Here is a 72089-nt window from a genome sequence, read left to right as displayed (position 1 = left end):
CTTTGTGAAGAGAAGGTGTTGTTTGGTAACATGAGGAACCAGCCAGAACAAATAGAGTCAATAGACAGAATTGAATCCAACTCCACCAGTGACTGGCTATGAGGCTGTGGACCAGTCTTTCATTCTTGAAGGCACAGGTTTAGTGTGAAGGTGAATGGGCAAATGGACATAAAGGAGGTTTGAAAACTGACTAACTCAAAGTTAATATTAGCTGAATTAGGATATTTCTGGGAATTTCTCTTTTTTATTCTATTGAATGATTAGAATAGAAAAGTCTCAATATAGAAATAAAAGACAGTGCAATAGGACCGGAGTTGTTTAGAGCGGCCTGGGAATGATATGGTGGACGCAAACCACTGAGGGTTTTTCCAGACTCTTTACTTCCCAGCCCTGTGCTTCTCCTCCCAGAGGGGCTGCATTTGCCAGGGTAGCAGCACCCATCGGCAGCTCAGAAACAAGCCACGGTGACACTCAGGCTGGAAGTGCTAGGATTCCACGGCAGAGCTGCATGGGGGCTGATGTTGAGGGTCTTCCTGGGAAAGAGACAAAGGGGACAGGCTGGGGCTCAGGCAGGAATAACGAGAGGGTTTAAGAAGAGTGAAATGAGACAGAAGGCAGAAGCCAAGTAGCCTATTCTTTGAGTTCCTGTCTCAAATGGACAACTGATTTGAGACCTAAGTGGCTGGGGTGGGACTCTGGGTAAGATTCTCCTGCAGTGACGCTAGAAGTTTTGCAAGTCTGCAGTGACATTTATGATTCTTTTTAATGAAAGTGAACATGTTTGCTTCTTCAGGCTGCAGTGGAAGGAGACAGGTGTGGTTAGAGAGCCTTAGTATCCCTACTACACTGTATCACCGCACCACTGTATTACTGCACTACTTTACTCTGGGAGGACACGATGCCCTACTGCTTGGTAGGAGCTTGGCTGCTTCTGCAATGAAGCCTGGGTTAGACAGATTTTAGTGATGTTGGGAGGAACAGATACTGTCGTATTAATCACAGCCTTTTTTCTTTTCTGCTTTACTTTCTATCCCCTTTTCTTCTTGCTCCTAAAAATTCATATTTTTAGATAAACTATTACCAGGTAAAACCATAACCCCTGTCAATGGCCTACTCATTAAAAAGAAACTCTAAATATGTTTGTATCTTTTAAGAGTTTTTCTTGAGCACTTACCCAATATCAGGCACTACAGTAAGTCCATTATTTACATTAAGTATGTCATTTACTGCATGCAGAACCCTACTGTTAATATGCTATTATCCTGGAGACGTCTATAAATGAGGAAAATGATGGATTAAGTGTGACAGTCCATGAGAGACAGAGCTGGGATGTGAAACTCAGGCTGCCTGTACAGCTCCACATTCAACCTATTTCATTGCACCCAGTGTCTTCCTATGGTCTCCCACATCAGCAAACCAACTGAAGCAAAACCATTTTCAAGCTAATTAGCTAAGACCCCGGCTAGTAGCAGGTAGCAGATTTCAGGAACCACCTTGCTTCCCCATCACTTTTTTTTTTTTTTTTTGAAACATCTTTATTGGAGTATAATTGCTTCACAATGGTGTGTTACTTTCTGCTTTATAACAAAGTGAATCAGTTATACATATACATATATCCCCATATCTCTTCCCTCTTGAGTCTCCCTCCCACCCTCCCTATCCCACCCCTCTAGGTGGTCACAAAGCACCGAGCTGATCTCCCTGTGCTATGCGGCTGCTTCCCACTAGCTATCTATTTTACATTTGGTAGTGTATATATGTCCATGCCACTCTCTCACTTTGTCCCAGCTTACCTTTCCCCCTCCCTGTGCCCTCAAGTCCATTCTCTAGTAGGTCTGCGTCTTTATTCCCCCCCATCACTTTTAATCTCACTCCCTAAATGCATCACGCATCCTTGCCTCTCACCTGTTTGCTGTTCCATTTCTTGCACCTTCAGTGTATAAATTCTGGCAGTGCTCTCTTCCCCATGCAGGCTTTGGGCTCTCTTTTAGGTTCTTTTTCCAGGACTCTGGAAGGAGGCAGAAAAAAATTCTACCAGACAGGGATCCTGTGAAGATAAAATTATGTATATAAGGCACTTAGGTGTTCATATATTATAAGTCATCAACAAACAGTAGCTGCTGTCACCATTAATATTATATTACAGAACTCTGGCTTTACCCAACTTTTTTTATAAGCAGCAACTTCCCAGTCTCAACCACCCCAATCCATTACAATCACATAATAAAGACCCGACTTGCACATGACCCTTTTCAGGAAATGGTGACCGTTAAGCTGAATTTCAATTTTCAGCATAAAATGTACAAGTCATTTGGACCCTAACACTGAGGAAGGTTTAAAAAAAAGTGTGTAAACTTTCCACCTTATGTCAGAATCTTGCCATGGAAGTTATAAAATTTCATTTTCTTCTATTGTGTGGGTTTATATGCGTGGGAGATGAATGTTTTCAAAAGTCTATCACCTCAATCAGTTTATGAAGAATATTTTCAAAAAAATAAATCTTCAAAGATTCTAGGCTAGCATATAGCTTGAGTTAAAATGTTAAGAAAGGGGACAGAAAGACATGGAAAATAGACTGTGCTGATTTTAAGTAACATTTATTCTGCTCTTTCTTTGAATGTTTTTTTGAACAAAGCTTACTTTTTACATGAAAGAAATAAACTCAAGAACACTGAGATGTGATTCTTAGGATAGATACTTTATAAATGGAGATACATAGATAGATAGATAGATACCCTGTAAGACAGAACCCTATAGTAACATCCTGAGTGTATTAGATGCTATTGTATTTGATTTATTATTATTATATTTGACTCTGTGATGCTTATTTAATCATCTTCCTGACTTTGAAGGTTCTTCCTTATCCTTTGTACTGCAGGGAATACATAATGTAATGAAAATAAAAGAGGCTAAAATACTCTATTTTTACTGGTAGCACAACACTAATTTAACGCATACCTGTGTACATGTTATTTAAACTCTGCAGTTTATTTTATTTATTTATTTATTTTTAAAGACTTATTTATTTATTGATTGATTGATTGCTGTGTTGGGTCTTCGTTTCTGTGCGAGGGCTTTCTCTAGTTGCGGCAAGCGGGGACCACTCTTCATCGCGGTGCGCGGGCCTCTCACTATCGCGGCCTCTCTTGTTGCGGAGCACAGGCTCCAGACTCGCAGGCTCAGTAGTTGTGGCTCACGGGCCTAGCCGCTCCGCGACATGTGGGATCTTCCCAGACCAGGGCTCGAACCCGTGTCCCCTGCATTGGCAGGCAGATTCTCAACCACTGCGCCACCAGGGAAGCCCCCAGTTTATTTTTTTGAATGGGAATACTAATGCCTACATATTTCTGCTTTGCAGAGTTAGCTAGTAACTGATCAACTGTGAAAAAACTTGATAAATTGAATCACTGTGGCAACTATATGTCTTACCTTCTGGAATCAGTCTTTTTTATCCTTTCTCTCCTTCGCTATCCCAGCCATGTTACACTTTTCCTGCCCCCATGGCTTCAGTTTTTTCCCTTTTTCTGGAATGCCTTTCAATCTCCTGTGCATTTATCCAAATCTCTTTCTTCTTTCAAGACTCAGTTCAAATCCTGGCTCTACAGTAATGCCATTATCTCCCCAACTCAAAAATCCTATAGCATTTAATACCTGAACCATACAATTCACTTTAATTTTTTTTTCACGAGCCCATGCTCATCATTTGCTCTAAAATTCTTGGTTGATTAACCCTATATTAGGCATTATGCATCCCATTGGTGAGTATATGGTGAACTTGCAATGATTATTTTGCATGTATGAGAACAATGCTTAATCTGTCCAACTAGATTATCATCTACTCAAGAGTAGCAATGCTGTCTTGTATCCTTATAGTAATGCATATTCTGGCTCCTTCAGGTTTACTTTTTTTTTTTCCAGGTTTACTTTTGTTTGGCAGACTGGCAGACTTCAAGACTTTAGGTGGGTTATTTCCCCCGAAGTTAAAAAAGTGTAACAGGGCTTCAACTGACAGTATGTTTGTTGAGTTTCCTTTTGTTATTTATGGTTTACTTGTCTCTGCTGACAATCTAGTCTCCCAGAAACCCTGTTAAAATATCTAGCACGTCTTTGATATAATGGCTACCATACATTACATGGCTTGTGTCCTAACTGGAGTCAGACCGACACAGTATTGATTATCCCTCTATCACTTCCTAGCTCTGTAACCCTGGGTGGATAGTTTAACCTGCCCTAGTCTCACATCTTTATCTATAAAATGGGGAGGATTTTAATTCTATCAGTCTCAGAAGGTTGGTCATGAACATTAAATGAGGGTAACTGTGAAGAATAAATAAGGGAGTGCATGAGACATGCCAACAATAATAAGAGCGTCCTACTGTTCTAGGCATGGCTATAAGGGCTATAAGTGTATGCTGTGCATATATTAGCTCAAGAGAGAGGTTAGCAGAGGTTAACATAATGGAGGTTCATGTAAATGGAGTCACACAGCTAGGAGGTGGTAGAGCAGGGACTTGAATACAGGCATCTGACTCTAGAACCTGGGCTTTGAATCACCGTGCACTCGATATACTTGTGATTCAAACCTTGAGAGTATCAGAAATGTTACTTTCTACCCCTTGATGCAGAAAATATAAATCCCACCCAAACAAAACAAAAATATTTACATCAAAACATTGATATTGAAGGAGGACAGAGGATCTTTCTTTGCCCATTTTATTTTTAAAATATTTTTATTTATTAAATTATTTTTTTAAACATCTTTATTGGAGTATAATTGCTTTACAGTGGAGTGTTACTTTCTGCTTTATAACAAAGTGAATCAGCTATACATATACATACATCCCCAAATCTCTTCCCTCTTGCGCCTCCCTCCAACCCTCCATATCCTACCCCTCTAGGTGGTCACAAAGCACCAAGCTGATCTCCCTGTGCGATGTGGCTGCTTCCCACTAGCTATCTATTTTACATTTGGTAGTGTGTATATGTCCATCCCACTCTCTCACTTCGTCCCAGCTTACCCTTCCCCCTCCCCGTGTCCTCAAGTCCATTCTCTATGTCTACGTCTCTATTCCTGTCCTGCCCCTAGGTTCTTCAGAAACATTTTTTTTTTTTTTAGATTCCATATATATGTGTTAGCATACGATATTTGTTTTTCTCTCTCTGACTTACTTCACTCTGTTTGACAGACTCTAGGCCCATCCACCTCACTACAAATAACTCAATTTCGTTTCTTTTTATGGCTGAGTAATATTCCATTGTATATATGTGCCACATCTTCTTTATCCATTCATCTGTCAATGGACACTTAGGTTGCTTCCATGTCCTGGCTATTGTAAATAGGGCTGCAATGAACACAGTGGTACATGACTCTTTTTGAATTATGGTTTTCTCAGGGTATATGCCCAGTAGTGGGATTGCTGGGTCGTATGGTAGTTCTATTTGTAGTTTTTTAAGGAACCTCCGTACTGTTCTCCATAGTGGCTGTATCAATTTACATTCCCACCAACAGTGCAAGAAGGTTCCATTTTCTCCACACCCTCTCCAGCATTTATTGTTTGTAGATTTTTTGATGATGGCCATTCTGACTGGTGTGAGGTGATACATCATTGTAGTTTTGATTTGCATTTCTCTAATAATTAGTGATGTTGAGCATCCTTTCATGTGTTTGTTGGCAATCTGTATATCTTCTTTGGAGAAATGTCTATTCAGGTCTTCTGCCCATTTTTGGATTCGGCTGTTTGTTTGTTTTTTTGATAATGAGCTGCTTGTAAATTTTGGAGATTAATCCTTTGTCGGTTGCTTTGTTTGCAAATATTTTCTCCCATTCTGAGGGTTGTCTTTCCGTCTTGTTTATGGTTTCCTTTGCTGTGCAAAAGCTTTGAAGTTTCATTAGGTCCCATTTGTTTATTTTTGGTTTTATTTCCATTTCTCTAGGAGGTGGGTCAAAAAGGATCTTGCTGTGATTTATGTCAAAGAGTGTTCTTCCTATGTTTTCCTCTAAGAGTTTTATAGTGTCTGGCCTTACATTTATGTCTTTAATTCATTTTGAGTTTACTTTTGTGTATGGTGTTAGGGAGTGTTCTAATTTCATTCTTTTACATGTAGCTGTCCAATTTTCCCAGCACCATTTATTGAAGAGGCTGTCTTTTCTCCATTATATATTCTTGCCTCCTTTATCAAAAATAAGGTGACCATATGAGAGTGGGTTTATCTCTGGGCTTTCTATCCTGTTCTATTGATCTATATTTCTGTTTTTGTGCCAGTACCATACTGTCTTGATTACTGTACCTTTGTAGTATAGCCTGAAGTCTGGGAGCCTGATTCCTCCAGCTCCGTTTTTCTGTCTCAAGATTGCTTTGGCTATTCAGGGTGTTTTGTGTTTCCATACAAATTGTGAAATTTTTTGTTCTAGTTCTGTGAAAAATTCCATTGGTAGTTTGATAGGGATTACACTGAATCTGTAGATTGCTTTGGGTAATATAGTCTATTTTCACAATGTTGATTCTTCCAATCCAAGAACATGGTATATCTCTGCATCTGTTTGTATCATCTTTAATTTCTTTCATCACTGTGTTATAGTTTTCTGCATACAAGTCTTTTGTCTCCTTAGGTAGGTTTATTCCTAGGTATTTTGTTCTTTTTGTTGCAGTGGTAAATGGGAGTGTTTCCTTAATTTCTCTTTCAGATTTTTTGTCATTGGTGTATAGAAATGCAAAAGATTTCTATGCATTAATTTTGTATCCTGCAACTTTATCAGATTCATTGATTAGCTCTAGTAGTTTTCTGGTAGCATCTTTAGGATTCTCTTTATAGTATCATGTCATCTGCAAACAGTGACAGTTTTACTTCTTCTTTTCCAATTTGGATTCCTTTTATTTCTTTTTCTTCTCTGATTGCTGTAGCTACAACTTCCAAAACTATGTTGAATAATATTGGTGAGTGTGGGCAACCTTGTCTTGCTCCTGATCTTAGAGGAAATGGTTTCAGTTTTTCACCATTGAGAACAATGTTGGCTGTGGGTTTGTTGTATATGGCCTTTATTATGTTGAGGAAAGTTCCCTCTCTGCCTACTTTCTGGAGGGTTTATATCATAAGTGGGTGTTGAATTTTGTTGAAAGCTTTTTTTGCATCTATTGTAATTATCATATGGTTTTTCTCCTTCAATTTGTTAATATGGTGTATCATTTTGATTGATTTGACTATATTGAAGAATCCTTGCGTTCCTGGGATAAACCCCACTTGTCATGGTGTATGATCCTTTTATTGTGCTGTTGGATTCTGTTTGCTAGTACTTTGTTGAGGATTTTTGCATCTAGGTTCATCAGTGATATTGGCCTGTAGTTTTCTTTTTTTGTGACATCTTTGTCTGGTTTTGGTATCAGGGTAATGGTGGCCTCGTAGAATGAATTTTGGAGTGTTCCTCCCACTGCTATATTTTGGAAGAGTTTGAGAAGGATACGTGTTAGATCTTCTCTAAATGTTTGATAGAATTCACCTATGAAGACATCTGGTCCTGGGCCTTTGTTTGTTGGAAGATTTTAATAACAGTTTCAATTTCAGTGCTTGTGATTGGTCTGTTTATATTTTCCAGTTTTTCCTGGTTCAGTCTCGGAAGGTTGTGCTTTTCTAAGAATTTGTCCATCTGTTCTACGTTGTCCATTTTACTGGCATAAAGTTGCTTGCAGTAAGCTCTCATGATGCTTTGTATTTCTGCAGTGTCAGTTGTTACTTCTCCTTTTTCCTCTAATTCTATTGATTTGAGTCTTCTCCCTTTTTTTCTTGATAAGTCTGGTTGATGGTTTATCAATTTTGTTTATCTTCTCAAAGAACCAGCTTTTAGTTTTACTGATCTTTGCTATCGTTTCCTTCATTTCTTTTTCATTTACTTCTGATCTGATCTTTATGATTTCTTTCCTTCTGCTAAGTTTGGGGTTTTTTTGTTCTTCTTTCTCTAATTGCTTTAGGTGTAAGGTTAGGTTGCTTATTTGAGATGTTTCTTTCTTGAGGTAGGATTTTATTGCTATAAACTTCCCTCTTAGAACTGCTTTTGCTGCATCCCATAGGTTTTGCAACATCTTCTTTTAATTGTCATTTGTTTCTAGGTATTTTTTGATTTCCTCTTTGATTTCTTCAGTGATCTCTTGGTTATTTAGTAGTGTATTGTTTAGCCTCCATGTGTTTGTATTTTTTACAGATTTTTTTTCCTGTAATTGATACCTAGTCTTATAGCATTGTGGTCGGAAAAGATACCTTATATGATTTCAATTTTCTTAAATTTACCTAGGCTTGATTTGTGACCCAAGATACGATCTATCCTGGAGAATGTTCCATGAACACTTGAGAAGAAAGTGTATTCTGTTGTTTTTGGATGGAATGTTCTATAAATATCAATTAAGTCCATCCTGTTTAATGTATCATTTAAAGCTTGTGTTTCCTTATTTATTTTCATTTTGAATGATCTGTCCATTGGTGAAAGTGGGGTGTTAAAATCCCCTACTATGACTGTGTTACTGTCGATTTCCCCTTGTATGGCTGTCAGCATTTGCCTTATGTATTGAGGTGCTCCTATGTTGGGTGCATAAATATTCACAATTGTTATCCCTTCTTCTTGGATTGATCCCTTGATCATGATGTAGTGTCCTTCTTTGTCTCTTGTAATAGTCTTTATTTTAAAGTCTATTTTGTCTGATATGAGAGAATTGCTACTCCAGCTTTCTTTTGATTTCCATTTGCATGGAATATCTTTTTCCATCCCCTCACTTTCAGTCTGAATGTGTCCCTAGGTCTGAATGGGTCTCTTGTAGACAGCATATATACAAGTCATGTTTTTGTATCCATTCAGCCAGCCTGTGTCTTTTGGTTGGAGCATTGAATCCATTTACATTTAAGGTAGTTATCGACACGTATGTTCCCACTACCATTTTCTTAATTGTTTTCGGTTTGTTATTGTAGGTCTTTTCTTTCTCTTGTGTTTCCTGCCTAGAGAAGTTCCTTTAGCATTTGTTGTAAAGCTGGTTTGGTGGTGCTGAATTCTCTTAACTTTTGCTTGTCTGTAAAGGTTTTAATTTCTCCATCAAATCTGAATGAGATCCTTGCTGGGTAGAGTAATCTTGGTTGTAGGTTTTTCCCTTTCATCAGTTTAAATATGTCCTGCCACTCCCTTCTGGCTTGCAGAGTTTCTGCTGAAAGATCAGCTGTTAACCTTATGGGGATTCCCTTGTGTGTTATTTGTTGTTTTTCCCTTGCTGCTTTTAATATTTTTTCTTTGTATTTAATTTTTGATAGTTTGATTAATATGTGTCTTGGCATGTTTCTCCTTGGCTTTATCCTGTATGGGACTCTCTGTACTTCCTGGACTTGATTGATTATTTCCTTTCCCATATTAGGGAAGTTTTCAACTATAATCTCCTCAAATATTTTCTCAGTCCCTTTCTTTTTCTCTTCTTCTTCTGGGACCCCTATAATTCGAATGTTGGTGTGTTTAATGTTGTCCCAGAGGTCTCCGAGACTGTCCTCAATTCTTTTCATTCTTTTTTCTTTATTCTGCTCTGTGGTAGTTATTTCCACTATTTTATCTTCCCAGGTCACCTTTCCATTCTTCTGCCTCAGTTATTCTGCAATTGATTCCTTCTAGAGAATCTTTAATTTCATTTATTGTGTTGTTCATCATTGTTTGTTTGCTCTTTAGTTCTTTAGGTCCTTGTTAAACTTCTCTTGTATCTTCTCCATTCTATTTCCAAGATATTGGATCATCTTTACTATCATTACTCTGAATTCTTTTTCAGGCAGATTGCCTATTTCCTCTTCATTTGTTTGGTATGGTGGGTTTTTACTTTATTCCTTCATCTGCTGCGTATTTCTCTGTCTTCTCATTTTGCTTAACTTACTGTGTTTGGGATCTCCTTTTCGCAGGCTGCAGGTCTGTAGTTCCCGTTGTTTTTGGTGTCTGCCAGTGGGTAAGCTTGGTTCAGTGGGTTGTGTAGGCTTCCTGGTGGAGGGGACTGGTGCCTGTGCTCTGGTGGATGAGGCTGGATCTTGTCTTTCTGGTGGGCAGGACTGCATCTGGTGGTGTGTTTTGGGGTGTCTCTGAACTTATTATGATTTTAGGCAGCCTCTCTGCTAATGGGTGGGGTTGTGTTCCTGTCTTGCTAGTTGTTTCGCATAGGGTGTCCAGCAGTATAGCTTGCTGGTCATTGAGTGGAGCTGAGTCTTAGCGCTGAGATGGAGATCTCTGGGAGAGCTTTCACCGCTGGATATTATGTGGAGCCAGGAGGTCTCTGGTGGACCAACTGTCCTGAACTCAGCTCTCCCACCTCAGAGGCTCAGGCCTGACACCAGGCCTTAGCACCAAGACCCTGTCAGCCACACGGCTCAGAAGAAAAGGGAGAAAAAGAAGAAAGAAAGAAAATAAATAAAAATAAAGTTATTAAAATAAAAAATTAAACTGTTAAAAATTTAAAAAATTAAAAAGTAATAAAAAAAGGAAAGAAGAGAGCAACCAAACCAAAACACAAATCTACCAGTGAAAACAAGCACTAAAAATTATACACACACACACACACACACAAAAAGGAAAGACAGAACCACCCTAGGACAAATGGTAAAAGCAAAGCCAGGTACGTGGGGAGTTTTTTGCCTTTTGTTAAGTCTGAGTTCTTATGCCAGCGTTCAATAGGTGTTCTGTAGGAGTTGTTCCACATGTAGATGCATTACTGATATATTTGTGGGGAGGAAGGTGATCTCCACATCTTACTCCTCCGCCATCTTGAAGGTAGGTCCCTTCTCTTTGCTCATTTTAAGTAAGAGTAAAGACAGAAATCTCCTTAAGAAGGGAAGGCCATGAGGGCACCATGGGAGACCCTGCCTTGCTCTTGCCTGGCAGCAACACAGGCCCACTTTGGCTAAAGTGGTTCTATTTACCCCCCCAAGGAATGACAACTTTGCAAGGCACACTTCAGGTTTCACTGTTTGTCGACGCAGGTAAACTTAGCTCCAGTGTTCTTTGAGGACAGGCAAGGGTTGAAAAGCTAATTCTGTTTCTGTCAGTAACAGCCTTGTTCTCATCACTTTAAAAGTGTGATCTCCCCAGGGCTTGATTACAAAGGTTCAAAGTTTTATGCTAGATCTTGAGTCAAGTTTAAAAACCATGTGTCCTCATTTGGTATGTAGCATGTGTGCTCACCAAAGATGCCTTGCTGCTTGGGAGCTGGCCGATGTACAAATGTTGAATCACTATTTTAACTTGTTAATAAGCAAATTTTGCTTTTGCAAATTCCTTAACAATTTTGAAAAAAAAAAAAAGAGTGCTGACAAAATTAAAATGTTACACCTTTTAAGAGATATGTATCCATTGCTTCCTCCATGCCAAATGGTGATCAGGTGCTCTGGGGAAGACAAGGATGAACCCTCGGTAGCACCCACTCAGAGCTCCAGGCAGTGGGGCAGCCCTCACAGAACCTGGAGTTATTTAGACTTTATCATTAAGGGGTTGCTCTCAAACAAACATTTGAAATAAATGCCTTAGGTGTGTCCCTCTATCTCCAGTTAAAGGCTTTTCTTTCCTTTTTATTTATTGCTTTCTCCTTGGCTCACCCAATCTTCTTTCTTATGGCACAAGGTGTGCACCTCATCAGCCGGGCCTCATGCTCCACGCCCTGGTTCGCCTGTCCTGCTCTCTCTTCCCTGGGAACACCACATTCTGCTGGCAAATCTGACAGCTCAATATGGATTGGAGGTTAGTAAGTGACAGCACCTAAGGACTTACTCCTCCCAATGAACATATTTAAGTACTAACCATGGCTTTTATGGTTTTATCTACAAGTGATTAGTACTGGAATTTCTGAAAACTTAACAAGGGACAGGGACGTGATAGGGAAATCTTTGGGGCAGAAAGTATAGATAATGTCTCCCTTTAAAGCAATTTCACAAAGTTCAAAGTTTTAGTAGAGATGACTTTCCTAAGGATTATCTTTAGGGTGAAAACAAAGCCCCAAAGAAGTCCAAATGTATCCCCAGAACTAGTGTTCTTTTATTATAGTTCCTCCTTCCATCACACCTAGCCCCAGGGGTGCACTACCCATTCTAAACCCCTCTCCTGGTTCTATTTTTAACATAGTCCTCATAAGCTAACATTTCCAAAACAGACCTTCAGTAAATGATAAGGGCAAACAAACAAGCAAAAAATTATAGAAAATATAAACAGAATTCAAATAGTCATTTTTTTCAAAATATAGGATTCTTATACTAGGGTCACTATATTTTATTACCAAAGAATTGATGTAACTTGGCAGGCATCTTACTTGGTAGAATAGACATATTAGTCCCTTCCCAGGCAGCCCTTGCTATACCTCAGTAGAGCCCCATGGCCCTTGCTGAAGGGGTGGGCTTAGTTTGCCATGATTGTACCAGGTGATGCTTCTCTCTCCAGGCTTTAGATGGCTGAACCAGGATGAACAATGACCCAAGCATGCCTTTCAGAAGAATCTGAGTAAGAAATGGGAATTAAAGCCAGTTGGTGTTGAACACTGGAATCATGTGCTCATGTAGGGTTTGGGTCAGGGCTGGCATTATGGATAAAGCCATGAACAAGTCTATGTTAGATCAGAGAGAAACAGCTGTAATAAAACAGTGAACATTTATTGAGTAGTTACTATGTGCTTTGTCTTACCCTAAATTCTGAAAGTAACTTATTTTGTCCTTATGACAACTCATTTTATCTTCATAACAACCCTGTAGGACAGGTGTTATTATCTCCATCACACAGATGTAAAAACTGAGACCCAGAAATTTTAAATGCTTTTCTGAAAGTGACACAAAAAAATAAGTGAGGGGAACTGGAGTTTCAAAACCAAGGAATCTGGATTGGAAGAATCAACATTGTGAAAATGACTCTACTACCCAAAGCAATCTACAGATTCAATGCAATCCCTATCAAACTACCACTGGCATTTTTCACAGAACTAGAACAAAAAATTTCACAATTTGTATGGAAACACAAAAGACCCCAAATAGCCAAAGCAATCTTGAGAAAGAAAAATGGAGCTGGAGGAATCAGGCTCCCTGACTTCAGACTATATTACAAAGCTTCAGTAATCAAGACAGTTTGGTACTGGCACAAAAACAGAAATATAGATCAATGGAACAGGATAGAAAGCCCAGAGATAAACCCACACACATATGGTCACCTTATCTTTGATAAAGGAGGCAAGCATATACAGTGGAGAAAAGACAGCCTCTTCAATAAGTGGTGCTGGGAAAATTGGACAGCTACATGTAAAAGTATGAAATTAGAACACTCCCTGACACCATGCACAAAAATAAACTCAAAATGGATTAAAGACCTAAGTGTAAGGGCAGACACTATCAAACTCTTAGAGGAAAACATAGGCAGAACACTTTATGACATACATCACAGCAAGATTCTTTTTGACCCAGCTCCCAGAGAAATGGAAATAAGAACACAAATAAACAAATGGGACCTAATGAAACTTAAAAGCTTTTGCACAGCAAAGGAAACCATAAACAAGACCAAAAGACAACCATCAGAATGGGAGAAAATATTTGCAAATGAAGCAACTGACAAAGGATTAATCTCCAAGATTTACAAGCAGCTCATGCAGCTCAATAACAAAAAAACGAACAACCCAATCCAAAAATGGGCAGAAGACCTAAATAGACATTTCTCCAAAGAAGATATACAGATGGCCTACAGACACATGAAAGAATGCTCAACATCATTAATCATTAGAGAAATGCAAATCAAAACTACAATGAGATATCATCTCACACCGGTCAGAATGGCCATCATCAAAAAATCTAGAAACAATAAATGCTGGAGAGGGTGTGGAGGAAAGGGAACACTCTTGCACTGTTGGTGGGAATGTAAATTGATACAGCCACTATGGAGAACAGTATGGAGGTTCCTTAAAAAACTACAAATAGAACTACCATACGACCCAGCAATCCCACTACTGGGCATATACCCTGAGAAAACCATAGGTCAAAAAGAGTCATGTACCAAAATGTTCATTGCAGCTCTATTTACAATAGCCAGGACATGGAAGCAACCTAAATGTCCATCGACAGATGAATGGATAAAGAAGATGTGGCACATATATACAATGGAATATTACTCAGCCATAAAAAGAAATGAAATGGAGGTATTTGTAATGAGGTGGATGGAGTTAGAGTCTGTCATACAGAGTGAAGTAAGTCAGAAAGAGAAAAACAAATACAGTATGCTAACACATATATACGGAATCTAAGGAAAAAAAAAAAAAAGGCCATGAAGAACCTAGTGGCAAGACGGGAATAAAGACACAGACCTACTAGAGAATGGACTTGAGGATATGGGGAGGGGGTGGGGTGAGATGTGACAGGGTAAGAGAGTGTCATGGACATATATACACTACCAAATGTAAAATAGATAACTAGTGGGAAGCAGCCGCATAGCACAGGGAGATCAGCTCGGTGCTTTGTGACCACCTAGAGGGGTGGGATGGGGAGGGTGGGAGGGAGGGAGATGCAAGAGGGAAGAGAAATGGGAACATATTGTATATGTATAACTGATTCACTTTGTTATAAAGCAGAAGCTAACACACCATTGTAAGGCAATTATACTTCAATAAAGATGTTTAAAAAATAATAATAATAATAATAAAAGAAAATTTAAAAATAAAAAAAATAAATAAATAAATAAAAAATAAAAAAAAAGAAAACCAAGGAATCTCTGCTTCCAAAGAGAACTGAAAGTGGGCAGTGGCCCAATTCCTGGAAATCTCCACCTCTTCCCCAAAATAGTTGGAATAATCCTCCCACTCATTAGCCTATGAAATTACCAACCCTTATAAAAACAGACAACCCTGTACCCTGGGGCCTCTCACTTTCTGAGATGGCCCACACTCTGTCTACGAAGTGTGTACCTCCCTGAACAGACCTGCTTTCACTTTACTATAGCTCACTCTTGAATTCTGTGCTGTGTGAAGCCAAGGACCCACAGCTGGCGGTCGTCCCAGGGACTCGCCTGAGACCTGTGGCGTGACCATCCTCTCGTGCCCCAGCTTTCTTTCCTGCAACAATTCCCATGAGGAATGATGAGGGGCTGGATTAGCTAGTTACCTTGGGGACAGAGAAATGGAAACAAATGTGGAGACATAATTTTGGAGACAGAATGAACAAGAGTTAGTGATGAAGTAGACATAGGAGAAAAAAAAGAGATTAAAGATCATTAGGCGTTTTACAGCTCAGGTGACTAAGTGAATAGATTAATTAAACAAAATATTTTTGCCCACTTATTATAAGAAGGAGATAAGGAAAGAATGAGAGATGAAGTCTCTGCCATGAAGAGTTTCCCTTCCAGGTTGGGATTCAGATGATAAACACATAGAATAACTTCAGATGGTGACAGAACGTGAAGAGAATCAAGCAGATGAAGGGAACAGAGTCACAATATGGAGGGTATGGGGACCGCTTTAGGTAAGATGGCCAGGGAAGGCCTATCAAAGAAGGTGGCATTTGGGACGAGCCCAAAAGGAAGGGAAGGAGTGACTACAGGAGGTTCTGAGGAAATACTTTCAGGCGGCATTACCAAGTGCACAGGTGCTGTCCAAAGAGGATTCCCAAGGTCAATGTGGCTGGAATATAATGAATGAAGGAGAACTGACAAGAAATGATGCCAGATAGGGAGCCAGGTAATACAGGGCTTATACGCTTCAGTAGGAGTTTAATGGAAATACAGTAGAGGACTTTAAGCAGGAGAGCAAAATGATTTGACTTATGTTGTACAAAAATCCCTTTGGCTGCTTTGGTGAGGAGCCGACTGCAGGAAGGTCAGAGGGGGAGCAGGGAGGCTGTTTAAGGGGTTATTGTAGAGATGAGTGTGGTTTGGGCCAGGCACTGGGAAGTGTAACATTTAGAATATATTTTGGAAAGGGAGCTGACAGAACTGCTTGGTGAATTGGACGTTGGGGAGATGGGAGCAGCAAGAGGAAAGGAGCTGAGCGAAATCAAGGTTTGGCTCTTAGATTTTTGACCCAAGCAACTGAGTGAATGGTAGTGCCATTCACTGAGTCAAGAAAATAGTTTGGGGGGAGAAAATCAAGAATTCTCTTTTGCCTATTAAACATCTTAAGGGCAGCAGATTACAGCACCCCAAAATATACCACATTGGCATAAGAATTACTTTGAGCTGAAGGTAACTGAAAAGAAGCAGTTACAAGAAAAGCTCTCTGCCTTCCCCTATTTGCCTAAAAATGGGACATACTTTTATAAAGGTGTTTCTTCTCCCCTCCCTACCAAGAAGGACAGAAGTTAGTCACTGGATACAGTGCCAGACCCTTAACCTGGAGAAGTCACCAGAGGAATCTGTATAAAAGAACTTTACTAACTAGGCTTCATCTCCTCCCTTGGAAGCCTAGACCTGCTTTCCTTAGTCCTGTCATTTCTCTACAAATTTACTGCCCTTTGTTGAAGACACTATAAAAACTGGAATTCTAAGCCCCCAGGGGAGTTACTCGTTTTTCCCTGGGTATCTCCCATGTATACATGAAGTATACAGTTTGTTCTTCTCTTGTTAATCTGTCTTTTATCAAAAGGGTCTCAGCCAAGAACTCAGAAGGGTGGAGAGAAAGCTATTTCCTCCCCTATGCATATAAGCACTAATCAGTTGGATATACTGTCTGGTGCTTATGGGAGAGGTGTAGGCTGGGGAAATATTTATGTAAGTCATCGGAATATACTTAAAATTTCAAGTCCAGGAGGTGGATAAGTCCTGAATTTAGGTACAAAGAGTAGGGCCTACATTGACCCATGGACTCCAGCATTTAGAAGTCAAGAAAAGGAGGGAGGGCCTGCATGGAGCATAAAAAGAAAGTAGCCAGAGAGGTAGTTTCTGAGAGCTGAGTAAGAGGAAATAAGGAAATTCAGCTAAGAGAATAATGGTTAAATCTCACACTAGCGTTACCAAACAGAAGTTCGTATGCCCAATGTACAACGAGGCCAAACAAACTGAAATGTCGGAGTTTAGAGCAGAGAAAGGTTTATTGTAGGGCCAAGCAAGGGGAACAGGTGGCTTGTGCTCAAAAACCCCGAACTCCCCCACGGTTTTGAGGGAGAAGTTTTTATAGGCAAAATTTGGGGTGAGGGCTGCAGGGTGTGTGACTTTCTTCTGATTGGTTGGTGGTGAGGTAACAGGGCAGTGCTCCAGGCATCTTGTGCTCAGCCTGAAGTTACCATCCTTCACCTGGCTGGGGGCCTTACGTTCCTGCAGAAGAACTCAAAGATACTGTTCTGTATATCCCTGAGGAGGAACCAGGACCCTGCCCCAAGGCTGCACTACTGTTTGACTGGTCCTCCCTTGCTTCTGCATCCCCTCCCTTCCCTGACTAGCAACTGTTTGAATCTGCTCTTTGGAACTCAGGGAAGGTCAAAGAAGCTGAATGAAGCCTATTTCCTACAAATGATAGGGACAGAGTAGAATAATTAAATAGTTAGTTTAGAACTCCCACTAGGGGATTAAAGACGGGGGAATTTTAAGGGAGTTTGGGAGACTACTGTAAGCTAACAACCACTTGGGAAAAGAATCCAGTAACCTAGCAACAATCTACACTACACTGAAGGAAGACCAGGTGCATCCAAGCACCATGTACACTCAAGCCACAAACCCTGATAGTTAAAACACAAGACAATAGATATGGGGTCTGAATCTTTAAACATGAAGTCAGGGAGTTAATGGTCCTTGAACAGGACTGTTAAGAGCATTTAAGTTAAGGTCCTTGAAGAGCACTTCTGCGTGTAGCCAAGACAGAAATATAGGTGAAAGGGGAAAGAACTAGGTGAAAGGGGACATTATACTGAAACCTGAGACGAATTACCATATTTTAGTATATGTCACCACCCTTTTGCTGATACACGTATGATTTAAATAGTGCCATGACGGTCCCAGTTAGACCATATAGGGTCAAAGGAGGAACTACTGATGTAAGTTTTGACGTCTGGCCAAGAATGAGGAAGAAGGTGGTCTTCTCCCCCTCCCCACTTTTCTTTTGTTTATAAAAACAAAGTCCTCTCAGCCCTCAGGGCAGAGCCTTCTTGCCTGCCCGCTTATATTTCTCACAAGCGTCCTATGCTAATAAACTCACTCTTTGCCTGCCTCTTTGCCTCTTGCTGAATTCTTTCTGTGCCGAGACAAAAGAACCTGAGCTTCAGTAAGCCCTGACGCCAGGTGAGCGGTATCAATTAAAAGACAGTGGGTTCAAGTCCCAGCCTGTGGGTTCCAGTCTCAGTCTGTGTTTTGGCTGGGTTTGCATCCCACCCGAAAAGGAGTGTAGTTTAGCAAACAAGAAATGGGGGAAACAGAAAGGACTTGCACCAGGGAGGGCCCCACAGGGTCCTGCTCTGTTTCACTAGTTTCAAAGCATTTGATGACAACAACCTAATGGTATGATAACCACAGCATAATACTGCACAGTTACTACAGCATAATAATACTCGTGCTATGAAGTGCCCATGGTCTCACAGTGGGTGTTGTGGCAGCCACCAAGTCATGCCAAAAAGGCAGTGGCTTCCCCATTTTCTACAGCACTGCTTTATTTCATATACAGACTGTAGCTTCCTGGTGTGATCAATGAGATCTAGGCTCTCCACTGCCGCACAATGGGATTCTCCAGCAAGCAAGGGAAAGAGAAAAGAGGGAAGAAGCATTTATTGAGGGCCAACCACTTGCCAGGCATTCTGCTATGTACTTATATATTTTTTCTCATTTTTACCCTCTAACAATCCCATGAAGGAGGTTACTAACCTATTTCTATAGATTAGGAACTGTGCTCAAAGAAGTTGAGTGAATTATCCAAGGTCAGAAACTTACCAGTGGCAGAGCTAGCACTGATATCCATTGCTCTGGCTCTTGGGCCAGTTTTATTTCCACCACATCATGTTACCTTTTAAATGTACTTATCTCGTAAGACCCATTTTCTAATAATTTCACCTTGGTGTAAGAGAGAGAGAAAAATCTTTCATTTATTAGCAATGTGGTGCAGAGTTTTGTTTTCCCATCCAAATCATACCACAGGAGGCATTCACTACCCTAGAATAGGGCCTGTGGGACTGGGATAATTTAGTGAGTGAGTTATATAAAAATTATGCCTAGATTAGAGTAGGCTTGAGTCTCAATTTAATTATTTCAGCTAAAACATTGAAGAACTCTAGAGCTGTCACTATAAAATACACTCTTTCCCACTTCAGTGCTATTCCTCGCCTCTCACTACTGCCATTTTGACAGGAGTAGGTCTATTTTAAAGCAACCAACCTAAAATTTGAACAAAGCCACAGTGTTCTAAGGGAAATTGTTAATTTGAATACAGTTCATCTTGAAAAACTCTGAAAGATACTTCATAATAATTTCTCATGAAACAAAAACTGGAAGCCTCTTAAGGGAACTATGAAATGAGATTTCCTTCTGCAACAAAGTGAGTGCCACACGGTATCAAAGATTATGTTACACTGCACTGCTGATGCTAGAGAAATAATATCTCTGCTCATAATAAGAATGTGGGGACTCATGAGTGTGTTAATTAAGTTCATTTATGTACCTCTTTGAAATTCAGAAAGGCTAGAATGGAGGCAACACATCATCTAAGAGAGCTGTTCCAACTTAGAAATCATTTAAGCAAGCACAAGGTGGTTGTTTCCCTGGGTCATGGGAATCCTAGAGGGAGAAATGAAGGGAAGGAGATGAATCAGAAGCCACACTTTGATAAGATGGTATATTTGACTCCAAGATGAAAGAGACCATATCTGATTTTCTCACTGCCTTATGTTCCTCACAAATAGCAGGGATTCAATACACAGTTGTTGAATGAATGAGGGAAGGCAGTTTTTTTGAGTAAATACAGGAATATGTCTGAAAACAGATCCAATGCAGAGACAGAAATGTGACCTTTTCAAAACAATAGAAGCATTTTCACACTCAATAAATGATAAAACTAGAGTTTCAAATGCTTTATCATGTGGCGTAGCTGTTTAAGGACCTCAAGTGAATGAGGGCACCAAACCATCTAGTTTAGTTTCCTGCTCAGGGGCATGTGGTGAATATGAGGATAAGGAAGGAAAAATGGGAAAAAAAATAGAGACAGAGAGGAATTTCCAAGTTCTGAATGCAAACAGAGCAAATGACCTGAAGAGAACATGGGTCATATAACCTCACCTTTTATTCCATAATCAAAATGTAATTAGCAGAGATATTAATCTACTAAAATCGTATCTAGAAATATTACAAAATAAAGTAAAAATCTATTGAATATTCAAGACTTTAAGTAATGCCTTTTTACATTTAAAAATCAAGTTATTTCCAGTCCAGTTAAACATCCCTTCTTAAGATTTTCAAAAATCACTTCCAAAATTAAACAGGATGTAGGGGTAAAAAAATGTTCTCTCTTCCTATCTAGGATCTTTGGCTGGTCTGATAATCAAACCGACATAAGACAGATTAAGAGGAGAAAAACAAATTTAATTTTGTATATATGGGAGCCCCATAAATACATGAGGCTCAAAGAAGCTACCAAAGCAGAAATCTTTTAGACAAGGAAACAATAAATTTGTGAAGAACTGACAAGATCAAGGGGTTTGGGCATGGGGTAGTAAATCAGTGAGAAGTAACAAGCTTTGTTTATGTATGCCTTCTTGGCCCTAAATTCCCTGTCTCTGATGATAAGGATGCCTTCCACCCTCCTGGTACAGGGAAGGTATCTTTCACATGGGGGATTTATTTTCTGCTTTCAGGGGGCCAAAGGTGGGTAAAGTGTCCTTCTTGAACAGGCTGTTTCTCATATAACTTCAATTCAAAAGAATTAGTATACCAAAGTGGAATATTTGGGGATAGTATACTTTGCTCCCCTTCAGAAAATAATTCTAAATTTATACTTAACCACCTCTTATTTGTTTGCCACTTCTGCAAAGACCTAGGCATGAATAATGAATAACAGAAATGATACTATTAAGCATTTCAAATTATTCTTTTGAATAAGATCATTTTATTTAATTTTGCATTTTTCCCCCTAAGGACTAGGTGTTAGCAGTTGCCATCTCACTGTTTCAATGTTTCTATTTCATTTTTCTTCATGACTTAAAAAATACTGGGGGAGAGAGGGGCAAGATGGCGGAAGAGTAAGACGCGGAGATCACCTTCCTTCCCACAGATACAGTAGAAACACACCTACACGTGGAACTGCTCCTACAGAACAGCTACTGAACGCTGGCAGAAGACGTCAGACCTCCCAAAAGGCAAGAAAATCCCCACGTACTAGGGTAGGACAAAAGAAAAAAGAAATAACAGAGACAAAAGAATAGGGACAGGACCTGCGCCAGTGAGAGGGAGCCGTGAAGGAGGAAAGGTTTCCAAACACTAGGAAGCCCCTTCGCGGGTGGAGACCGCGGGTGGCGGAGGGGGAAGCTTCGGAGCCACGGAGGATAGCGCAGCCACAGGGGTGTGGAGGGCAAAGCGGAGAGATTCCCACACAGAAGATCGGTGCCGAGCACCACTCACCAGCCCGAGAGGCTTGTCTGCTCACCCGCCGGGGCGGGCGGGGCTGGGAGCTGAGGCTCGGGCTTTGGTGCTAGCCGGGAGGGAGTCTGGGAAAAAGCCTGCAGCTGCTAAAGAGGCAAGAGACTTTTTCTTGCCTCTTTGTTTCGCGGCGCGCAAGGAGAGGGGATTCAGAGCGCCGCCTTAACGAACTCCAGAGACGGGCGCGAGACGCGGCTGTCAGCGCGGATCCCACAGCAACAGGGGCGCACAGGGAAAAACGGAGAGATTCCCGCACAGAGGCTCGGCGCCGAGCAGCACTCACCAGCCCGAGAGGCTTGTCTGCTCACCCGCCGGGGCGGGCGGGGGCTGGGAGCCGAGGCTCGGGCTTCGGTCAGATCGCAGGGAGAGGACTGGGGCTGGCGGCGTGAACACAGCCTGAAGGGACTAGTGCGCCACAGCTAGCCGGGAGGGAGTCCGGGAAAGGCTGCAGCCGCCAAAGAGGCAAGAGACTTTTTCCTGCCTCTTTGTTTCACGGCGTGCAAGGAGAGGGGATTCAGAGCGCCGCCTAAACGAACTCCAGAGACGGGCGCGAGCCGCGGCGATCAGCGCGGACCCCAGAGATGGGCAGGAGACACTAGGGCTGCTGCTGCCGCCACCAAGAAGCCTGTGTGCGAGCACAGGTCACTCTCCACACCGCCCCTCCTGGGAGCCGGTGCAGCTCGCCGCTGCCGGGCTCCCATGGTCCGGGGACAACTTCCCCGGGAGAACGCACTGCGCGCCTCAGGCTGCTGCAACGTCATGCCGGCCTCTGCCGCTGCAGGCTCGCCCCGCCTCCTCCGTACCCCTCCCTCCCCCCGGCCTGAGTGAGCCAGAGCCCCCGAAGCAGCTGCTCCTTTAACCCCGTTCTGTCTGGGCGGGAACAGACGCCCTCAGACAACCTACATGCAGAGGCGGGTCCAAATCCAAAGCTGAACCCCGGGAGCTGTACGAACAAAGAAGAGAAAGGGAAATCTCTCCCAGCAGCCTCAGAAGCAGCGGATTAAAGCTCCACAAACAACTTGATGTGCCTGCATCTGTTGAATACCTGAATAGACAACGAATCATCCCAAATTCAAGAGGTGGACTTTGGGAGCAGGATATATTAATTTTTCCCCTTTTCCTTTTTTTGTGAGTGGATATGTGTATGCTTCTCGGTGAGATTTTGTCTGTATAGCTTTGCTTTCACCATTAGTCCTAGGGTTAGGTCCGTCCGTTTTTTTTTTTTTTACTTAAAAAAAATTTTTTTTTCCTAATAAATGTTTTCTTAATAATTTTTTCCTTATTTTCTATTTTTAGAAATTAAAAAAAATTTTTAATAAGTTTTTTCATATTTTTTGTTTTAAAAAAATTAAAAATTTTTTTCTTAATAAATTTTTTTTCTTAATCATTTTTTTTCTTATTTTTTATTATAAAAAATTAATAAATCTATCTTTAAAAATTAAAAAAATTTTTTTCTGAATACATTTACTCTTAATTTTTTTTCTTATTTTTTATTATAATAGCTTTATTTTATTTTATTTTATCCTCTTTCTTTCTTTCTTTCTATTTTTTTCTCCCTTATACTCTGAGCTGTGTGGATGAAAGGCTCTTGGTGCTCCAGCCAGGCATCACGGCTGTGCCTCTGAGGTGGGAGAGCCAACTTCAGGACACTGGTCCACAAGAGACCTCCCAGCTCCACGTAATACCAAACGGTGAAAATCTCTCAGAGATCTCCATCTCAACATCAAGACCCAGCTTCACTCAACGACCAGCAAGCTACAGTGCTGGACACCCTACGCCAAACAACTAGCAAGACAGGAACATAGCCCCATCCATTAGCAGAGAGGCTGCCTAAAATCATAATAAGGCCACAGACACCCCAAAACACACCACCAGACGTGGACGTGCCCACCAGAAAGACAAGATCCAACCTCATCCACCAGAACACAGGCACTAGTCCCCTCCACCAGGAAGCCTACACAACCTGCTGAACCAACTTTAGCCACTGGGGACAGATACCAAAAACAACGGGAACTACGAACCTGCAGCCTGTGAAAAGGAGACCCCAAACACAGTAAGATAAGCAAAATGAGAAGACAAAAAAACACACAGCAGGTGAAGGAGCAGGGTCAAAACACACCAGACCTAACAAATGAAGAGGAAATAGGCAATCTACCTGAAAAAGAATTCAGCATAATGATAGTAAAGATGATCCAAAATCTTGGAAATAGAATAGACAAAATGCAAGAAACATTTAACAAGGATGTAGAAGAACTAAAGAGGAACCAAGCAATGATGAAAAACACAATAAATGAAATTAAAAATACTCTAGACGGGATCAATAGCAGAATAACTGAGGCAGAAGAACGGATAAGTGACCTGGAAGATAAAATAGTGGAAATAACTACTGCAGAGCAGAATAAAGAAAAAAGAATGAAAAGAACTGAGGACAGTCTCAGAGACCTCTGGGACAACATTAAACACACCAACATTCGAATTATAGGGGTCCCAGAAGAAGAAGAGAAAAAGAAAGGGACTGAGAAAATATTTGAAGAGATTATAGTTGAAAACTTCCCTAATATGGGAAAGGAAATAGTTAATCAAGACCTGGAAGCACAGAGAGTCCCATACAGGATAAATCCAAGGAGAAACACACCAAGACACATATTAATCAAACTATCAAAAATTAAATATAAAGAAAACATATTAAAAGCAGCAAGGGAAAAACAACAAATAACACACAAGGGAATCCCCATAAGGTTAACAGCTGACCTTTCAGCAGAAACTCTGCAAGCCAGAAGGGAGTGGCAGGATATACTTAAAGTGATGAAGGAGAAAAACCTACAACCAAGGTTACTCTACCCAGCAAGGATCTCATTCAGATTTGATGGAGAAATTAAAACCTCTACAGACAAGCAAAAGCTGAGAGAATTCAGCACCACCAAACCAGCTTTACAACAAATGCTAAAGGAACTTCTCTAGGCAAGAAACACAAGAGAAGGAAAACACCTACAACAACAAACCCAAAACATTTAAGAAAATGGGAATAGGAACATACATATCAATAATTACCTTAAATGTAAATGGATTAAATGCTCCCACCAAAAGACACAGGCTGGCTGAATGGATACAAAAACAAGACCCATATATATGCTGTCTACAAGAGACCCACTTCAGACCTAGAGACACATACAGACTGAAAGTGAGGGGATGGAAAAAGATATTCCATGCAAATGGAAATCAAAAGAAAGCTGGAGTAGCAATTCTCATATCAGACAAAATAGACTTTAAAATAAAGACTATTACAAGAGACAAAGAAGGACACTATATAATGATCAAGGGATCGATCCAAGAGGAAGATATAACAATTGTAAATATTTATGCATCCAACATAGGAGCACCTCAATACATAAGGCAAATACTAACAGCCATAAAAGGGGAAATCGACAGTAACACAATCATAGTAGGGGACTTTAACACCCCACTTTCACCAATGGACAGATCATCCAAAATGAAAATAAACAAGGAAACACAAGCTTTAAATGATACATTAAACAAGATGGACTTAATTGATATTTATAGGACATTCCACCCAAAAACAACAGAATACACATTTTTCTCAAGCGCCCATGGAACATTCTCCAGGATAGATCATATCTTGGGTCACAAATCAAGCCTTGGTAAATTTAAGAAAATTGAAATCGTATCAAGTATCTTTTCCGACCACAACGCTATGAGACTAGATATCAATTACAGGAAAAGATCTGTAAAAAATACAAACACATGGAGGCTACACAATACACTACTTAATAACGAAGTGATCATTGAAGAAATCAAAGGGGAAATCAAAAAATACCTAGAAACAAATGACAATGGAGACACGATGACCCAAAACCTATGGGATGCAGCAAAAGCAGTTCTAAGAGGGAAGTTTATAGCAATACAAGCATACATCAAGAAACAGGAAACATCTCGAATAAACAACCTAACCTTGCACCTGAAGCAATTAGAGAAAGAAGAGCAAAAAAACCCCAAAGCTAGCAGAAGGAAAGAAATCATAAAGATCAGATCAGAAATAAATGAAAAAGAAATGATGGAAACAACAGCATAAATCAATGAAACTAAAAGCTGGTTCTTCGAGAAGATAAACAAAATTGACAAACCATTAGCCAGACTCATCAAGAGAAAAAGGGAGAAGACTCAAATCAATAGAATTAGAAATGAAAAAGGAGAAGTAACCACTGACACTGCAGAAATAAAAACGATCATGAGAGATTACTACAAGCAACTCTATGCCAATAAAATGGACAACTTGGAAGAAATGGACAGATTCTTAGAAATGCACAACCTACCGAGACTGAACCAGGAAGAAATAGAAAATATGAACAGACCAATCACAAGCACTGAAATTGAAACTGTGATTAAAAATCTTCCAACAAACAAAAGCCCAGGACCAGATGGCTTCACTGGCGAATTCTATCAAACATTTAGAGAAGAGCTAACACCTATCCTTCTCAAACTCTTCCAAAATATTACAGAGGCAGGAACACTCCACAACTCATTCTACGAGGCCACCATCACCCTGATACCAAAACCAGACAAAGATGTCACAAAGAAAGAAAACTACAGGCCAATATCACTGATGAACATAGATGCAAAAATACTCAACAAAATACTAGCAAACAGAATCCAACAGCACATTAAAAGGATTATACACCATGATCAAGTGGGGTTTATTCCAGGAATGCAAGGATTCTTCAATATACGCAAATCAATCAACGTGATACATCATATTAACAAACTGAAGGAGAAAAACCATATGATCATCTCAATAGATGCAGAGAAAGCTTTCGACAAAATACAACACCCATTTATGATAAAAGCCCTGCAGAAAGTAGGCATAGAGGGAACTTTCCTCAACATAATAAAGGCCATATATGACAAACCCACAGCCAACATTGTCCTCAATGGTGAAAAACTGAAACCATTTCCACTAAGATCAGGAAGAAGACAAGGTTGCCCACTCTCACCACTATTATTCAACATAGTTTTGGAAGTGTTAGCCACAGCAATCAGAGAAGAAAAAGAAATAAAAGGAATCCAAATAGGAAAAGAAGAAGTAAAGCTGTCACTGTTTGCAGATGACATGATACTATACATAGAGAATCCTAAAACTGCCACTAGAAAACTACTAGAGCTAATCAATGAATTTGGTAAAGTAGCAGGATACAAAATTAATGCACAGAAATCTCTTGCATTCCTATATACTAATGATGAAAAATCTGAAAGTGAAATTAAGAAAACACTCCCGTTTACCATTGCAACAAAAAGAATAAAATGTCTAGGAATAAACCTACCTAAGGAGACAAAAGACCTGTATGCAGAAAATTATAGGACACTGATGAAAGAAATTAAAGATGATACAAATAGATGGAGAGATATACCATGTTCTTGGATTGGAAGAATCAACATTGTGAAAATGACTCTACTACACAAAGCAATCTACAGATTCAATGCAATCTCTATCAAACTACCACAGGCATTTTTCACAGAACTAGAACAAAAAATTTCACAATTTGTATGGAGACACAAAAGACCCCAAATAGACAAAGCAATCTTGAGAACAAAAAATGGAGCTGGAGGAATCAGGCTCCCTGACTTCAGACTATATTACAAAGCTACAGTAATCAAGACAGTTTGGTACTGGCACAAAAACAGAAATATAGATCAATGGAACAGGATAGAAAGCCCAGAGATAAACCCATGCACATATGGTCACCTTATCTTTGATAAAGGAGGCAAGCATATACAGTGGAGAAAAGACAGTCTCTTCAATAAGTGGTGCTGGGAAAATTGGACAGGTACATGTAAAAGTATGAAACTAGAACACTCCCTGACACCATACACAAAAATAAACTCAAAATGGATTAAAGACCTAAATGTTAAGCCAGACACTATCAAACTCTTAGAGGAAAACATAGGCAGAACACTCTGTGACATAAATCGTAGCAAGATCCTTTTTGACCCAGCTCCTAGAGAAATGGAAATAAAAACACAAATAAACAAATGGGACCTAATGAAACTTCAAAGCTTTTGCACAGCAAAGGAAACCATAAACAAGACCAAAAGACAACCCTCAGAATGGGAGAAAATATTTGCAAATGAAGCAACTGACAAAAGATTAATCTCCAAGATTTACAAGCAGCTCATGTAGCTCAATAACAAAAAAACAAACAACCCAATCCAAAAATGGGCAGAAGACCTAAACAGACATTTCTCCAAAGAAGATATACAGATGGCCAACAGACACATGAAAGAATGCTCAACATCCTTAATCATTAGAGAAATGCAAATCAAAACTACAATGAGGTATCATCTCACACCGGTCAGAATGGCCATCATCAAAAAATCTAGAAACAATAAATGCTGGAGAGGGTGTGGAGAAAAGGGAACCCTCTTGCACTGTTGGTGGGAATGTAAATTGATACAGCCACTATGGAGAACAGTATGGAGGTTCCTTAAAAAACTAAAAATAGAACTACCATACGACCCAGCCATCCCACTACTGGGCATATACCCGGAGAAAACCATAATTCAAAAAGAGTCATGTAGCACAATGTTCATTGCAGCTCTATTTACAATAGCCAGGACATGGAAGCAACCAAAGTGTCCATCATCGGATGAATGGATAAAGAAGATGTGGCACATATATACAATGGAATATTACTCAGCCATAAAAAGAAATGAAATGGAGGTATTTGTAATGAGGTGGATGGAGTTAGAGTCTGTCATACAGAGTGAAGTAAGTCAGAAAGAGAAAAACAAATACAGTATGCTAACACATATATATGGAATCTAAGGAAAAAAAAAAAAGGACATGAAGAACCTAGTGGCAAGATGGGAATAAAGACACAGACCTACTAGAGAATGGACTTGAGGATATGGGGAGGGGGTGGGGTGAGATGTGACAGGGTAAGAGAGTGTCATGGACATATATACACTACCAAATGTAAAATAGATAGCTAGTGGGAAGCAGCCGCATAGCACAGGGAGATCAGCTCGGTGCTTTGTGACCACCTAGAGGGGTGGGATAGGGAGGGTTGGAGGGAGGGAGATGCAAGAGGGAAGAGATATGGGAACATATGTATATGTATAACTGATTCACTTTGTTTTAAAGCAGAAACTAACACACCATTGTAAAGCAATTATACTTCAATAAAGATGGTAAAAAAAAATACTGGGAGATAATATTTAAAAACTGATGGCTATTTGTCTACTCTATTTGTCTACTCTATTGTTGAAAATCATGCACTAAATATGTACTGAATCACCATTCCAACTGATGCTGCAGATAAATGTTAAGATCTGCTTTCACTGGAGGAGGTGATGGAGAGGACCTGAGCACTGGCTGACCCGTGAGCTGGACCCAGGCAATCAGAGGCTCCTCACTTCTTCTGCATCCTTGGAATAAATGTTCTGACCACTGTTCTCATAGCCAGAGCTGTTTCAAGGATGCAGGCTTGAGAGAGTGAGGTGTTAACAGCCATCTGGATGGTATACGTGACTCAATTCAGTTAAGGCCAGTTATATAAACTTTTAAGATTCTGGTGGATGGGGTGTGGACATCTACCCAACCGTGGCCATACAAGACAAGCCTCATATGTAAGTTCTCTTGCTTGTTAACCTGCCACCTACGCATCTGGAGTGGTCTGCCTCTTTCTTCTGTCTCTCTTTGCCCTCCATGTGTGGGACCAGTTCACAAACCAACAGCTTTATGCACAACAAAGAAGGTTGCTTTGATGCTGGTACACTTTCTACATTAGTTTTCTATTTCACTTCTGAACAACCTTTTGGGCTCCCTGACTTCCTAAGACCAGTTTTCCTGGGTTCCACTTCTATACATCTTATTCTTTCCTAGATAAGAACAATCCTAGAAGAGTTATTAAATAGAATTAGTAGAAATAGTTTGCCCAAATGGAAAAATTCATTTAAGCAAGGTTCTTTCAAAACCAAGGCAAAATAATTGAATGGTGTTATTTCAGGGACTATGTCAGTTGCTCTCTTTTCTGTCACTCTTTAAAATTCTGTCATGGGGGCTTCCCTGGTGGCACAGTGGTTGAGAATCTGCCTGCCAATGCAGGGGACACAGGTTCGAGCCCTGGTCTGGGAAGATCCCACATGCCACGGAGCAACTGGGCCCGTGAGTCACAACTACTGAGCCTGCGCGTCTGGAGCCTGTGCTCCGCAACAAGAGAGGCCGCGACAGTGAGAGGCCCGCGCACCGCGATGAAGAGTGGCCCCCGCTCGCCACAACTACAGAAAGCCCTCGCACAGAAACGAAGACCCAACACAGCCAAAAATAAATAAATAAATAAATAAATTTATTAAAAAAAAAAATTCTGTCAAGGTATGAACAAAACCCCTATGCTATGGGCTTCTTTTAACAGCAGAAAAATGGACTAGCATTGTTTTTATGAAAAAATAATGAAGGTTCATGATGGACAAGTATAGAATTGGGGGAGATATTTTTGAGCAGGAAGGCTTACCCAGAACTTCTAGGGCAGCTTTTTGGCAAAGAAATCCATAAAGATGGATGTGAAAGCGAGTGAATAAATCTATACTTTGATTTTAAAGTTCACTTCACATACTGGTGACAAAAGATGACAGATTGGGGTCCTGGAAGAAAATTCATCAACAGTATCAACTTGCTGTATTTAACCAACACGGCACATTTGTTGGTCTGCTCTTAGAAGGGAAAATACTGGAATTGATGATTCTTTGAAGCCAGACATTTTAAATTAATGTGCTTCAGGAAAAGAACTGCCAATTTCTGGCAAGGTTTGACTCTCTAATAATGCAATGAGGTATCAGGACTTTCACTGCCTTAGTTCAGAGTGACTCTCTGAAACACTAGATTTCAGATGATTCCCTCAAATATCACTCAGGAGAGAGTGTTTCACTCCTTCATATGTGGTCTCTAGATGGACTCAACTTTGACCAGTATTTCGAGACCTGCTCTTCTATTTCTTTTTCTAGTGCCAACTCCCCATAGCTGAACCTTAAAACACATGCCACTAGGAACCCCGGAAAGCTGGCTAGCTTTCCTGGACTTGATATAATAGGTAAGGTATTCCTATACGGGGAGAAATTAGTCAAAGGATAGAAATTTTCAGTTAGATGAATAAATTCTGGGGGTCTAATGTACACCATGGTGATTACAGTTAATAATACTGTATTATATACTTAAAAGTTGCTACGAGAGATCTTGAATGTTCTCACCACAAAAAGAAATGGTAATTATGGGAAGTGATGGAGGTATTAACTAATGCTATGACGTTAATCGTTTTGCCAAATAGTGTGTCAAATCCACACCTTGCGCACCTTAAACTTACACAATGTTATATGCCAATTATATCTCAGTTAAACTGTAAAAAAAGTAAAGTGTTCTTAAAAGATTCTCTTGGTCGGTTACATTTCTATTTCTCAATCATATGCTATAGTTCATAAACTCTAAGGCAGACATTTTTACATTTTAAAGATTTGTATCCTCTCTGGAAAAAAATTTTTTTTAACAAACAATGGTGTCTGAAATTTGATGGCATGTGATGTCTCATTTAATAAATGTTACGTATGTTCTATTTCTAGGTTTACAATGTTAAACTCTTAACTTCATGTTTTTGAATATAGAATTCTATTAGTTGTTTCAATCCCTAAACCTGACTGCATACTTATTGTCTCCTATTAATAAAGATGAAATGTGTTAATTTTTAAAGCAATCTGCTTAAAAAATTACCTCCACTTTATTGTTCTGTTACGTTTTCTGCATTCATGAAGGAAGTGAATTTGGTGCTTCTGAGTCCTAGTCACATTCCTCCTGTCTTAATTCCCAAATATAGAAAGCCCTCGATTAAATAAACGTCCAATTATGGTTAAAGATAGATGTGCAGGCCTGAACAACATCTAGGGACCGGTGTCACCTAGATATGTATTTTATAGTGTGGGTTATAGGCACAAAATTAAGATAATCCTATATATACAAGGACTGCCCCATTAATAAATGTAAGTATACATATAGATATATCTATGTATATCTAGGATCTCCTGATTAATGGGTGCATTTCTAGGTAAGGCTTTTAGCAAAACAGTTAACATTCTAAATGGAGACATTCTTAAAGCAGGGAGAAAACCAGGCTGCATTGAAAAGTCTCATTTTTTTTAAAAGAGAAATACCATATGATATCACTTATATGTAGAATCTAAAATATGACACAAATGAACCTATCTATGAAACAGAAACAGAATCACAGACACAGAGAACAGACTGGTGGTTCCCAAGGAAGAGGGGGTTGGGGGAGGGATGGAGTGGGAGGCTGGGGTTAGCGGATGTAAGCTTTTATATACAGAATGGAAAAACAACAAGATGCTACTGTATAGCACAGAGAGCTACTATATGCAATATCCTATGATAAACCATAATGGAAAAGAATATATAAAAAAGAATGTATATATGTATAACTGAATCACTTTGCTGTACAGCAGAAATTAACACATTGTAAACAAACTATACTTCAGTAAAGAAAATACTGATTTTAAAAAAGTTTCATTTTTTTTTATGAAGAGTGTGGTTTATCCCTGTCAAAGTGCTCTCACATTCAGCTCATTTTACCTTTAGCCATTACATTGAGAGGTACGTCCCAGGTCATGGATGGCCCCCAGGGGCCACACTGCTCAGATGCTCCAGATATGGGTTGTGTCAGACAAGGCTCTCAGAGTTTACAAAAGTGACCAAAGAGGGCATCAACCTACCTAAGCACAGACATTTTTCCTTTTTTAAAAAAGTTCCATTAATTTAATTAGTTAGTACACTGGATGCCAATGGATGGTGCTTTACTATTTCAGACCAAAAAGTGTACAGATATGAAGTCACTATTTCAGTCTGGAAGGAAGTACATTTATTCAAGTCTAGCTTAGACTTCCTATCATCGTGTGGGGCCCTTCCGTTCCTCATTCAAATTCAAATTGAGTTGATTTTTAATAATTGAGTATGTGCTCCCCAGTGTGTTTCTCACCATCCCTCTTGGGGCCATCACAACAGCCCATAGCTGTGCTGTGTAAAAGGAGGAAATAGAAAGGGACTATCGTGTAGTTATGATTCCCTTGCTTCTTGAACAGTTTAGGATTATGACAAATGCAAACAATGCTGGGTTTGCTTGTTGGAAAAAAAAAGATAAAATAAGCAAACTAATATTTATCAGAGAAGATTTCTTCCATTTGGAGAATTCAACAGTTTTGACTTCCTGAGTAATGTTTACAACATCAATTTTAGTGAAATGGGGCAAAGAAAACTTATGCTATTTATCTTATTTACTTACGCTGAAGTATTACGACCCACTGTGTATTATTTATGTAGGTGACTCTTTATTGATAACACTCTCTTTTTACTAGTAAAATAGTCCTTTAAAAAATTACAGCATGTTTGTTTAATAGAAGTTTTTCCCACACATACCGAATGTGCTCAGCTTAGCAACAGCTAATGAATGACAGTGGCAAGTACAGTCGGTGAATTACTCAGCCCCTCACTCTCTTCTTGGGAGTCCCTCAGCTGGTTTTTGAGTGCTTTGCCATGCTACTTTGTGCTCTGCTCCTGTCATCAGGGAGATGTGTCTTGGGAAGGGAACTCACATTTTTTGAGATAGCATGTGAATTTGAGAAGTGATGTGAACTCAGACTGCTAATCAGATTAAAGGGTATTAAAGTACTTCACAGTCTTAAAATTAAGGGTGAATGCACAAAATAAACTACAGGCCTTAGAATTTCCGACTCTTAACATTAGTTACTACATCTACGGTCTCTATAGATTCTTTGCGCCCCTGGTCGTATTTCATCCTTCTCAACATTATCTGTAATGGTTTAAAAAATATAGTGTTAAAATATCACATTCTTTACATTCTTTAGTTCTAGGTTGCAAACAGGTATTACGTATATAGAATGCCCAGGTCTCAGTGGAATCCTAAAGGATTTAGATACAAAACAATTTAAAATTTCAACACATTAATCCAGCAAAAAGATACTAATTCTCCTTTTTTAAAAAAATTTGTTAATGAGGACTTTTCTTATACCACCCAGGACAATCAGATGTTTGTCAAAGGGTTACAGGTAACTACTAGGGTAAAAATAGCTAAGGAGAGTAAGGTAGAGATAAAAGAAATCACATAATAATTGAATTTAAGAACTATGGCTTTATAGGGAAGATTCTAACCAAACACTAATATTTAAATTGGAAAATAGGGCTTCTCAGTCTTTTTATTTTTATGCAGTAATAAAAGACTTGCCAATGATGAGATTACGTGCACAATGAGCATGAGTAACTTCTATTAATATCAAGGGCTAATATCTACCCTCCATTAACATGTGTAATTCCCTCAGGAAGTAATATGTAATCTCTGCCCTCAGATAATCAGGTCAATTTTGTGAATGAATATCTAAGGACAACATTTGAACCCTTATTTAAACTTTAATTGGAAAGATATAATATGAAAAAATGAAAAAAGGAGTTAAGAAAGGTGTTTAAAAATAGGTTCAGCCTTTGCTGAAAGAACTTTGATTGTAGAGCTATTGAAATAATTATATTTACAGGATTATATGCTAATATATCAACTTGAAATGCTAAGCTGTAAATTCATGAAGATAGAATAATTACCTCCACTGAACCCTCCCTAAAACACCATTCCCAAAATATCTCAGCATTGTCAATATCTTGAAAAGATATTGTTGCAGTGTAGTGATTAGGAAGTGCAACTGGAATGAGGCCAGGTGCAAGGTGTAAATTTAAATATGGAATCAACCTCAATTGCTCATGTTGATATGAAACCTTCTAGAAAATGTATTTGTCCTTGTAAAAATAGTTTATATAGATCGCTGGAATTGAAAAATTCTACATCTCTTTCAACTATGCCTTAGTTTAAAATAGTCTTTGAATATCTGAGTTTTCTGGTATAAATTATTCAAGGTAAAATAATAATTTATCATGTCATTAAGTGTTACTCTAAATTAAGAAAGATATTATTTTACCAGAATATTGCTTACAGTTGAAGAGCTAAAAGACGACAATCAGTGACACGCTATGTTAGAATTAGAGCATCCACATGAAAATTCAGTTTTCTAATTACTTTGTCTACATGGCAACACTGAACAACAAATAAGAAACCATTAGATAATGACTGACAGTTAAATTCTCATCTTGGCATTATTTATCTTTAAATAGACAGTTTTTTTATTATATTCATTCTATATGTACATCCTTTTGATCAACAGACATTATCTCTAACATTTGCTTATTCTAATTTTCTCTTTCTGTGGAAATAATCAGATCTTTTCATCAAATAAGAGTTTTTCTTTTATCTTTTCTGCTAAAAGTTTCTTGAAATGGGACTTTCAGAAAAAAATTTTTTTCTGAATATTTAAAAGTATATTATTTAAAAGTAGGGGCTTCCCTGGTGGCGCAGTGGTTGAGAATCTGCCTGCCAATGCAGGGGACACGGGCTCGAGGCTTGGTCTGGGAAGATCCCACATGCCGCGGAGCAACTAGGCCCGTGAGCCACAACTACTGAGCCTGCGCGTCTGGAGCCTGTGCTCCACGACAAGAGAGGCCGCGATAGTGAGAGGCCCGCGCACCGCGATGAAGAGTGGCCCCCACTTGCCGCAACTAGAGAAAGCCCTCGCACAGAAACGAAGACCCAACACAGCCAAAAATAAATAAATAAATAAATAAAAAATAAAAATAAAGGAATTACTTTAAAAAAAAAAGTAAAATAAATATCTTTAAAAAAAAGTAAATATAAACAACAATGTAGTATAAATACTGTGGTATGATTTTTACATAACAATATATCTTTTATTAGAGAAAAGTGATCAGGTATTTGTAAAAACTCATGTAAGGAGAAAACCATCCAATAGGTCTGAAGTAGGAAACAACATAGAAAAATCGATGTTCTATTAATCAGAAGGCTTATCCAATTTTACCAGGGATAAATCACATCATTAAATGATCTAGATACCTGTGTTAGCACAAGGGTGCTGCATGAGCGGTACTGGGGTGGCTCTTTCTTATTTCCATCCCATAAACCTAATCTTCTGGGGATGAGAAGAAATCCTAGGATGGTCCATCAGTCATGGTCTAATCCAGTCATTAGACACAGTGTCCTGGGAGAACTTTTGTTCAGTTCCTATTTATGATCTTAATGTTTTTCACGCAAGTGATCTCCCCCACCTCCTTTTTGTGGGCAGAAAACAAATGACATTAGTAAATTGTTACTGCTGTCTATTGTTCTTAAATAATTCACACTAAGATCTATTTGTAGCTTTTACAGAAAAATAAGTACATTTATTAGAACAAAGGGAACAGAAAATCCTTGTTTGTTGCTTAAGATTCTGAACACTGACTAATTTCTGACTACTTTCTATCTTAGTGCAGGTGGGCCAAGTGCATTGGTCCAATTTTGGTCCTGACAGGGGTCAGTCCATCAAGTGGCACAGCATGAAGAAACTGTAAAAAAGATTTACTTTATATTTATTCTGAGTAATTTGAAAACTACTGTAAAGGCTGTAAGGCAACAACACAATTTGGAAAAATAAAATTAAAATTTCCCACAATACCTATATACCTTTTTAAAAAATTTTGCATGTTGCCCTTGCATGTTTCCACTTGTATAGTCCCATGGTTTAAATAAAAGTTAAGTTGCAATTTTTTTATAGGCAAATACTAAATAATATTTTAATGTTTCTCCTGTTGTTTTAAGAAACTATTTTCTTGTATTTGCTGACACATATTAAACTTTAATGATGAACAACTGCTGAATGAAAACTTTAAAAACTTCAGGGAAATGACTAACTCAGTTACTGTTTTGGCAACTTAATCACACTCAGGCCTATCTTCCACTATGAAAAGTGATATATATTCCAGACTTCTGACTTCACCACCCATGTAGGAGGTTCACTCTTTAAGCTTGCAGATCCTCTTGATAGCTAAATTTTACTCTCCTATTTTAAAATTTTATCTAAAATGGCACATTGGAACTGGCCGTCTCTCCTTTTTGATGGGTCAGGGTTTCAAATTCATTGATGGTCTTTCATCAGAGTGCACCCTTCTGGTCTTCAAACTCTTACTGAGTATCCACTCTGTGCCAAGCACTCTGCCAGCTTATTACTGGCCTAAATTTTATAATACCACAATGTGTCTTTCAGCTCTCTCACCCTTCCTTTATAATCATGGCTAGGTGTAAGGCATCTGCCAGCTGTCTGTAATGACCTGTCAGCCTCACCTGCAATTGCTTTGTCTGATCTGTCAAGTTGCACTGTGATTGTCAGTAGAGCAAGGAAACTTGACTGAGCCTAGGAAAGAGTTCTTGAAAACACACAGGAACAGATAAAGCGGGACAGAGATGGAAACTTAGGACTGGGAGGCATTCTCTAGAGTGCATCTGATTTTATGGTTACAGACACAGAGAAGCAAATAAGTTAAGGGGCTTGTAAGAGGCACTGTAGCTTACTGGTTAAGTATGAATCCTGGCTCAACCATGTACTATTACTAGTAGTAACTAGCAAGTTATTGAACTTCTCTATGTTTTAAGACTTCCCATCCATAGTATGGGGCTAATAAGGAGCATGCATTTTAGAGATGTATGAAGACTAAATGAGTTAATATCTGTGAAGTATTTAGATCAGTACCTGGGACACAGTAAGTACCTCATGTGTTTTTTAGTTAGGTCAACTCAGTTAGTGACTGAGCCAAGACAAGAACCATGGTCCCAGAAAGTTTCTAGACTGTCTTCTCCTTATCACTACAACTTCTGAATGAAATGGAAGTCAGAGAAGCAACAAAAACCAATAGCCCAGAAATCCCAAATGGTGAGAAGAGGTGAGTGGAAGAAGGAGGTCACTGTCAGCATAAATGAGAACTAATGGAGGGACAAGTAAGCTGTCCCAGATGCTACAGAGGCAGACCAAGCCCCCCTACCTGTCCTCTGGACCCAGTGCTATCTATAGTGGTCTGGTCGTCTTCCACTCTCTCTCAGCAGCTGAGCCTCCTACCCTCAAAACATCCTGGGAGGCAAAGCATATGACCAGTTCACATCACCAGGCCTTGCATCAGCTTAAAAGAGTTAGAGAAAAGTGAAGCCGTTATCAGCAAGGTCAACGAAAGCACTTAGCATGTGGGGGAGGGTACATGATGTGTAAACCCACGGAAAGGTTGGGATATAAGTAAAACAGGATGCTTATTTCAAGAACAACTCAGAGCTTTTAATGTACTAACATACATTCCAATCCCTAAGAGATGGATATACTAAATAATGTTTTTCAAACATACTTGACCACAAAACCCTTTTCAAATGGTATATCTTGTGGTATAGGACACATATTTAAGATATGCCACCATAATCCATACATCCTTTATAAATATAATTTATTGTCAAATCTATAAAAATCTCTTAAGACATGACTTGAATCAAATGTGGATTACATTGCCACAATTAAGTAATAGAGGTTAATGTAAAATAATTTATTAATAAATAGAGCCTCCATTATTAAAACAAGAGTCACGCTGTGGAAGATTTTCTCTTATCTACCACATTTTAACAGACTTTATGAACTTTTCAGGCCAAGACACTGTCAGTAAGACTAACTAAATACCAATTTTCTTCACAAAGTTATACATTGTCTTATTTATCTGTGCCGGTCTATAAGCTTATCATGTTCTAAATAATATACCTTTTAGCAGTAAAAATCTAAGAGTCTGATTGATGTTGTAATAGTACACTTTACAAACTTCAATCTTGTGAACAATTGTGTTTTCAGTTGTGATTCATTGAAAGCAGGTCTATTTGACATAATCCTGAAGGAGAACTGATGTTACTCATAGAAAAGTGAATTACACAGATGCAAATTACTGTTACAAGGATGCAAATCACTGCAAAATTGTATTTTTTAATATAGCTTTTCTCTTCAGTTTAACTCAACTTTGTTATCCTGTAAAGCATCAACTCAAGGCAAGTGGCCAAGATGGCAGAGCAGGAAGACCCTGAATTCACCTCCTCCCATGGGCACACAAAATTACAACTATTTACAGAGCAAGTATCCAAGAGAACAACCTGAAGAGTAGCAGAAATGATTTTTCACAACTCAACATATAAAGAAGGAACCACAATGAGACAAACAGTAGGGGCAGAGACATGGTATAGTCAAGACTCAACCCCTGGGTAGGTGACCCACGAGTGGGAGGCTAATCACAACTGCAGACGTTCCCCCTAAGGAGCAAGGAGCCTGAGCCCCACACTAGGCTCCTGCAGTGTGAAGACAAGCAGCCAAAACGTCTGGCTCTGAAGGCCAGGGGAGCTTGTGTACAGAAGAGCCAGAGGGCTGTAGGAAACAGAGACTATGCTATTAAAGGGCTCATGCAAAATCTCACATGCTCTGAGACCTAACACAGAGGCAGTAATTTGAAAGGAGCCTGGGCCACACCCACTTGCTGATCTTGGAGAACCTCCTGGAGAGGCAGCAGGCAACTGGGACACCTGCTGGGGATACAGATGCTGGCAGCAGCCATTTTTGGAAGTTCATCCTACCAGGAGGCTGGCAAGCACCGTTTTGGAGTCCTCGCTCTAGCCTATTAGCCCCAGAGGCTTACCTTCCCACCAGCTGGTGTGCACTGCTCCTGGGACCTTCTAGGCCAAGCAACCAGCTGCTAAGGGACCCAGCCCTGCCCACCAATGAGCCAGCAGCCTCTGCATGAGGCAGGATCTGGCTGCCAAACAGGCTTCAAATACTTTTTTTTTTTCAATTGAAGTATAGTTGATTTACAATGTAAATACTTTTATTTGAAGTATAAAGGCATCTCCTACATAAGGCCACATCTCCAAGATCGGGAAATGTTAACTGACTTACCTAAAAGACTGAAGGAAACACAGACAGTCAGGCAAAATGAGGGAACAGAGCAATATGTTCCAAACGAAGGAACAAGATAAAACTCCAGAGAAAGAACTAAGCTAAGTGCAGATAAGTTATCTGTCAGATAAAGAGTTCAAATAATGATCATCAAGATGCTCAGCAAACTCAGGAGAAGAATGAACACAGTGAGAAGTTTAACAAAGAAAGAATGCCTGTTATTGACTTCTAACTTAGTTCTGTTGTCACTGAAAACATACTTTATATAATTTTAATTTTTTGAAATTTATTGAGACTTGTTTTATGGCCTAGCATATGGTCTACTCTAGAGACTGCTTTGTGTGTACTTGAAATTAATTTTTATTTTATAGTCATTGAATTAAGTATTCTATATTTGTCAGTTGTGTTGTTTAAGTTATCTATATCTATTGCTGATTTTCTGTCAAGTTCTTTTTATTTTTTATTTTTTAGAAGAAAGGGTACATCTTCCCTTTCATTCATTCATTCATTTATTTATTTATTTATTTATTTATTTATTTATTATTTTTGGCTGTGTTGGGTTTTCGTTTCTCTGCGAGGGCTTTCTCCAGTTGTGGCGAGCGGGGGCCACTCTTCATCGCGGTGCGCAGGCCTCTCACTGTCGCGGCCTCTCCCGTTGCGGAGCACAGGCTCCAGACGCTCAGGCTCAGTAGTTGTGGCTCATGGGCTTAGTTGCTCCGTGGCATGTGGGATCTTCCCAGACCAGGGCTCGAACCCGTGTCCCCTGCATTGGCAGGCAGATTCTTAACCACTGTGCCACCAGGGAAGCCCCAGTTCTTTTTATTTTTAAGCCTGACCCCTTAGGGGTTGCCCCTATGCCTGTAAAGCTGGATGTCTGCCAATAATTTGACAGAGGTTGTGCTCCAAGGCCTCAAGCCAGTAAGGCTTCTTACTTACTTACCAATGGATCTATGTGTGGGCAAGGGAGCATGTACAAACTTTAGTCTGTTTTCAAGCATGCCCAGCTTTTACTTTCCCTTGGGCTCTTTTCTGTCTCCTCTGTGCGTCTGCATAGTCTTAGGGGAAGCAGACATATGTGGACAGCTTGGTCTTTCTTTAGTCTCCACTGTGTAGGCAGTTTTATCTAGGAATAGGCTTGCCCCAACTAGGACAAAGACATCAGGATAATAGAGCCATTGACCCTTTTTGCTTACCCACTGTCAATATTATCACTTTCACTGACAACAGCAGTGAGCATAGGTATCTTCCACCACTGTCAACTGAGTGAGCCCCTTTTGACCACTGCAGCAAAAATGCTGGTCTAACGGCCTACTCTGCTCTGGCAGAACCTCCATGCTGACTGAGTTGCAGGGGAAAGGAGGAGGATAGGAAAAGCTCTAGCCACAGACTCCCACTATTCTCACCTGAAGTTCAGCAACTCCTCAAGCATAAGCTCTTTTCAGATTGCTGTACATCTTTGGTCTATTTTTATGGCATTGAAATGGTTATATTTTGTTAATTTTTCTCAACTTCAGAGTTGCTCTTTGGGGAAAGGATTTGCTAGCCTCCTTCTTCAGCCATGGCCAGAAGTCAGAAGAGTGTTCTTTCTTTTGGAACATAAAACATGAATAAGGAAAGGGTCAGATTTCCTCTCCCTCTGACTGCTTAGGGCTGTGGCAAGGGGTGGTGGGGCTGTACCACAAACAGTGTTCACCAGAAACGAGGGGGAGTGCAGAGGGAAAATGCAAAGTGATGGACTCAAGACCACACACCCCTTGAAGTGTACGTGCATGAAGGGTACACAGAGATTATACTGATGTATGTATAATTCATGGACCTCTATGTAAATGGCTACGCAGAAGAGTTGGAAAAGAGAGGGAAGGGATATTTGCAAATAACAGTGTTCCTGAGCTGTCACTTGCATGACTAGTTCTTGTCAATTGGGGAAAAGAAAACATCCCAAATGCGTGACTCTTAAAGGCTTTATATTCCAGGCACAGAAGCTTGTGACCTTGGACTCCCTGTTACACCTTCTGTCTGACTCTTTCTACATCTTTCCAACAGAGATATGATAATATTAATAGAGTCTGGCTGAGTAAAGTTAATGATGGTAAAGCATTATTAAGACTCTGGAAAAATAGGTCTCAGGGTACATACTTCAGAGGATGTGTTATTTAAACTGGCAGTTTTAGATGCATCTCAGCTTCTAATAATGTGGATTTCTTTCAATATCTTAAGTAAATGTCTCAAACGCTTACCACTAATTTTGTCAAAAAAAAAAAAGAAATACTATCTAGTAGAATTAAAATGTAATGCCACATCTACAGTTAGTGTAAAGACACACATTTGTATTTGTTTATCACTTACAAGCATTTTTAGAAACTGAAACATAAGAAGAGGGACCAAAATAAATGGGGTAGCATCTGGGAGTGAGGCTCTGGGGATGGGAGTGATGAAAGGTAAAGCGAGGCTCTAAGCTGTGCTTATTGCATCCCCTCCAGCCCTCACCAAAAGGAACCAGGTCTCTTCATGATGTTTCATGGGTTCCAAAGTGTACCTCAGACCCGCAACAAAACTTTAATTAAGTCTTCTCTCTAAGGTTACTCTCTTCCCAGATGAGATGAAAAATATAATGACTTACAGGTAGGGTTCTCTTCAGGGTGTGGCTTTGGGTGAAGGAAAAATGAGAAGGGCAGGTTCCCTTCCAGGAGAGAGGGCATTAAAAAATTGCATATATATATAAATATAAACATATATATTACATATATTTACTATAAGAAATTGGCTCATGTGATTATGGAGGCTGAGAAGCGCAACATCTGCAGCAGGCAAACTGGAGACTCAGGAGAGCCAATGGTGTTAGTTCTAGTGCAAGTCTGAACTCAGAAGCAGGAGTAGACTGATGCTCCAGTTCAAAGACAGTCAAGTAGAGAGAAAGACTTCTTCCTGACTCAGTCTTTTATTCTATTCAAGTCTTCAATGGATTGGATGAGGCCTATCCACATTGTGGAGGACAAACTGCTTTATTTAGTCCAATGATTCAAATATTAATCTCATCCAGAAACATCCTCACACACCCACCCAGGAATAATATTTAACCAAATATGTGGGCACCCTGTGACAGCCTAACTGACACACAAAATTTACCACCACACTATTTCCTGAGTGTTAAGGGATCGCTCCCAGAGACAATCATGGCCAGATAATTGTCTGACCACTTCCAGTTCCGAATCTCTCATAGATTCCAGACTGTGGGCACCCACTTTCCACAGGGATTCTATTATCTAGTGCTGTGTAACAAATTACCAAAAACTTAGAGGCTTAAAACAGCACATATTGATTGTCTCATAGTTTCTGTGCATCAGGAGTCCAAGCCTGTCTTAACTGGGTCCTCTGCTTCTGGGTCTCTCAGAAGGCTGCAATCAAGATGTCAATACCTGGGGTGTCACCTGAAGAGTCAGTTAAGGAAAGATCTGCTTCCAAACTCACTTGGTTGTTGGGAGGTTGGGTTGTTCTCAGGTTGCTGCCCTGAGGGCCTCAGTTCCTTGCTGCTTGTGGGCAATAGGTCGCCAATAATTTCTTGGCCACACAGCCTTTCCAACATGACCACTTGCTTTATTAAACCATGCAAACCAAGAAGGCAATAGAGACTAGAGTCTGGTAGTAAGACAGAAATCACAATCTTATGTAACCTAATCATGGAAGTGCCATCCATCACCTTTGCCATATTCCATTGGTTAGAAGAAAATCACAAGTCCCACCCAGAATCAAGGACAAGAAATAAGGCAAGGACACGAATATCAGGAGGTGGGGCCACTGGGGAACATCTTAGAGTCTGACCCTGAGATACTGTGATTTCCTAAATGATGAGACATAAAGGTGTCTTTTGTTATTCATAACAAATCCTTTTCAACAACACCTGCATTTATGTTAATGAGATGACTTTTGGAAAACCCCTAAAGATGGGGGTTGGTTGCCAGGGGGAACCAACCAGATGATTAGATGAACTTTTAGTCCCCAAACTCCTGGTATGGGAGAGGAGTTGGAGATTGAGTTCAATCATCAATAGCCATTGATTTACTCAATCATGCCTTTGTAATGACGCCTTCGTAAATATCCCTTAAGTATGGGATTCAGAGAGCTTCTGGGTTGATGAACACACTGAGGTGCTGGGAGGGTGGCGCACCCAGAAAGGGCATGGAAGCTTCGTACCCCTTCCCCACATCTTGCCCTATGCATGTCTTCCATCTGGCTATTCCTGAGTTATAACCTTTTGTAATAAATTGGCAATAGTAAGTAAACTGAGTTTTGTGAGTCGTTCTGCAAAAGATTGAAACTGAGGAGGAGGTTTGGGGAACCTCCGATTTATAGCAGGTCTGTCAGAGCACAGGTGACAACTTGGCCTTGTAATTAGTGTCTGAAGGTGGGCAGTCTTATGGGGCTGAGGACTTAACCCATGGGTTCTGTGCTAACTCCAGGTAAGCAGTGTCAGAATGAAGTTAAATCTGTTGGACACCTAGTCAGTGTCTGCTGAAGCGTGGGAGAGTTCCTCAGTGTGGAAACTCCTTATTCAGTTGGCGAGCAAAAGTGTGGAGTGCTGTAGTAGAGGAGAGGAGAAACACGGAGAGCTTTCCCTTGCTGACCCCCACAGCTGGGCAGGAAGGACTATGGGTGATCACCAGCTCTGTCTCCACCCTGTGTCTCTGCAGCTTGTAAAGTGTGCTCTTGGAGTTTTCTGGCCTCTTCTCCTATCGGCCACAGGCTGAAAAGCTTCACATTCTGGCTGGCTCCTCCTGACCTCGTTGTCTTGCTCGGCTGCTCCCTTATACTTCTGTCACTTCGCACACTCCCTCATCGCAAACCAACCCCCTGCTCAGATTTTAAATGATTTTTCTGTTTTGCACAAAGAGGCAAATTAACTTCAATTTCAAAAGAGCGTCCATGTTCCGAGCTCACAGGTGGAGTGACGAGGCTGTTTTGCGCCTGATCCGACCCCAGGGCTCCCTCTTCTTAGATACAGGAAGAAAGCTGAATTGTCAGCATCTCTCCTCTCACATGCTCAGGATGCCACCTGGAAGAGGGAGCCGAGATTTCTTTCACACGTGCAAATTAATAACTAGCCTTCTGCACTCCTGCATGTACTGCTTGGAGAACGTGATCAACCTAACTATACTTATGAATCCCCTCCAGGGGCGCATCTCTCTTGTTGCACAGCAGCTGGATGTCATCCCCACCTTTGGTGGCATTTATGGGTACTCTGCTGGACAAGAGGCTCCCATGGCCCTGACTTACACCAATATCCCCAATCCCTGTTATGGGCTTCTCAGAGAATTTTGTTAATAGCCTCCTATCAATAGGTCCTGACTACTGCAATCCCTAGCATCTTTCCAAGACATTCATGCATGTATTAGGTATGCGCCGAGACTCTGAGGACTTTCAAACCACTGAGGTGAAGAAATTCATACCTGTTACCAGTACATTAGACAAAAAGCATGGCACTAACAATTAGATCCTCTCTCGTGCCTCTAGGACACACTTTAGTACGCATTAATCTGTTTATTGAGGACACATTTGCTTCAATCTATTTAACCTTTGCACTGGCAGAGCAAACAGGAACTTTCCTAAATAGTTACAATCACTCTTAAAAACTCCATTCAACGCCTAAATTTTCAAAACAAAAATAGATCATTCACTAAATACAAACCACTGTGTCAACTGATGGGGGCCACACAAAGAAACCAGAGCTATGGTCTTGCTGTTTAAGAAGGCACAATTAGGGCTTCCCTGGTGGCGCAGTGGTTAAGAATCCACCTGACAATGCAGGGGACACTGGTTTCAGCCCTGTTCCAGGAAGATCCCACACACCGTGGAGCAACTAAGCCCGTGCGCCACAACTACTGAGCCTGCGCTCTAGAGCCCACGAGCCACAACTACTGAGCCCGCGTGCCACAACTACTGAAGCCCGCGCGACTAGAGCCCGTGCTCCGCAGCAAGAGAAGCCATGACAATGAGAAGCCCGTGCACTGCAACGAAGAGTAGCCCCCGCTCGCCGCAACCAGAGAAAGCCCGCGCGCAGCAACGAAGACCCAATGCAGCCAAAAAAAAAAAAAAGGCACAATTAGTTGTATGGTTAAAACCTACACTCATATTAAAAAAGTTCACTCTGCAGTAAAGTTTGGCCGGCTCAGTCCTCCACACTTGCTGTGCCAACCTGTTTCCCCATTAGAGTTGAAGCTCCTTGAACATGGACTGCATATGTTCTCTCTTTATCCTTCAAGTTGAGTCTTGAGTTCAAGATTCCTTTTAGAAAATAGATGACTATTTTTCGGTGTAAATTACTAGATCGAGAATATTAGCAGAGAAAAAAATAAACTAAAGACCAAGGTTATGGAGAAGGGCCAGTGTGCCTTCCCCTCTGCAACATTCTCTCCCAGCCCAACAAATACTAAAGCAATCTGTTCTGGAACTAGCTTCTTTGGTATTGCAGTTGGTGGACATTGCCACAGTGCCCCCTTTGCAACAGGAAGCTCAATTACTATCTCCATTCACAAAAATCACATATAGGATGCATATTACTAAAAATTCAAAATGGGACTCAGATAAATGACAGTCTCTCCACTTATGCTTGTGGATCACCTGGGTCTTTCTTTGTCTTCCTGAACAGGCAACACTCTTTTCATTAGAAGCTATCAGGCGTGTCATCATTTCCAGTACCCTGTCTCATTCCCTTGTGCCGTTCAGTCTGAAGTTGTCTCATGGCCAAATTTAAGATTCTTTCGAGGCGCTGAATCATTTCTCCACCAGTTCTGTAGCTATTATCCTTGTCTTATGAAGTCTGCTGATATCTGTAGAGTCAGAGCCAAAAGCAGCCTTGGGGAGATGTCCTTAAGCCCAAATAGCGTGTGTGCAAATGTGTCACAGGGAGACATTATCTAGACATTGTCTCCTCTAACCTTTGAAGAAGCCATATAATGCTTTCCTGAGCTGGAAAGGGACACCAGGACTGATTATTGCTCATGAAAAGCTGTGAAATAATGGAGGCAAGTGCTTTCTGGTGTATCCTTATAAGAATAAGAAACATTTGGAAGGGTAAAGAGATTAAAGAAGGAAAACCGCAACATTTAATGGAGAGAAGCTATTTCAGGCATAATGTCATGTGGGTTTTCATATCTCCAGTGTTCTCTTTAGAGACTGGAATTTCTCTGGTGAGGGATTATATCCCTTTTGGGGGACGAGGAATCAGGCATCTCAAAAGGAAAATCAAATGGCTTTTCATCTCTCAGTTGAAAGTCCTTTATTAGGAACCAGGACCTTTAAATGTGCCTTTCTCTGAATTAATTTTCATTTTCCAAAAACATGTGCAGGTGTCTGAATCAGACAGAGTGAAAGCAGGTGTGGGGAAAAATAATTACCTGGTGCCTATACACAATCTCATCTCAGAAGGATACCTGCAAAGCCATTTGATAAAATTGTTTCTCCGGTCCAAAATGAAAAGGTTATGAGAGGTGAAAATCCATGATTTGATTTTTGTGGTCTTATCTATCTTCTTTTTTCCCCAACAATAGAACTTCAGTTATCAAAGGCTTGCAATTGTGAAAAGACAACTGCTTTGTAAAAGCAAAACTTCAGCTATTGCAAGTAAGCATTAAAATGCAAAGCATCAACTGCCGCTTGCCAGAGGGAATAAATATTGTAATAGCTTTCTTCAGAATGCTTGTTAGAATGCCGGCCTGGATAACCCCTGAGGTGGGTGACATTAGAGATAATCAATTTAACGCATATGTTTAAAGTCTGTTCAGTAAGGGCAAAACAGACCCCCCCACCCAATCATATTTGGGATATATCGCTACATGATAAACTGAAGGCAGTTAGACAACCTAGGATACCAATACTAAGAACAAGTTATGTGATTAGCAAAGCCTTATGGGGTTTAATTTTACTATGGGGTTTAATTTTATTATTTTATATAATCTCACCAGGCACATTTCCACTAATATGTTTATTGCTGTTTTTCAGTGGCTTGATACATCCTTGTGTTGATTAAATATAGATCAAAAGATTCTTGATCATGGAACCAGTGTTCATTTCTGGTTTTGATTTAAGAAGATTAGTAACTGATAATTATATCGGCCTCCCTCTTCCTGACTTAGTACTTCCTACTAGTGAATCATTCAACTATGACTGAATTGCAGGGATAGTGCAAGAATTTACAAACACTTAACAGGTTTATTAGCAGATGAGCTAAGCATTCTAATTTGGCAACGACACCTTTAAAAAAAATGTAATGAGGCAATGTTCAAACTCCTTAGCTTCTAGCTTCATCTCTGGTGCCATAACTTATATTCAACACCAAACTACAGTGGTTCCCCATGTACCATATTGATTTTCCTTCTTGGGCATTTGCTGGTGTGGTCCCCCTTTGCTCGGAATGCCCCAAGCAGTATACATATTCTCTGAGCTTTATGCTTCTACCCTGTCCCTTAGCATCTTGTAATTATTACAATTAGAACTCTAACACAGCTCTTTCACTCTGTTTCCCCCACTATAAAGTTGTTCTTTTGAAGAACACCAAACATGCTTTATTCATCTTTTTTCTTCTGCGGTCTAGCACCTAACACATAATAAGTACTCAGTAAATATTTGTTAGAAGAAAGACTGAATGACTGACTGAATGGATGAATGAAGCTTTGAGCTCCTTAAAACTCAGCTGTAGGGGATAGGGCAAATATCAGTTAAGTTTCCTTGGTTGAAATAACAAAAACTGCCTCTGACAAGCCTGAGCAGGAAGAGAGAGACTATTCGGAAAGCTACTAAGATAGCTCAAGAATAAGAAAAAGGGATGAACAACCCAGCTTTGTGATGACAGTACTCAGCACAGTTCTGAGTATTCAACCAAGGCAAGTTCATAAAACTTCTAAGGTGCTGCCATCAGGTGGGAAGTTGCAACTACCTCCTGTCCCTGTGTGTTCAATGCCAAGAGAGAGGAGCTGACTGGCCCAGAGAATCTCTAGTGCTCACCACTTAAGATCAGAGGGTTAGGACCTATTATAAGTGTCTGTGCTGGGAAAGTGTCTGTGCAGACATTAGTACTAGCTGCCAGAAGACCTAATCCTCAAAGCCTATGGTACAGAAGGGCTGGAGGGAGAGACTGAATGTAGACACCTTTTCTATTATACTTGAAGATCTGTGCATTTTTGAAAAGTGAGTACAGGGGATGGCTTTCAGAAGTTTCATGGCTTTTTGAACAACTGCTTCCTCTAGTCTTCTTTCTGCTTTCCTACAATGCTTCATCTATTTTGGTGTGAGCAGAATTATCATGGGGGTTTGGAATAAAAGTATTGAAACATGCTCTACTCACATTTATTTTAGCTCATACTTTTTAATGCCCATTTTTTGGCATAATTTGTTAGATTTATAATATATTACATATGTGTATAAGATACGAACACTTACACATAAAGAGGCATTTAATTACTTTTTTACATCAAAGCTGTGTGATCAAAATATTTGGAGAAAACTGTTCTGAAGGACTTAAAGTCTATTAAATTTGAAAGCTATTAGAAAACCAGCACTGGAAAGCTAATAAAACACAGATATTAATAACAATAATAAAACTTTGTAACATGGCAAACTATTTATTGAAAAATAATATAATATATAAAATAACATATTTTAATATATAAATAACTATGTTAATATTTTTATTATAAAATAAAATAGTTTATTTTTCTGTCTTAGGGACCTGATGAGGTTTCATTGTGATGGTATTCTGTTAAGGTATAGGCTGCTTAAGTTTTATTTAATCTAACATTTTTCTCTTTTCCTCCTGAAAAAAAAATCGCAAATATTTCCTGTGATTGTAATAGCAACACCTAATTATACAATAGCTTTCTTCAAGCAAATACATAAAAAATAAATTCTTCAAATGATTTCATCAAGTAATGAGTATTATATGAAACTTATGGGGAGAAGTGACTTGTTTGCTTGGCATATATCCCAAACTTGATGTTCTAGTTCAATACCAACAGGCTTGAAGAATTTAAAAGAAAAAGTGATGCTATTTCTAGATGTACGATTGTCTATTTTGTGATCAAAGTAATTAAAACACAAAGTGAAATCTTTCAAGTGAAGTTGTTTCTGTTGGAAAAGCCAAATGTATGGCACCTTTCTAAGAAATAAGAAAACAGAAAAGCAAATAAGACTGTGTTTACTTGATCAAAGTCAGTAAACAATTCATCTGAGTGTGAGAGATTCTATCAGTCAGCAGTGTTATTTTTTACTGCACAAAATACTGATTTTACCTCTACTCTTTCATTTCATTTTATTTTGAATTGGATTGGGTAGGTTGGTGGTGTCAAGCATACACACGTTAGGGAGCTTCATCCTTTCTCCTAGCATCAGGCATTTTGTGGAATAGCTTCAGTGATGGTAACACACCTTTTTTTTTCTTTCTGTTCCTTACTCATTTGGGGACAGAATGGGCAGGTTCAGCTCTGTTCTTTCCTTCTTTTATTAGATCTGCCTGCCTGTAAAGAGGGTTCAGTCTGATTGTGTTGAACTGATTATAAAATTGACCAATTCTCCACTTTTTCCTGCCAAGATCAGCAGGACCTTTGGGCCAACTCATAGACTTGTGAGCACAGATAAATGTTTCTTACGTAGACCACTATGATTTGGCAGTTGTTTGTATACCTCATTAATGAGACAGTGGAAAATTGATACATTTGATTTTCCTATGCAGTAAACTTACTAGGACAGGCTCTGCTCCTCTAGAGGAGAAACGTCCTTGCCCAGCACTATGACTTTCTAACACCATTTTGACTGTAGATCTAAAGCCATACTTTCTTTTTTTTTTAATTTTATTTTTAAATTATTTTTTAAACATCTTTATTGGAGTATAACTGCTTTACAATGTTGTGTTAGTTCCTGCTGTATAACAAAGTGAATCAGCTATACGTATACATATATCCCCATATCCCCTCCCTCTTGCGTCTCCCCTCCCATCCTTTCTATCCCACCCCTCTAGGTGGTCACAAAGCACCGAGCTGATCTCCCCATGCGATGCAGCTGCTTCCCACTAGCTATCTATTTTACATTTGGTAGTGTACATATGTCAATGTAAAGCCATACTTTCTAATCAGCTGATCAGAATTGAGGTTGATATTTTGGTCTCCACTTATGTATTTCCTGTGTCTTTTCGCAGCTGACTCCAAACTCAGGGATAGCAGAAATGGTGTGATGAATTGATGCCCTAAAACTAATGTCCAGCTAAATACTGTTGTGGAAAAAGAATTTTACACAGAGTATATAGAATTTATATAATGTGTATTTGTGTGATTGCATCAAAAAATAGTATAATTATTATCGTAAGTTATTACAACTGGTTACCATTACTAAAATATGTTTACCTGGCCCAGTTGTATGCTAAAATGAAAAATAATCTGCCATTAGACAGCAGAATTCTTAATGAATAATTGACCAAGTTATATATTATCAGTTTTGTGTTTGTAAGGGCTGTTGAACTCACCATAAGGAAAGCAACTCTTCCCAATTATGTATATATCCCTGACAATCTATAAGACTCGGACATATTTCAGGGAATAAGAAATATGGTGAGTCACACATTTGTTCATGTTTATTTTTTAGGCCAACTTATAGTATATGAAGGGATTTTTCAGAGACATGTACCTCAAAATCATTCAGTTATTCAATCATTCAACAAACATTTATTAAGCAGCTGCCATGGGGGCAGGCTAGTAGTACTGCTGGCAGTGCAAGACATACAACAGTCAACTGGGTAGAAAAAGTCATGGCTTTATGGAGCTTATATTTTAGTGCAGTATATAGACAATAAACAAGTCAATCTATAAATAATCTGTATTACCGTGTTGGTATAAATGATATGAAGAAAATAAATGAACAGGGTAAAGGGAGAGAGTATAATGGAGAGGGGTGCCTACTTTAGATAGAGTGGTCAGGGAAGCCCTCTGTGAGGAACTCATATGAGAGCAGATGCCAGACTGAAGTGAGAATGTGAGCCATAGAAATATTTGTGGGAGATATACCTCAAACAGAGCGGACTACAAGTGTAAAGAAAGTAATGAGTGTGAAAACAAAGAACATATTATGCAGAGGCAGTTTTCTTCTTACAGCCTCAAATTGTATCTCCCATGGTATATATGATTCTTTGAAAGGAGTGAGAAGAGGTCAGAAGCAAAATGGCAGCATGAGAAAGAAGAGGTGAAACTAAGAAGGGACAACTGGGTACTCATTCAGAAAAGGGTGTATCAAATCATCACAGAAGAAAATGGCTATCTATAGATGTGCTTATTTGCAATCATGGCAAAAAATATTTTCTACTTAGAGCAGAATTGTGATTGAGTGGTTGTATATAATGGAATAAAAACTGCCTATTGATTGTAAGTCAACCCTCTGCACACATTCGTTTGATAGTGCTGAGCTATCATTAAGACTATATTTGGCTATTCTATAGACCAATATTATCTACCTAGTACCTTCAATTCAGATATATTCTCTGTATTAATGAACAAACTCATTACTAGTAAGTTAATAAATAAAATATTTCATGAATAATCCTTTGTTGACATTAAAATGATGATACTAACCTGAATACACTAACCTTCTCTTTACCTGGTATACTGGGTTGAATAGGTGTCCCCCCAATATCCATGTCCAATAAGAACCTGTGAATAAGACCTTATTGAAAATAAGGCCTTTGCAGATGTAATCGACTTAAGATGAGGTCCTACTGGTCTAGGGTAGGCCCTTAAACCCATGGCACAGATTGTCCTTCTCCAGAGGGAACATGGCCTGCTAAAACCTTGACTTTGAACTCTGAGCATCCAGAATTGTGAGAAATAAATTTCTGTTGTTTTAAGCCACCAGGTTTGTAGATAATCTGTTACTGTCTTCCTAGGAAAGTAATGCACCTGGAATGAGATCAGAGGGGTACTCATTCTTCTGGCTGAGAGTGAACATACTTGGTTGATGGTTTTCAGAGCATTAAAATATGATAAAATACATTCAAAATTAGTTATTTTGATATACCAACAGCTCATACAATTCAATAACCAAACAAACAACCCAATCGAAAAATGGGCAGAAGACCTAAATAGATACTTCTCCAAAGAAGACATATAGATTCACAATGGGCACATGAAAAGATGCTCATCATCGCTAATTATTAGAGAAATGCAAATCAAAACTACAATGAGGTACCACCTCATACCAGTCAGAATGGCCATCATTAAAAAGTCTACAAATAATAAATGCTGGAAAGGGTGTGGAGAAAAGGGAACTCTCTTCCACTGTTGTTGGGAACGTAAACTGGTGCAGCCACTATGGAAAACAGTATGGAGATTCCTCAAAAAACTAAAAGTAGAGTTGCCATATGATCCTGCAATCCCACTCCTGGGTGTATACCCAGACAAAACTATAATTCGAAAAGATACATACACCCCTATGTTCACAGCAGCACTATTTACAACAGCTAAGACATGGAAACAACCTACATGTCCATCAACAGATGAATGGATAAAGATGTGGATACACACACACACACACACACACACACAAAATGGAATATCACCCAGCCATAAAAAAAGAATGAAATAATACCATTTGCTGCAACATGGATGGACCTAGAGATTATCATACGAAGTGAAGTAAGTCAGAAAGAGAAAGAAAAGTACCATATGATATCACTTATATGTGGAATCTAAAATATGACACAAATGAACTTATCTACGAAACAGAAACACACTCACAGATGTAGAGATCAGACTTGTGGTTGCCAAGGGGCAGGGGAGTAGGGGAGGAAAGACTGGGAGTTTGGGATTAGCAGATGCAAGCTATTATATACAGGATGGATAAACATCAAGGTCCTACTGTACAGCACAGGTAAACTATATCCAATATCCTGTGATGAACCATACTTGAAAAGAATCTGAAAAAGGATATATATATGTACAACTGAATCACTTTGCTGTATGGCAGAAATTAACACAACATTGTAAATCAACTATACTTCAAGACAATTTTTTAAAAAGCTAGTTATTCTGAGTAAAATATAATATTTCTTGAAAGAATCAGAAAACATTTCAGGACTTCTTAGGGTCACCATGAAGATGATGTAAATTTTCTCAACTTATATTGTTTCATTGTAAATAACTTGAAAAAGTAAAATAAAGTTAAAATATCCTTCTATAGAGCAATAAAGACTAATAGTTTAGGAGGCTTATTTATTTAACAAAAGCTTATGGAGTGTCAAGCACAGTACTAAGTGTTGAGATAAACAGATAAATATTTTTGAGTTCGATCCTTACAGAGAAATTTTGATATAATTTGAGAATTCCCTTAAAAATAATTTTTAGTTGTTCAGATCAGTGAAAGTTTGTATATTTCATAATATACTGCCTCTCCACTTGTCTTTTCCCTATTCTCTATGGGTAATTAAGGAATGAAGTGGAACGCTAATGAACATGTTTCCTCAAGAATGTCAAGACTAATTTTATCCTAATTGTTATGACCCATATGTCAAAAGAATCTTAAGAGTGGGGTAGAAAATAAAATTTTAGGCAAAGCCAGAGGGTAATTAATGCTGTGGTATATGTCAGACCATGCCTGGCGAGGATATTAAAGTGCTTCAGTCAAGTCAAAGTTTTGACTAATGTTCAGAGCTTTCCTGTTGACTTTATAGCCTGAACTAACAATATAGACCATTTGTTATTGTCAATGCCTGAGGCTGCATCTGAAAATGTCAATGGGAACAGCAACGATTCTCTGAATAAAATGTTACGTTTACTAGCAATAATTTCAAAGTCTACATTCTCAGTTCCTCATTCTCAGCCCCTTCTTTCTGAATATTTTTCAGAACACTTCAGCTGCAGAGAGTGTATGTGGTATGTACCAGGTTTAGAGGAGGGTTTAAATTCTACTAGAATTTAGGAAGTTTTTCTGTTTTGCTGTAAAATGTGTGGCACTAGAGGGAATGATTAAGAGCTCTCAGGCATCCAATATAACTCAGTATTACTACTCAATCATACAGACACTCAGTAATTATTGAATAAATGCACAAGAAGCTGCAGACACCATAACAATTTAGAAATGGTAAAGGACCTAGGATTGTTCAACTTCAAGGAAGAAGGCTGAACAGTGACTTAGTACCAAGGCAAACGGCAGACACTATTATGCAAAGTGTGACATGGTAGAAAGACTTAGGCTTGAAATACTGTTCAACTATGTGCTGTGTGATGTTGCAAAAGTTATTTAAACTTTCTTTAAAGAAAGTTTGTTTGTTCTTTAAACATCTTTAATGTAGGGATAATGATACTGATACTGCAGGGTCCTGTGACCACTGGAGCTAGGCTCACATAGGTGCTGAAACAATGGTATGCTACCATTATTTCTATGCATTCCACATATGAAAAGATCCTTGAAGCTAAGGATCATGCATTACTAATCTTTTTATACCATAGAGCAGTTAGTTCAATGCTTGACACACAATGGGAATTTAATATGTGTTAGTTGAATTAAAATTCAGTATGTTGAAGAAAACTTAAGCAGTTGATCTAAGAAATGGAAAATTGTATTCAAGCCAAATTTGAGGATTATAACCAAAGAAGAGTATCTCAGAAAGCTCTGAGAACTGTTCTGCCCTTTACAAGTCAAGGCACGGTTATGTAAGTTTTTTGAGACAGAGGGCTGTATATCAAATGATGTATTATTGAAAGTTTACATAATTCAGATCTAAGCTTCACTGTGGCCCCTTACGAGATCAAGAAGGAATTTCATCTTTAAGGAGCTGTCTTATTGCTGCTAGGAGAAAGTTGCTGTTTATGGTTGAGCAGGTATTTCTGCTGATGGGGAAGGTTTGGTCCACGCATAACATAGACACATGATGCACAGTGGGGGGAGAGAGGAGGCCAAAGGGCACAGAAGATTCTTGGGTTTATATTTTTCTTGTCTTGAATGAATAAAATATGAATTTTTTATAAAATATGAATTTTATTTCACAAATATATATGATTTGTTTAGACATAAAAGAAACGTTTTTTTTTTAAATTGGATATGTTCTGCTAATTTCTGGACCAATGAGGAGAAAGAGTAGAATCTTTTTAGGCTTTTAGAAATAGTAGATTCTAGTGTGTTTGAATGCTTAGGTATAGTTTAACCTCCCCACCACGTAAGGCAGCATATCTGCCATAAGATTCTATGTGATCAAGGGCCGGGGGCTGGGTGGGGGGACAGCCACTTGACTATGTCTGCAGGAATAGAAGGTAAAGACCTGCTACTCAAGGTGGCAATTGATGCACCTCTAGTGTCTGCATATCTATTTTGCTTTTTTTTTTTTTTTAAAGAAAAAAAGATTTGCAAGAGTGATTGCTTACCTGAGAAGTTGAAAAAAAAAAAAATACCAGACTTAGGTAGAAGAAATGGGAACATAGAGAGGTTTAATATTCCTACTTGTTTACGTTAGTGCATTCTGAATCAAAAACTCTCAAGTCTTCAAAACTATGGGAAGGAGGGCTGTGACGGGGACTCCTTTTCCTATTCAAGGGAATTAGGGCCCAAACAGAAATCAATGTACTCTGTGTGTAGGCCCATTCTGAACGTGGCTTTATTCTTCCTATACGTAAATGGAGTTTAGAGGATTTAGAAATTGGACCTCCTCAAGTTTTACCAGGCTGCAGCTATTATGTCAAGTTTTAGGGACATTCATGCTTGCCCTTGGGTCTAAAATCGTAAGTAAAATGGTGTCTCCAATTATTAACTCTGTAGCAATATAGAGAATAATTAACTCACTGAAAATGTGTTTAATGGACTTATTCTCATGTCTTTTAACTAAGTTTTTCCCAAAGTTCTGGCTTATTCCTCCCAATACCTAAAAGAACACCCACATAGAAGATAACAGAGCTAAGCTTTCTTTCCATGGCAACCATTTCCTCACTGACTGGAGTCCTACCTTTGTTCAAGCCAGCAGCTAAGCTCTGACTGTTTTGTTTTCTAATTCTGTATGTTTGCAAGCTCTTGAAGAACTTTTTATTCTGTTTACCTCTTTGATTGCTCTGAACCAGATAAAATGGATTCTGTTGAATGCCGACATTGTGTGATTCAATTTGCATTGCTATAATCCTCCCACCCACACCCCCCTTTTTTCACTTTTGCTGATAATCATTCCTCTTAACTAAACATTATAATTAGCATTTTGTTTCTTAACAGCCGTTTTCCCTCTAGTCATTTTAAAAATCATAAGAGAAAATTTGTGTTTTTCAAGTCATTTTTGTCTTCAGATTTCTAGTTTTAATTGTTTTTCTCATCTGCTGTTCTTCAGAAATAATTCCTTTTTCATATAATGCAATTTTAAATAAGTTTTGTACAAAAATGGTTCTTGAGTATTTGTTTTCCTTCCAGTTTTTTGATCTTTTATTTCAGTACATGAAAAAAAAAGTCTTCTGGAAGATTTTCATTAAACAAATGAGTCCCATGATTTATTTTCTAAGATTTGCAATCTCTTTATTAAGGCATGAGATACCCAAAGTCTAAACCTAAAAATAATTTGAGAACATATATATCTAACTTGAGAATGTTAAATTATGAGGCATACAGATGAATCATATACTTAACATGATTCTTTATAAAGAGCATTTCCATAAATACCTTTAAACAATGTCTGTCTGGCATATATAATTAATAGACTCCTAGAATTTTAGAGTAGAAAGACGTTAGAAATATGATTCATAAAAATTAGAATAGAAAGATGTTAGCAATATAATTTCCAAAAATTGAAACTATTAATGTTTTTGTGCAACATACTTATTCATAGAAATTTAGGTAAAGCAGAATCAATTAAGAGTCTTTGCAATAAGATGTGATGCAGTAAAAATTTAGTTCAGATGAATCTCTACTGGTAAGGTATTCCAATGCAGTGAGAGATCTATTTTAAGCAGACATCTGATTTCATGCTTAAAGAAATTCGTTTTACTTGGGTTTACTTTGAGAAATGTTACCGATCAATGATTAACATTATTCCTTAGCTTTTCCAACTTTGCAATAGTGTTCATGAATATTAATCATTTAATTTCCTCTTTGCCTGATAATATAAGTTACCAAAGGTCAGGAGTGCAGAAGGTACACCAGTGTCTAATGGAATGTGGAAAGTAAACCACCATTTAACAATCCACAAGACCAACCTTTAGCCTGGAAAAATAATGCTCTCTGAACTGTGCCTAGATTGGACATTCTGGATTTGCCCTTGGGATATATGATCATTTACAGACGTGTATTTTTTTTTTGCCCTTCTTCAGCAGCCACCAGCCACTTGAATTATTTTTACTTTCTAAGAAGCTTGTATATCTCATATGTGATCAAAAAGTATTTATGAATTTGGTGAAGGAATGCAAGGGCAGTAAAATTAATCAGAGAAAAGCTATAACACATATCCCATTAGGTAACAAATACTAAAAATAACAATTACGTGCATAATAAGCACAGTTTCATACTATGGGACTCAGCTTAAACATTATTTTTTATTGTTATTTTGTCAGCTTATATTAAAATTTATAAACAATATTTAAAATGTTTAAGAACTGTTGTGAAAAATCCATGTTTATAAAATGGCAAATACATAAGGCAAATCTCTGACTTAGAAAGTTGGTAAAAGCATTGGGAAAGAAAACAAAACAAAACCTAAGCAACCATCTATCTCCAGTCTTTTCTATATTATTTTCCAGGAAATATTTTCCAGCCTCTGATGTAAGATCCATCTAGTATACTGTCATTTAAATTACCACCTTAATAAAAGTACTCCCCTGACCATCCCTTTAAAAGCAGATTAAAATAGGAAAAAAATGCAAGGAGAAAAATAAATGAATCTTATAAAAGATCCATATGGACCTAGAGATTACTTGTATATGTTATGATGCACTATGTGTTTCTTCATAATTGATACAGAAAGGTGAGGTAATATATAGCCTGATTTGACTATCCTACAAGTTACAAAGACAAAGATATAAACATTTTCTATATAATTTAAAATGGAAAGGATACACTCATATCGACCATTTGTGATTTTGCCAAAGTTCATTTTTGAGGAATCACATGGTGTAGTTAAGAGAAAAGTATATCCAGATGTGGAGCCGGGGTGCCCAGGCTTGAGTGCCCTTCATACTTGGCAAGCTGCCTGACCTTTTCTGGCCTCAGTCTCCTCAGTATAAAATGGGCATAACAGTAGTACTATCCTAAATATTCCACAGGGTTGTTTTTAAGTATCAAATGATAGATAAATATATCAAGAGCATTCTGAATATTATAAGACTATTGTTACTATGCAAATATTTTATTATTACTCTACACACTAAAAGAACTAAAAAGGCAATGCACCAGCAACCTCAAGAAGAAACTACCAGAGAAATAATCATACTGATATTCCACCTTACTTCCCTTTTTTTTTTTTTTAAAAGGAATCAGAGGGCTTCCCTGGTGGCGCAGTGGTTGGGAATCCACCTGCCAATGCAGGGGACACGGGTTCGAGCCGTGGTCTGGGAAGATCCCACATGCAGTGGAGCAACTAAGCCCGTGAGCCACAGCTGCTGAGCCTGCGCTCTGGAGCCCGCGAGCCACAGCCACCAAAGCCCGCATGCCTAGAGCCCATGCTCTCCAACAAGTGAAGCCACCCCAATGACAAGTCTGTGCACCGTAACGAAGAGTGGCCCCCACTTGCTGCAACTAGAGAAAGCCCACATGCAGCAACAAAGACCCAACTCAGCCAAAAATAAATTAAAAAAAAAAAAAAAAAAGGAATCAGAATTGTATAGTTGGTGAGACAAAACAATTAAGCAATTTGCCTTTGAGTGTACTGCCAGTTAGTGGCAGAACCATGACTGTTTTCCTTGTATATATCATGAAAGAGCTTAGTTATCAGGAAGTGATCATATGATACAAAAAGAAAATATAAAAATCTTAAAAATCTGGAACTAAATGAAACCAAAGTATCGCCCAGATACTAAAACAACAACAACAACAAAAATGTAAAAGTTAGAGGATGATCTCTCAACGTCTGTATATTTTTATTAATTCATTTATTCATTATTTAATGACAACTTATATACAGCTCTGCGCTAGAGAATCAAATGTTAATAGGACACAATTCTTGCCTTAAAGCACTCACTGTGACTTGATATGCTTTCTCTTTTACATCTAAAGATTTGACAGTGAAAGACTTTTAAAAAAAGACTCTGAGACATTCTATATTCATGCGGTCCAATATTGACTGCAAAGGATCTCTGAGACAAGACAGACCGATAAGTCAAGGGCCGTACCTGCAAGGAGCATGCAAACTAGGGGCACAATAAGTTTTATATTTTTGTTCATATATTTTAGGCAGATTTTTTCCAGTGGAATTAGGAACATTATGAATAAACCAATGCTACTGGAATAATATGCTTCCCTTAATACGCTGGCTAAAGTTTTACTACAATTTCTGTCAAGTTCATGTAAATACCACCACATTCCTGAATCACATTATTTCATTTACCTTTGTTTCCCAATAGAAATGGAATAATTTTTACAAGTAAACTCATATAGTTTACTTTATGTGAATATTAATTGTACTCCAGGCAGGACGGGTAATTAGGCATGGCTTACTTCTGTCCCCACTCCCCACAACCTAAATAAAGGAGCATTGGTTGTATCTCTTTGAGGAATGAGCTTTTAGAATATTTACATTGAGGATAGAGACCACTGCTTTAAAATATCAATACCACTGCTTTTAATCAGTCTAGTTTTTAAATAGACTAGGGTAACGGGCGAGTGTTGTTAAGTAATTAAACAAGGAGGACATTAGACTGAGATGGCCCTAATGCTTCGTAGGCTATGTAAGCTAACCAAAACCTATGCCAGAGTCAATGCACTTAAACCCAAGAAAATGAAACTTCAGAATGACCAATCACAGACAGGCTACTAGGCCCTCCTAAATAAGGCAACTGCAAAAGTTATAGCCAGATAATTTCCTTGCTTTGCTTCTGTCTCTTCTCTGTAAAAATCTCTCCCCTATCTCCTGTCAGGGAGTTCTCTTAACCATTTTAGGTCTGGTACTGACCAATTTGAATAGATGTTTATTCAAATAAACTCTTGAAAATTTTAATGTGCAAAGGTGTAACAATATGGCAAAGACAATAAATATAAACATACAAGACATCTTATTTAGAATGATTTTAGTATCTTGTCAGTTAAATAAGTGAAGTATTACTTTTATGTTTTAGTGGTGTACATACACGAATATACAGATGAATGACTCCTTTGAATGAACGGTCCTGATTTTTCTAGATGTCTGGTGTCAAAATACCGTAGTCGTGTGGGCTGGTGTAACATTCTTCAAGAATTACATCAAGTGTGACCTTTTGCAACTAAGCCTTCCCCAGCTCCCACAGGCAAGTTGGTGGGTTTCTGACATGTGGTCAGTTATAGTACTTAAATGAGCGGGTTGAAATGATATATATCTTTCTTTTACAGGACTGTAATTTGTATAGATATGGACCAGAACATTTTTAAACATTTTAAATCAAGTATTCTAAAATATTGGCCAATACTTGTCACATCAAACTCTCATCAAATATTCATCCAAAGTAACAAATGACACTTTCTCTTTTTTATTTTTTACATCTTTATTGGAGTATAATTGCTTCACAATGTTGTTAGTTTCTGCTGTACATCAAAATGAATCAGCTATATGCACACACATATCCCCATAACCCCTCCTCTTGAGCCTCCCCTCCCACCCTCCCTATCCCACCCCTCTAGGTTGTCACAAAGATCGAGCTGATCTCCCCGTGCTATGCAGCAGCTTCCCACCAGCCATCCATTTTACACTTGGTAGTATATATACGTCAATGCTACTCTCTCACTATGTCTCAGCCTACCCTTCACCCCTGGGTCCTCAAGTCCGTTCTCAACATCTGCATCTTTATTCCTGCCCTCCCACTAGGTTCTTCAGTACCATTTTTCTAGATTCCACATATATGCATTAGCATACGGTATTTGTTTTTCTCTTTCTGACTTAACTTCACTCTGTATGACAGACTCTAGGTCCATCCACCTCACTACAAATAACTCAATTTCGTTCCTTTTTATGGCTGAGTAATATTCTATTGTATATATGTGCCACATCTTCTTTATCCATTCGTCTGTCGATGAACATTTAGGTTGTTTCCATGTCCTGGCTATTATAAATAGTGCTGCAATGAACACTGTGGTACATGTATCTTTTTGAATTACGTTTTTCTCACAAATGACACTTTCGCTTTGAAGCTTCTGAAGTTGTCATCAATGACTTAGATGTATGTAGTGATGTGAACAGCATCTGGTGTCATGATGTGGCAAAACATATTATCAAACAGGAGAATAGGTTGTTAATAGCCTGAAGTGACGGAGGTTGGCATATTATTTTTTTTTAATATCAGGATAAGAATAAATGTTAATGTTATCTTTTCAAAACAATAATCAATTAAGCAAAGATGTCATTTTTATCCCTGAAAAGTATGAGCAGCATTAAGAAAATGAGTTTATCGAAACAAATCATGGAGATGAGCTCATTTGTCAAATTGCCCAGTTTGGGATATTTTCTGATTCTTTTTTCTCCCTATATGTATATTGTCTGTTCTATTTATGTTCATGTCTTTCCTCTTCCTTTGAAATTTAATTTCTATGAAGACAGGATTTGCATCTTCTTCAATTTCACGCCCCCCACCCAAACTTGTATACATAGCAAACCACATCTAATTCTGAATGAATGTTTAAAAAACAAGTCTGAAACAATTTTACAACCTTGATTACTCTGTCAGGAATTACCATTATGACTAACTGACCAATTTCTACACATGGGTTTTTTGTTACATCCATCCCTGTATCTTAAAAAAAGACCTAGCAGCTTACTAAACATTTAGATTGTTTACATAATCATCAGCACTCCCCATTCCTTCTACTTCTTCTCACTTCCTTTTATTATCAATTTTTTTCTAAACAGTATGTGCACATTGTCCTAACTTTCTCATGCCCATCCACACATTCTTCAATCCACTTCTCTCTTGCCTCCCCATCCCAGCAAAACTGTCTTGTCAAGGTCTCCAAATTATTTCGATATTGTCACAGCATGTGGTCATATGACAAGATGATATTTTGAAATATTAGGGTTTTGTTGTTGGTGTGTGTTTGGTATTATTTCCTATTAGCTCTGCCTTTCCCTAGTTTAAGTGTAGCAAGGTGTCCTGTACTTAAATAATGCAAAAGGACCTGAAAGAACATAATGTGAATTCAGAGAGGGTAATAGAGTAAGATTATTGCCAGAAGATAGTGGGTAGACACCTGGATGAGTCAGAAAGGAATCAAATAAAAAAGGAAAAGAAATATTATAAAAGAATGAATAAAATGATCACACTTTGTTGACAGAATGGTTGTATCTTTAAAAATCCAGGAGACATTATTAAAAATCTACTAGATTAGTAAAGGAATTTGATAACACATCTGGATACAAGATAAGTACACAAATCAAAAAACTCTTCTCTATTAATTCTATTCTCTAGAATATTATTATTAATTCACCTAGAAATAAAATTGTAAAAATATTTCCATAGTAATGATAGCAATCATAATATAATTAAAAATGAATTTAATAAAAATATAAAAGCCTCAATGAAGAAACATGTAGGATACAAAACATACAAAAATTATAAGGACATGTTTATGTTCTTACTGAGGAATATAAAAAAGGATCAGAACAAGTGAAAATATATGACATGTTCATGCATGAGAAGACAGTATAAGAAAATGTCAATGCTCCTAAAAGTGACATAAAAACTTAATACAATTACGATTTGTATTCATTTTCTACTGCTATATCACAAATGACCTTGAATTTAGCAGTTTCAAACACACACGCACCTCAGATAAGCACTCACATTTTTTGGAAATCAATTTTAAATATAGACAATGCCTACTGAATTCGCTGACACGCAAGTGATACAGCCTTGATGGCTTAATTATTAACATCTTTTGAGTTTTTGCTATTTATTAGTTATGCTTTCATTTTGTAATAAAATTAATTCTAGTTAAGCTCTAATCTCTGTATAATATTGTAAAATTCCAGTGAAATTGTTTCACACTTCAAACGTGCTATTTGTGGTAAGTAGCTAACGTCTTTAAAAAATTAAATATCAAGGAAAATCATCATGTTCACTTTCATATTTTAAACAGGTCCACCAAAAATGTATTTCTAGAAAAATTCATGAAAGAATGTACTTATTCAGATTGCTTGCCATGTTTAGAAGCATAGATTTCTTAGTTGTAAATTTTTCTATATTCCCCTCATTCCACAGTTGAAATTGACATGGAGAATCAATAAAATAGTAATTTTGTTTCCTATTGGAAGTCAGACTATATATATTTAGAAGTGTTAGATGGTGCTTTTAATGGATAATAATACATTAAATGTTAGCAATTTGTCTATACCATTTCCACACTAATTACCTAGTATTTCATCTAAACTTCCTGTTCCTGTTCATTATCTGTATTGCTTTTAAAACTCTTTCCCTCTCTTTCCAGTAAACTGAGAAAAACAGGGAAACAGACAAATGAATTACATCAAAACAATGTGTATCCTGCCTCAGGAAAAACTAGTGATTTTTAAATGTAATTGCATTAGTTGTCCTATGTAACTGCAGACTAAAAACTGTCAACTCCAGGAGTACAATTTGCTCTTACTTACAGACACTTAAGTGTGTATGAGGAACATAACCCAATTATAAACTGGGGCTTGAACATCTATATAATCTGGCTCTACATACTGTGCTGTCCCCTGAAACAAGTGGGTAAGTATTTCTTCTTTTTATATTGTCTGGAAGAAATTTTTTAAGATTGGTAAAGACCTAGTGAAGCCATCTGGGTCTGGATTTTTCTCTGTGAGAAGGTTTTTAATTACATATCCATTTAATTGACAGATACACATGTATTTACATTGTTTATTCCCCTGGTGTCAAATTTGTTAAGTTTCATCTATTATTTCAAATTTAAAATTTATTTGGGTTAAGTACTTTCATAACAACCTGTATTCTTTTATTGTCTGTATGGTGCATAGTGATGTCTGGTTTTTTATTTCTGATGGTGGTGATCTGTGTTTTCTCATGTTTTTCTTGCCAGGGGCTTATCTAAATTTTTAATCTTTTCAAAGAACCATCTTTAGGTTTTACTGATTTTCTCCATTGGTTTTCTGCATCATTGATATCTGCTCTTATCTTTGTTATTTTTGGTCATCCAGTAGATTCTTGCTGTTCTTTTTCTAGCTTCTTGAAATGCAAACTTAAATCATTAATTATAATTCCTTTTGTGTTTCTATTATATACATTTCAAGATATAAATGTTCTGTTTATAGAAATACTAAGCTGCATCATACAAGTTTTGGCATGTTGTTCCAATATCATTCAGTTCAAAATATTTTATCAATTTCAATGATAAGTCATTCAATGATTTATCTTTTGCTCATGGGATATATAAAAGTATATGCTTAATTTCCAAATATCAGGAATTTCTCATAATCTGTGGTTGCCTATTTCCAGTTTACTTGTATATAACTGAAACTATATCTTGTTTGACTGAAATAATAGAGAATTATTTATAGTCCAGCAAATGATAAATTTTGGTAAATGTTTTATGTGTACTTGAAAATAATATGTATTTTTTTATTCTTCAGTGTGATGTTCTATTTTTGTTAAGTAGGTCAAATTTGTTAATAATGTTACTAATAACTTGGATATTATTACAAGTATTTTTTCTGAGTGTTTTATTAGTTACTGAAAGGCATTTATTAAAATCTCCAAGTATGATTTTAGATTTATCTATTTCTCCTTTTAGGTTTGACAATACATGCTTTAAATATCTTAAGGTTATGTTATTAGAAACATATACACTTGTCATTATTATAACTCCTTGTTATACGGAGTATATAAGCTCAGTGATACTTATTTTGGACTTCTGGCCTGAAAAACTACAAGGAAAAAAAAATCTGTTGTTTTAAGCCACTAAGTTTGTGGTAATTTCTTATAGCAGCATGGGAAACTAAAATAGATTTTGGTACTGGGAAGTGAGATGCTACTGTATCAAATACCTAAAAATGTAGAAGAAGCTTCAGAATTGGGTAGTGGGCAGATGATAAAAATGATAGAAAAAACAACAGAAATGATGGACCTGACTGAAAAATCTAGATGTTTAACATCTTTATTGGAGTATAATTGCTTTACACTGTTGTGTTAATTTCTGCTGTATAATAAAGTGAATCAGCTATATGTATACATATATCGCCATAGCCCCTCCCTCTTGTGTCTCCCTACCACCCTCCCTATTCCACCCCTCTAGGTGGTCACAAAGCACCGAGCTGATGCTTTGTGGTCTAGTGACAAAACATTATGCTGCTGCTTGCCACTAGCTACCTATTTTACATTGGTAGTGTATATATGCCAATGCCACTCTCTCACTTTGCCCCAGCTTACCCTTCCCCCTCCCCACGTCCTCAAGTTCATTCTCTACGTCTGCATCTTTATTCCTGTCCTGCCCCTAGGTTCATCAGAAACATTTTATTTTGATACCATATATATGTGTTAGCATACAGTATTTGTTTTTCTCTTTCTGACTTACTTCACTCTGTATGACAGACTCTAGGTCCATCCACCTCACTACAAATAACTCAATTTCGTTTCTTTTTATGGCTGAGTGATATTCCACTGTATATATGTGCCACATCTTCTTTATCCATTCATCTGTCGATAGACACGATGCTTCCGTGTCCTGGCTATTGTAAATAGTGCTGCCATGAACATTGTGGTACATGACTCTTTTTGAATTATGGTTTTCTCAGGGTATATGCCCAGTAGTGGGATTGCTGGGTCACATGGTAGTTCTATATTTAGTTTTTTAAGGAACCTCCATACTGTTCTCCATAGTGGCTGTAACAATTTACATTCCCACCAACAGTGCAAGAGGGTTCCCTTTCCTCCACACCCTCTCCAGCATTTATTGTTTGTAGATGTTTTGATGATGGCCATTCTGACCACTGTGAGGTGATACCTCATTATGGTTTTGATTAGCATTTCTCTAATGATTAGATGTTGAGCATCCTTTCATGTGTTTGCTGGCGATCTGTGTATCTCCTTTGGAGAAATGTCTACTTAGGTGTTTTGCCCATTTTTGGATTGGGTTGTTTGTTTTTTTGATATTGAGCTGCATGAGCGCCTTGTATATTTTGGAGATTAATCCTTTGTCAGTTGCTTCGTTTGCAAATATTTTCTCCCATTCTGAGCGTTGTCTTTTCATCTTGTTTTATGGTTTTCTTTACTGTGCAAAAGCTTTTCAGTTTCATTAGGTTCCATTTGTTTACTTTTGTTTTTATTTCCATTTCTCTAGGAGGTGGGTCAAAAAGAATCTTGCTGTGATTTATGTCATAGAGTGTTCTGCCTATGCTTTCCTCTAAGAGTTTGATAGTGTCTGGCCTTACATTTAGGTCTTTAATCCATTTGGAGTTCATTTTTGTGTATGGTGTTAGGAAGTGTTCTAATTTCATTCTTTTTTTTTAATAACATTTTTATTGGAGTATAATTGCTTTATAATGGTGTGTTAGTTTCTGCTTTATAACAAACTGAATCAGTTATACATATACATATATCCCCATATCTCTTCCCTCTTGCATCTCCCTCCCTCCCACGCTCCCTATCCCACCCTTCTAGTTGGTCACAAAGCACTGAGCTGATCTCCCTGTGCTATGTGACTGCTTCCCACTAGCTATCTATTTTACATTTGGGAGTGTATATATGTCCATAAATACACTACCACTCTCTCACTTTGTCACAGCTTACCCTTCCCCCTCCTCCTGTCCTCAAGTCCATTCTCTAGTAGGTCTGCATCTTTATTGCCGTCTTGCCCCTAGGGTTCTTCATGTCCTTTTTTTTTTTTTAGATTCCATATATATGTGTTAGCATACAGTATTTCTTTTCCTCTTTCTGACTTACTTCACTCTGTATCACAGACACTAGGTCCATCCACCCCACTACAAATAACTCAATTTCGTTTCTTTTTATGGCTGAGTAATATTCCATTGTATATATGTGCCACATCTTCTTTATCCATTCATCTATTGATGGACACTTAGGTTGCTTCCATGTCCTGACTATTGTAAATAGAGCTGCAATGAACATTGTGGTACATGACTCTTTTTGAATTATGGTTTTCTCAGGGTATATGCCCAGTAGTGCGATTGCTGGGTCGTATGGTAGTTCTATTTTTAGTTTTTTAAGGATCATCCATACTGTTCTCCATAGTGGCTGTTTCAATTTACATTCCCACCAACAGTGTAGGAGGGTTCCGTTTTCTCCACACCATCTCCAGCATTTATTGTTTGTAGATTTTTTGATGATGGCCATTCTGACCGGTGTGAGATGATATCACATTGTAGTTTTGATTTGCATTTCTCTAATGATTAATGATGTTGAGCATTCTTTCATATGTTTGTTAGCAATCTGTATATCTTCTTTGGAGAAATGTCTATTTAGGTCTTCTGCCCATTTTTGGATTGGCTTGTTTGTTTTTTTGATATTGAGCTGCATGAGCTACTTGTAAATTTTGGAGATTAATCCTTTGTCAGTTGCTTCATTTGCAAATATTTTCTCCCATTCTGAGGGTTGTCTTTTCGTCTTGTTTATGGTTTCCTTTGCTGTGCAAAAGCTTTTAAGTTTCATTAGGTCCCATTTTTGTTTTTATTTCCATTTCTCTATGAGGTGGGTCAAAAAGGATCTTGCCGTGATTTATGTCATAAAGTGTTCTGCCTATGTTTTCCTCTAAGCGTTTGATAGTGTCTGGATTTACATTTAGGTCTTTAATCCAGTTTGAGTTTATTTTGTGTATGGTGTTAGGGAGTGTTCTAATTTCATTCTTTTACATGTAGCTGTCCAGTTTTCCCAGCACCACTTATTGAAGAGGCTGCCTTTTGTCCATTGTACATTCTTGCCTCCTTTACCAAAGATATAAGGTGACCATATGTGCGTGGGTTTATCTCTTGGCTTTCTATCCTGTTCCATTGATCTATATTTCTGTTTTTGTGCCAGTACCATACTGTCTTGATTACTGTAGCTTTGTAGTATAGTCCGAAGTCCGGGAGACTGATTCCTCCACCTCCGTTTTTCTTTCTCAAGATTGCTTTGGCTATTCGGGGTCTTTTGTATTTCCATACAAATTATGAAATTTTTTGCTCTAGTTCTGTGAAAAACGCCAGTGGTAGTTTGGTAGGGATTGCATTGAATCTGTAGATTGCCTGCACCAGTGGGAGGGAGCTGTGAAGAAGGAAAGGTTTCTACATACTAGGAAGCACCTTTGCAAGTGGAGACTGCGGGTGGCGGAGGGAGGAAGCTTCGGAGCCACGGAGGAGAGCGCAGCAACAGGGGTGCAGAGGGCAAAGCGGAGAGATTCCCGCACAGAGGATCGGTGCCGACCAGCACTCACCAGCCCGAGAGGCTTGTCTGCTCACCCACCGGGGCAGGTGGGGGCTGAGAGCTGAGGCTCCGGCTTCGGTCAGATCCTAGGGAGAGGACTGGGGTTGGCTGCGTGAACACAGCCTGAAGGGGGCTAGTGTGCCACAGCTAGCCGGGAGGGAGTCCGGGAAAAGGTCTGGATCAGCCTAAGAGGCAAGAGACTTTTTCTTGCTTCTTTGTTTCCTGGTGCGCGAGGAGAGGGGATTAAGAGCACCGCTTAAAGGAGCTCCAGAGACGGGCGCGAGCCGTGGCTATCAGCGCGGACCCCAGAGATGGACATGAGACGCTAAGGCTGCTGCTACAGCCACCAAGAAGCCTGTGTGCAAGCACAGGTCACTATCCGCTCCTCCCCTCCCGGGAGTCTGTGCAGCCCGCCACTGCCAGGGTCCTGTGATCCAGGGACAACTTCCCCAGGAGAACACATGGCACGCCTCAGGCTGGTGCAACGTCACGCTGGGCTCTGCCAGCCCAGGCTCACCCCACACTCCGTACCCCTTCCTCCTCCCGGCCTGAGTGAGCCAGAGACCCCAAAGCAGCTGCTCCTTTAACCCCGTCCTGTCTGAGCGAAGAACAGACACCCTCAGGCGACCTACACACAGAGGCAAGGCCAAATCCAAAGCTGAATCCCAGGAGCTGTGCAAACAAAGAAGAGAAAGGGAAATCTCTCCCAGCAGCCTCAGGAGCAGTGGATTAAATCTCCACAGTCAACTTGATGTACCCTGCATCTGTGGAATACCTGAATAGACAACAAATCATCCCAAATTGAGGAGGTGGATTTTGGGAGCAACAATATATATATATATATTTTTTTCCTTTTTCTCTTTTTGTGAGTGTGTATGTGTATGCTTCTGTGTGTGACTTTGTCTGTATAGCTTTGCTTTTACCATTTGTCCTAGGGTTCTGTCCTTTTTTTTTTTTTTTTTTCAGTATAGTTTTCAGCTCTTGTTATGACTGGTGTATCTGTTTTTTGCTTTGGTTGTTCTTTCTATCGTTTTTTAAATTACTTTTAAAAATTTGTTTAATGATTATTTTTTGTTTTTTTATTTTAATAACTTTTTTTTTAATAAAAAAAACAAAACTCCCATTCTGAGGGTTGTCTTTTCGTCTTGTTTATGGTTTCCTTTGCTGTGCAAAAGCTTTTAAGTTTCATTAGGTCCCACCAGACACGGACCTGCCCACCAGAAAGACAAGATCCAGCCTCATCCACCAGAACACAGGCACCAGTCCCCTCCACCAGGAAGCCTACACAACAAGCCTACACAGGAGACATAGTTATTTCCACTATTTTATCTTCCAGGTCACTTATCCGTTCTTCTGCCTCAGTTATTCTGTAATTGATCCCTTCTAGAGAATCTAGGTCTCCTTTTCACAGGCTGCAGATTCATAGTTCCCATTATTTTTGGTGTCTGCTCCCAGTGGGTGAGGTTGGTTCAGTGGCTTGTGTAGGCTTCATGGTGGAGGAGACTGGTGCCTGTGCTCTGGTGGTTGGGGCTGGATCTTGTTCTTCTGGTCAGCAGGGCCGTGTTCGGTGGTCAGTTTTGGGGTGTCTGTGAACTTAGTATGACTTTAGGCAGCCTCTCTGCTAATGGGTGGGGTTGTGTTCCTGTCTTGCTAGTTGTTTGGCATGGGGCGTCCAGCACTGGAGCTTGTTGGCCGTTGGGTGGAGCTGGGTCTTAGTGTTGAGATGGTGATCTCTGGGAGCGCTCTCACTGATTGATATTATGCGGGGCCGGGAGGTTTCTGGTGGTCCAATGTCCTAGGCTCGTCTCTCTCACCTTGGAGGCTCAGGCCTGACACCCAGCTGGAGCACCAAGACCCTGCTAGCCACACGGCTCGGAAGAAAAGGAAGGAAAAAAAAAATACCGAACAGACAGAACCCCAAACCAAATGGTAAAAGCAAAACTAAACAGACAAAATCCAAGAAGAAACATACACACACACCCATAAAAAGGAAAAAACAAACAAAAAAGAACGGACAGAACCCCAGGACAAATGGTAAAACTAAACCTAAACTGACAAAATCACATAAAGAAAGATATACATACACACAAAGAGAGAAAAAAGGAAAAAAAAATTTTTTTTAAGTTAAAAAAAAAAGGAAGAGTGCAACCAATCCAATAAACAAATCCACCAATGATAACAAGCACTAAAAACTAAACTAAGATAAGCAGAAAACCAAAAACAAATCAGATGGAGAAAGCAAATCCCAAGTCTACAGTTGCTCCCAACCTCCACCGCCTTAATTTTGGGACCATTCGTTGTCTATTCAGGTATTCCACACATGCAGGGTTTATCAAGTCTATTGCGGGGATTTAATCCGCTGCTCCTGAGGCTGCATGGAGAAATTTCCCTTCCTCTTCTCTGTTCGCACAGCTCCTGGGGTTCAGCTTTGGTTTTGGTCCCACTTCTGCGTGTAGGCCTCCCTCAGGCGTCTGTTCCCCATCCAGACGGGAGGGGGTTAAAACAGCGGCTGATTAGGGCTCTCTTGCTCACTCAGGCTGGGAGGGGAGGGTTACGGTAGCCATAATTGGAATGCAGGCTGAGTCTGCAGTGGCAGAGGCCAGCATGACACTGCAACAGCGTGAAGTGCACCCTGTGTTCTCCCGGGGAAGTTGTCCCTGGGTCACGGGACCCTGGCAGTGGCGTGCTGCCGGGGTATGGGTAGTGACCTGCGCTTGCACACAGGATTCTTGGTGGCAGCGGTGGCAGCGTTAGCGGTTCATGCTCAACCCTGGGGTCCGAGCTGATAGCCGTGGCTCGCACCTGTCTCTGAAGCTCATTTGGGCAGTGCTCTGCGTTCTGTGGGCACACGGAGCAGGAATCCCCTCTCCTCGTGCACCCCAAAACAGTGGTTTCTTGCCTCTCTGGCAGGTCCAGACTTCTCCCGGGACTCCCTCCCGGCTAGCTGTGGTGCACTAGCCCCCTTCAGGCTGTCTTCACGCAGCCAAGCCCAGTCCCCTCCCTGCCTGAATAGATTATTGATAGAAATATGGATGTTAAAGACTCTGCCAGTGAGGTCTCAGGAGGAAGGGAAGAACACAGTAGAGAAAGAC

The sequence above is a fragment of the Balaenoptera musculus genome, chromosome 16 (assembly GCF_009873245.2).
Source record: "Balaenoptera musculus isolate JJ_BM4_2016_0621 chromosome 16, mBalMus1.pri.v3, whole genome shotgun sequence".
In the NCBI taxonomy this organism is placed as follows: domain Eukaryota; kingdom Metazoa; phylum Chordata; class Mammalia; order Artiodactyla; family Balaenopteridae; genus Balaenoptera; species Balaenoptera musculus.
This window is presented reverse-complemented; position numbering follows the sequence as displayed.